Below are 72,089 nucleotides of genomic sequence, written 5' to 3'. Positions count from 1 at the left end.
GCCCTGGCTGCTCTACTAGATGACCCAGGGTTCGAATCCCAGCACCCACATCGTGGCTCACATCCATCTGTAACTCCAGTGCCAGGGGATCTGAGGCATTCTTCTAGCCTCCAAGGGCACTGCATACACATGGTACACAGGCATACAGGCAGGCCAAACACACATTAGTAGAAATTAACTGATAAGGCCCCACTGAAGGAGTCCCATACAGTTTGTAAACAATATAAGTTTTTGTATGTTCACTTGGTTGGGTCTGAGAGACTATGGGACTGGTGGGTGACAGAGATTTGTCCTGACTGGGCCAGGCAGGAAAACTCTAACTACAAATGGCGCCCAACGTGGGGCTCGAACCCACGACCCAAGCCATATGGCAAAGTATAGATTAATATAGAAATGGGTTAATTTAAGATAAAAGAAGTAGATAACAAACAGCCTGCCACGGCCATACAGTTTGTAAACAATATAAGTTTTTGTATGTTCACTTGGTTGGGTCTGAGAGACTATGGGACTGGTGGGTGACAGAGATTTGTCCTGACTGGGCCAGGCAGGAAAACTCTAACTACAGTCAGCTGGAGTTTCTGATAGAGTCCACAGCAAGGTGGAGGGTCCCCTTGGGCAAGGCTTTCAAGTAAAAGAACCGATGGTAATAGATAGAGATGACGTCACCAAATCAAGTGCTCACAATGTCCCACAGAAGTCAAGGCAGCTGGCTGGAGTTCCTGGGTGTTTCTTTCCCGCTGCAGGCACTGTTACATTCTGGGAAGAACAATAGTAATTTCTGTTGGAAATGGTCTATGTTCTAGTTATTCTTGAGGACATAATGTTATTGGGGGTTTTGTTAATCTGTTAATTCGATTGTTTGTTTTTGGGCCACAGTCTCATTATGCAGCCCTCACTGTCCTGGAGCTCGCTGTGTAGACCAGAATGGCCTTGAACTCATAGAGATCTGTCCACCCTTGCCTCCTGAGTTCTGGGATTATAGGTGGGTACCGCCATACCTGGCCAAACATATTTTTATTCTTGTACTGTTATTTTCTACTCTCCGTCAGAGTGAAGGGGGCCACCCATCCCTAGACAAGGAGCCTTGGAGAAGACCTTGAGACAAACATGTTTGGCTCTGAAATTGGGAAGGGGGAAGCCCCACTTCTGGAACCAGATTCTCAGTGAGCTCAAACGGCAGGTAACACTTTACCAATACAAAGTGTATGTTCCCTGTCTGGAAGAAAAACAAAACCAAAAACAGCCACACCAGATCTGGTAGTATCTTTAACCCGAACACTCAGGAGGCAGAGGCAGGTGGATCTTTGTAAGTTTGAGGATAGCCTGATCTACATAGTGAGTTCCAGGACAGCCAGGGCTCCATGATGTGACCCTGTTAAAACAAAAACAAACCAGCAAAAACAAACAAACAAACAAAAACCCAAAAATCCTAATCAATGGTACCAGGAATTAGAATAATGACTCATTCCCAGTGGGGTTGAGGTACAGACTGAGAAGAAGCAAAATAAGTCCACATGCTGACGGCACAAGCATGTACATTGCATATAAAACAGTTAATTAAGAAAGCTCCTTAGGAGGCTGGAGAGGTGGCTCAGTGGTTAAGAGCACTGCTTACTCTTCCAAAGGTCCTGAGTTCAATTTCCAGCAACCACATGGTGGCTCACAACCATCTGTAATGAGATCTGGCGCCCTCTTCTGGCCTGCAGGTATCCCTGCAGGCAGAACACTGTATACATAAATATACAGAATACTGTATACATAATAAATAAATCTTTTTTAAAAAGCTACTTAGGGGGCTGGAGGGATGGCTCAGTGGTTAGGGGGCGCTGCTGCTCTTCTGGTAGACCTGGGTTCGATTCCCAGCACCCACGTGGTAAATCACAGTCATCTATAACTCTAGTTCTGGGGGACCTGATGTCCTCTTCTGGCCTCCAGGGGCAACAAGCACATATATGATGCACAGACATACGTGACACAAAACACCCCCACACATTAAAAAATATTAAAAAAGAAACCTACCTAGGATTGTGGCTTTTGTTGCCTGTATATTGTTCCTTTCTCTCTCTATATTTTTAAATGTTGATATGCACACTGTCACAAACTGTTTGGAGAATGATGGGCAGTATTCGCCACACTCCTCAGGAACCTGGAAGTAGGAAATGAGGGGCTCTACAGAACGTTACCCATCATCACAAACTGCACCCTGCTAGCCTCTCGGGGAGCAGGGACTGAGATCCCTCTCCGGACATCTGCCCAGGAGGCTGGCGGAGCTGGGGTCCTGGGAGACTCAGAATTCTGTCAAAGACTCCTCCGATAGTTAGTGGACCCTTGGGTGGTGTATAAAAGGAACCATGGAGACTCACACAGAACTCCTCAGATTTAAAGCTATTGTCTAAAATTCAATTTCATGGGCATGACACAGAGTTGGAGTTTTTATTGCAGTAATCAATAATGAAGATCTAGGGTGAAGAACCGTGTGAGCACAGAGAAGCCAGGACAGGAACAGACAAACGGGAGGGAAGACTTCCTCTCTATTGTCATCATCTCCAAATGGCATTGAAATCTGTGGACCCTGGGGTCCTCAGTTGGAGGTGGGGCCCAGAGGACCTCTGAAAGCATCTCATTCATGGAGGAACCTCAATTTAAACGAAGCAGCAGGTGCAGCCTCTCTGACATCAATGTTGTTCAAAGCCTGCCCTAAATAAATTCCTCCAAAATGTGGGTGTAAGTGAGGGCACCATGAAACCATTGAACTAGACAGCTCTGTGTAGGGGGGAAAAAGGTTTATTGGGGATCAAGCTGCCAAGGGGCTGTGTGGCAGAGAGAAGAGCAAAACGTCGGGAAAGTAGGCAGGGTTTATATGGCAGTGGGTGGGGTCTTTTAGATGATACAGGCCGTTCAGATTGACTGGAACTAGATTGCCTGACACAGTTCACCTTTGGGGCGGATGAAGGGGAGGTGCCTGGTGGTTTAAGGGAGGTGCCTGGTAAACAGAAACCCACCTTTAGGCCTCTGTTTACCTGATAAAAATCTTTCTGTCAATCCAACCAAAGTCCTTCTGTTTAGGAAGCTGTCACTAGTACCGCCATTTTGGGGGGACTGCTTTGGAAACTAAAGAGTCCTGACACTTACAGACCTGTCTCCTGGTAAACCAGGCATCTCGATTAAGGACCCTGAAATAGGACTATGCCCTTCCCCCAACAACACACACACAGTGGTTCAGCTGGAATCATCCAAATTGGACACAACTACTACTAACTCACCCTGCCGCTGCCAGGTTAGGCAGACCCAGTCAGGTAGAGACCGGAATAGGGGGGTTCCCAGGGCCATTAAATGTCTATATCATCTCAACAAGGGCCTCTTCAGTGCAAAGGGCCTCTTCAGTGCAGACGGATTTCTTACCAGTGGCTCAGTGTGTGTGTATGTGTGTGTGTGTGTGTGTGTGTGTGTGTGTGTGTGTGAGTGAGAGAGAGAGAGAGAGAGAGAGAGAGAATGTTGTGAGTGTATGTGTGTGTATGTGTGTATGAGAGAATGTGTAAGTATGTGAGGGAGTATGTGTATGTAAGTGTGTATATGAGAGTGTGTGTGTGTGTATCTAAATTTGCCATTTTATGTTACACAAACAACTCACTAGTGTTAAGTACAGTTACAATGCTGTGCAACAACAACCATTTACACTTTTTCATCAGTACTGAATTCTAGCCCCGTTAGATGCTATCACCTCCTCTCCCTTCCACTCCCAGAAACCCACAGTAACCACCTTTCCCCTGAAAAATACTTCCTTCTGGATACCTTTAAAATGGGAAGAACGGGCAGACCCCTACGCTACAAAAATGACGGCAACAATGTTTCTGATCCCATATGCTCCTCCAAGCCTTGTCCCTTGTCCATCAATACCAAGTTCCCACAGCTCTCCTCTCCTCCATCCTGGGCAGAACTCTGTGCATGTCTCAGTGAATGGAGTGTGGAAGTGACAGTGCAAGACAGATTTATCATTAAAAGGTAGCATGACCTCTTTGGTGTTCTCTCTTTTTCTGCACACGCACACGTGTGTGCATGTGTGCAGTGTGCTTTTAGAGCTCAGAGTCCTGGTAAGTCCATCTTGTTATAGATATTTAACGGCCCAGTAAGCCCTTCCCCCCATTCTGGTCTCCAGCAGCCTGAATCAGGCAGGAGGCATTCAAGTACGTGGTTGGGTCCAGTTTGGGTGATTCCAGCCCAACCACTGTTTAACTACAGCTGCATGAACAATCCTGAGCATGAACTACTTTGCTGAGCCCCATGAACCCCAATGGCCATGAGTGCTCCTAATAATGACTCTGACATTTTAAGTCAGGACGTTTTAGCTGGTTATCCATCCTGAAGACGATTTTGGCCCGATGCCTGCCTCACTTTTCCAATAAAGACTTGTAGAAGAAATTTCATTTGATAACAAAAGCACACGTGACCACCTAGAACAACCACGCTTTAGGCCTTAGTAGAGAATATAAAGCTAATGATCTGTCCTCCACCCTTATTCCATGTCTGGTCCAAGGAGATGATGCCAACAGAGGACTGTTGAAGGGTCTGGGTGCTTCCCTTGATTTTGGAGGTGCATTCTTTGATTTCATTCCCACTTAGGAAGTTTCCAACTGAGCAGTACTTCCTTAGTGTCTAATAAACTTGCTTCCAGTGAGCTCTGCTATGCAGGTCCTACAAGAGGTTCAGACTACAGCACCTAGCTGTAGGAAAGCTCTATAGCCTTTGCTGGAGAATAAGTATCCAGGGCTCTGTCTGCCCCGTCCCCATAACGTTCCAGGAATAAAACAGCAGATCAAAACTCTATCTTAAAGCTAATTCCCTATAAAACTTAAGAAACCAGAATCGCCGGGCGGTGGTGGAGCACGCCTTTAATCCCAGCACTCAGGAGGCAGAGGCAGGCGGATCTCTGTGAGTTCGAGGCCAGCCTGGTCTACAGAGCGAGCTCCAGGACAGGCACCAAAACTACACAGAAAGACCCTGTCTTGAAAAACCAAAAAGAAGAGAAAAGAAAGAAGCCAGAATCATTTGCCTTTGTAGTCAAGATAAGCGTTTTTGGCTTTCATTCCTTTCAGTAGACAACCCAGTACAGATTTGTAGTTGGGCTCAGATAATTAGGTGCTGTTACTGCTTGTACATCTCAGTCTATCCCACCCACTTGTGTTGGCTGTGATGCTGGCTTTATTTATTATTTATATTTTCTATTTGGGTGCCTGTTTTATCACAAGCTTTCTCAGATCCCCATGGAGGAAGACATAATAATTACAAGAAGTAGATGAATATACAACGGGATTACTCTTCTGAGACCTCACCAAATTATAGGCCTCCTATGAGCATGATTTAATGATTCATTTATTTGCTTCCAAACATGGATTAAGCATCTATTATGTCTAGGCAATTTATTATACTCGCAACTGAAATAACGTTTGAACCCTTTGTCCTTGCCTGTAGCAAAAACAGAGTGCTTGAGTGTCGTTCAAAAGCCTGAGGTCTAGTAGCGGTAGCTGGTGATTTCAGATCGTGACATCTCTGAAGTCCCATAGTTGTCACGGAGCCAAATCTCTTGATCTTTTTATAAATAAGCCATGGGGGGTGGTAACCATGAGGTGAATCTATATCTATATCTATATCTATTTCTCTATCTATATCTACTCTTTAGGTTCCTAGCCAGGAGCTTCTCTACAAGTTTGAATAGCTTTAATTTTCAAACATTTGGAAAGTTCCTCTGAGTTCTGGAGAAAGAGCTGGTAAAGCTGCTCACTGGGCATTTCTTTCCTCTTCCCACACTGATGGATGCATGGATTCTCTGACGCATATTCTCAACATGCGGGTCGTGACCCCTCTGGAAGTCGATCCCCTCTTTCACAGGCATCGCCTAAAACAAACAAACAAACAAGCAAACCATCTGCCTATCAGGTATTTACATTTCAATTCATAACAGGATCAAGATTACAGTTATGAGGTAGCAACGAAAATCATTTTTATGGCCGGAGTCAGCACAACCTGAGGAATTGTGTTAAAGGGTCGCAGCATTAGGAAGGCTGAGAACCGCCCGCCCTACCAGCTGACACGTGTGCCTCATTGGTTTGTGATGTGGCGGCTAGTTTAGCTTTCACACTCATTCTTTGCTTCCTATTTGGGTCACCTGCAGCCTTCATTTCTACCAGCTTTCACAGCTGTCTTTGGCGCACACCAGACCCTCCACCCCAGGTGACTCTCAGCTTTTCCTCCTGCCAATCATCTTGATAAATGCAAACTTCCCGGTAACTTCCACCCTCCTGTTGCGACCGCCTCTATTTTTGACAGCGTTTTTCTGCACTGTTGGTGCTGGCCTTTGCTAGTCTTTGCCAGCAGGGGGCTCCATATGCTTGTTGCCGGGCCCGCCTCCTCCTTCCTGCGATATTTTTTTATCTTTTTCAGTGTTCATTCCTCACAAGTAACAGTCCTGGCAAATGTGATGACTACTCGCTTTACTTTGGAGTCTAGATAACAAAGAAGATGCTTGATTTGCCAATGCAAAATAAAACCCACGTACAAACACTGATGGCCCACAACTTCAACACAACCCTGAAGGCTCTCCATCAACACCATCTACCTTCCTTACCTCAACATCTCATTAAAGAAATATCCACCTTTAAAAACTATCCAGACCAGCCATCCCAGAACCAAAGGAGGTTTTACACACAGCACACTGCATGTCTTTACCCTTTCCAGAGGACATGGGTTCAATTCCCAGCACCCATGTGGTGGCTCACAACCGTTTGTAGCTCCAGTTCCAGGGTATTCAGTGTCCTCTTCTGGCCTTTGAGGGCACCAGGCAGCATGTGGTACATAGACATGTATGTAAGCAAAGCACCATACACATCACATTTAAAAATTACATTAAATTTTAAAAAATGTGATGTTTGGGATTTGCTTCAGAATACTCCCATGAAGGGAGAGGAAATAGAGTATCCATGAAATTAGATGAAGCTGCTGGGTGGATGAATGCAATTTTTGTACTAACTTATCCACTTTTGCATATACTTAACACTTTTTACAAAAGACTTTTTGAAGTTTCTTGAACTAAACCTGTCTGTATAAATTAAGATGGAGAATTCAGAAGCATGAAGGGAGATTGCGCTGGCTGGCTTTGTGTGTCAACTTGACACAAGCTAGAGTCATCAGAGGAAGGAGCCTCAGTTGAGGAGATGCCTCCATGAGATCCAGCTGTAAGGAGTTTTCTCAGTGATTGACAGGACCCAGCACATGGTAGATGTGCTGGGCTGTTGGTCCCGAGTTCTCTAAGAAAGCAGGCTGAGCAAACCAGGGAAGTCAAGCCAGTAAGCAGCACCCCTCCATGGCCTCTGCAGCATCTCCCATCTCCAGGATGCTGCCTTGTTTGAGTTCCTGTCCATGGCCTCTGCAGCATCTCCCATCTCCAGGATGCTGCCTTGTTTGAGTTCCTGTCCTGACTTCCTTCGGTGATGAACAATAATATGGAAGTGTAAGACAAATAAACCCTTTCCTCCCCAACTTGCTTTTTTTTTTTAAAAGATTTATTTATAATTATGTATACAGAAGAGTGCGCCAGATCTCATTACAGATGGTTGTGAGCCACCATGTGGTTGCTGGGAATTGAACTCAGGACCTCTGGAAGAACAGTCAGTGCTCTTAACCTCTGAGCCATCTCTCCAGCCCCCCCACCCCCAACTTGCTTTTTGGTCATGGTGTTTCCTCTGAGCCATAGATATCCTAACTAAGACACGGACCTAAAATAATAACAGATTTATAGGAGAAAATATATTCCTTTTGTTGTTGTTGTTTTTTGTTTTGTTTTTGTTTTTCAAGACAGGGTTTCTCTGTGTAGCTTTGCGCCTTTTCCTGGATCTCGCTCTGTAGACCAGGCTGGCCTTGAACTCACAGAGATCTGCCTGGCTCTGCCTCCAAAGTGCTGGGATTAAAGGCGTGTGCCACCACTGCCTGGCAAAAACATTTTACTATTGGATATTAATTATACAAAATAATGGGTTTAGGGCATTTTCAGGCATACATAGACTTTGATCGTAACGTCCTCCATCGCCCTCTTTCCTCTCACTGACATTTCCATCTTTTTCCTTTAGAGTCCCCTTACTTTCAGGCTTTCCCCCACAGATCACACATTGAGAGAAAACACACAACACTTGCCTTTCTGAGTCTATGACCCTTTTGGGTGCTTTTGTTTTTCCGAGAGTTCAATCTGAGATAAGGTTTCTCTGTGTAGCCCAAGCTAACTACAAGCTTGCTATTTTCCTGTCTGTGGTGGTTTGAAAGAAAATGGCCTCCATAGGGAGTGGCACTGTTGGGAGGCGTGGCCTTGTTGGAGGAAGTGGGTCACTGTGGGGGCGGGCTTTGAGGTCTCTTTTGCTTAAGCTTCCCTCAGTTCACAGTCCACTTCCTGTTGCCTTCTGATCAAGATGCAGCCAGCACCATGTCTGCCTGTGTGGTGCCATGCTCCCCGCCATGATGATAATGGATGGAACCTCTGAACTGTAAGCCACCACCTCAATTAAACGTTTTCATTTTTAAGAGTTGCTGTGGTCATGGTGTCTTTTCACAGCAATAGAAACCCTAAGATACTGTCTCAGTTTCTTATAGGCTGGGGTTTCGGGCATGCGCCACAGTACCTGGCTAGGTACTATTTTGCAAAACATAATGTTTATTTATGTGCCTGGAAGGATAGACATGAAGTGTTAGGATTATAATGCTAAGGAGTTTGGTTATAACACTAGCCTCCCTTTTTCTTTCAGCATTTTATATACATTCTCTAGAATTCTTGCATATTAATTTTTATGGGATATAAATAGATATTTCGGGGGGGAGGGGGTTTAAAGAGAAATACTCAAGAAAATACCTCACATGTTAACAGTAGTTATTTCTACACAATGATTTCTATTTTTTTAAGATTTATCTATTTTATGTATATGGATGCTTTGTTTGCCTGTACATCTGTCTGCACATCAGAAGAGGTCATCTGATCCCATGAGACTACAGCGATAGATGGTTGTCAGCCACCATGTGGGTGCTGGGAACTGAACTCGGGGCCTCTGGAAGAGCAGCCAGTGCTCTTAGCCGCTGAGCCATCTCTCCAGGCCCCCGGAAATGATTTCTTTTACCTCAAGCTTTTTCAGGCATTAAGACCGTTCTCTGAGAATGATACCTCACTGGCATCATTTTCATTTGTGATTATTGCCTCTTCAATTCCCTTGAATGTGCTATTGATAGAGCGGCACTGTTTCCACGTTGGCTGTGTGTGCGTGCTTGCTTCACCTGGTTTGTATCCTTTCCTTCCTCCTTTTGGCTGGCTTGTGAGATCCCTGCATTGGCCCCCTAAGTAACTGTGACCAACAGTATGTGCTACTGAGGCTTCTGAACCAGTGTGCGCTGGGCCTCCTCCAACTCAACAGGATCCTGGATGAGTTAGGCTGGCCTCAAACTCACAGGGATCGGCTTGCCTCCTGAGTGTGCTTCTGAAACCAGGGCTATTACTCGCTCTGTAGACCAGGCTGGCCTCGAACTCACAGAGATCGGCTTGCTTCTGCCTCCTGAGTGCTGGGATTAAAGGCCCATGGAAACAAGATGGCCGTGAGTCTAGTGATATTGGAATTTTACTCTCTAGGCTCTCATCACTGTGTGCTTCTACCAAAGGCTACAGCGGGGTCAGGGGACCCTTCCCTGCATCCCCCCACTTACCATCCCTGCCCCCCCCCACAGCTACTGATTACCTGATGACTCTGTCCCTGCAGGCTCCTGGCTCTTGGTTGCTTGTCCTACAGAGCGTCACCGCCACCCATCTCTTTCTGTTAGACCTGACGTACCCTCATAAATGGTTCCTCCATTAAACTCCCCTCTCATTTCACCTGCAGAGCGTGCCCTTTGCTTCCTGCCAGGTTGGCTGACCCAACTGGCTAGGGGTTTTCAAAGCAATGTCTAGGCTCTGCTCAAGGATTCTCAGTTCTCCTCTCAACGCGTAGTTTGTAATTTGAGTTGATGCTTGCAAAGCATCTACCTCAGGGGCTGACATAAATTGCTATGTGCTCAATAATTGTTGGCTCTTTTCCATTCCCTCATCACCAATAAATATCTCACTTGAGGAAGGTATTATTATCTCTGTTTTTTTTTTTTTTCTTCCAAACAGGTCAACCGAGGTTAAGCACCTCTCCCTAAAACAGCACAACCGACCAAGTGGTGCGGTGGCTCATGCCTGTCACCTTGGGTTGTTGGCTGAGAAAGGATTGTGCTTCAGCCCAAGTGTTAGAAATCAATCTGGGAAACACAGTGAGACCTGCTTCCAAAGAAACGAACAAATGAAAACAAAACAACACTGGCCCTCAATCAAAGTACCAGAGTAGGACCTCAAAACCAAGGTGTATCACACATCTTTCTACCCCGAATCCCATTGTGTCAAGATGGAATCTTATTTACACAGTGGCCCAGACCAAGATGTTTCAGTAAAAAAAAATTGTTCAATGGTAAAGTGAATAGATTGTGTCATCATTTTTACATGTTTTTAGTTGTTATATATGTTGAGGGAAATTTTTATAGCATGGTTGTGTCTTAGGGTTTTATTACTATGAAGAGATGCCATGACCATGGCAACTCTTATAAAGGAAAACATTTAATTGGGGCTGGCTTACAGTTCAGAGGTTTAGTCCGTTATCATCATGGTGGGAAGCATGGCAGCGTGCAGACACACATGGTGCTGGAGCTAAGAGTCCTTACATCTTGATCAACAGGTAATAGGAAGAGAGAGAGAGCCACTGGGCCTGGCTTGAGCTTGGAAACCTCAAAGCCCACTCCCAGTGACATACTTTCTCCAAGGCCACACATTCTAATCCTTTCAAATAATGCTACTACTCTCTATGAGCCTATGGGGGCCATTTTCCTTCAAACCACCATAGAATGAGTCTTATTAACTTCCCCAAAGTGTTTGTTGATGTTGAAGAGATGTCTACCTATGCTAATAGGATTGATTTTGCCTCTTGCTAGCATCACTATTCTCTGAAGTTTCCCCACTGTAACTAGAGTTTTCCTGGTCCTGCCTGGCTCATGGTCAGGACAAATCTCTCTCACTCGCTAGTCCCCCAGCCACTTAGACCCAACCAAGTCAACACACAGAGACTTATATTGCTTACAAACTGTATGGCAGTAGCAGGCTTCTTGTTATCTAGTTCTTGTATCTTAAATTAACCCATTTCTATTAATCTATATCTTGCCACGTGGCTCGTGGCTCACCAGCATCTTCACGTGTTGCTTATCATGGTGGTGGCTGGCAGTGTCTCCTTTTAGCCTTCCTGTTCCCACAATTCTCTTCTCTGCTTGTCCCGCCTATACTTCCTGCCTGGCTACTGGCCAATCAGCATTTTATTTATATGGAATGATATCCACAGCACCCCACTGTTCTCCCTTCTCTCCCAGATAGCCCTGACCATGTCCAGTCTGCTTTTTCTCCCCCCACCCTCTCTTCTTTGGACTTGCTTCTGGATATGTTCTCTCTCTTATCTACAAAAACCTTTCCCCCTTAATCATGGACGGCCATTTCAGTAGTTTCTTTACTGCAACCCTTACATACAACAATTAAACTAGTTTCCTACAGAATAGTATTGATTACCGCTCCATATATTTTAAACTTTGTTTCTCCTCCACACATTTCCAGTACCTAGGCTAGTTGAACACATTTAGATCACACTATGTCCCTGTGATAGATAGTGCTCTTCTGAGTTAAAAAGTCTCCATCAGATCAACTGTGCCTACTGTGCCTGCTTGTAAGAGTCTATGAGGAGGCCGGGTTGGTGGCAGTGTATGCCTTTCATCCAGCCCTTGAGAGGCAGAGGCCGACAGATCTCTGTGAGGTCAAGGGCAGCCTGGTCTACAGAGCAAGTTCCAGGATAGTCAAGGCTGTAGAGAAACCTAGTTTTCTTTTCTTTTTCTTTTTCTTTTTCTTTCTTTCTTTCTTTCTTTTTTTTTTTTTTTTTTTTTTTTTTTTGGTTTTTTGAGACAGGGTTTCTCTGTGTAGCTTTGTGCCTTTCCTGGAACTCACTTTGTAGTCCAAGCTGGCCTTGAACTCATAGAGATCCGCCTACCTCTACCTCCAGAGTGCTGGGATTAAAGGCATGCGCCACCACCACCCAGGGAGAAACCTTGTTTTAATACCCCCCCAGAGAGAGAGACAGAGAGAGAGAGAGAGAGAGAGAGAGAGAGAGAGAGAGAGATCAGGAATGGCCTTTGAACTGTTTACATACCCTCAGATACAGGTAGGGTACTGGCCATTGGACTCCGCCCTAGGGGCTCAGGAGGTGCTAGAGTATATAGGCTCTCAGAGGTTGATTGAAGGGAGCTAGCACCATCTCTGGAGCTCTGGGGAACTGACCATCCTTGCTGGGGAAGGCCTTTCTACTGCCTCTGCTTTAAGGTCACCCTTAAAGTAACCCCTCACTCGGTAAGTGAACCCAATAAATTCATTGGTTCCCAGGCTGACCTTTGGTGACATTACACTTTGGTTTGTCATTAGGACCTTGTGGAGAAGGGTGAGTGTTATCTACATCTCCCCGGGGATGAAATTCTAAGAGACACAGGAACCATCTGAGTCAGCACACCAGCAATGTAAAAGCTCATGAAAACCATCCCTATCCCAAGGTTCCTATGATAGATGGGAAAGGGAAGTGGAAACAGCCGTCTCAAACAAATTGCAAGAAATACCAATGAAAATGATTGAGTTTGAATCCATCACTTCCTTAGCAAAAGTTTCCTCTTTAAAACTCCTCAACAGCATGTCTTACCATTAACACTTCCGTTTACTCCCAGCAGGAATTCCAATTTTCTAAAGTGCACAGGTCTGCATCTCATCCTCCAGCCCATACGGAGGTGCTGTCCAGCTCAATCCTGCGCCCCGCCTTCCAGCCCACAGAAACAGAAATGCTGCTACACATGTCCCACAGAGCCTGAAACAGCCTGCGCTTCCTGGGTTTCCACTGCGTTCCAGCCCTTCAGGCTCCCAGTTTTGTCCCCACATCAGCAGGAAATAACCATGAGAGATTTCTACAGCCCCTTTGCCACCCCTCTTTCTGAGCTGAACTCTCCAGCCCAGGGACTGAACTGCCCTTAAATAATATTCTATTACTAATTGTATAAATTCTGCCCATGATGTTGAAATGTTTGTACTACCAGATATTTCTCCATGTACTTTTCATAATTGTTTTATATGTAAGTCTCACTGTGTACACCCTGACACAAGTTACTGCTGTCTTCTTAAAGCTTATGGTTTAATATTGCATTGATTACAAATTTAAATTAGGCAAACTTCAGCCACAGCGTTGGTCCCACAGGTGATTCAGGGAGCTTTAGCTAACTATACCTCCTTAAAATACAGTTTAAACAAATTTATACCTGAGACTAATAGATAGAGTCAATATTCAAGACTAATTATTTCTTTTTGATAAGTCAGAATCATAGTATTTAGATATATTTAACCATATTATGATATACCAGCTAATGATAATAGATTTTTATGTTATTCCTCTGTGCCCCTTATTGGGACAGAGATATTTTAACTATATACAAATATACCTATTAGATGGTTAAATTAATTCTCAGCTTGCCATCTATATAGATTGATTATAAATATCTTTTATAGATTATAAGTACATATTACTAATACAAATATTGATCATATATCAATATTTACTGGCCGTAACTTATTATTTATTCCAGTCATCTCCAAACTCAATATTCCTGCACATCATTCATTGCCCTAGAGAGAGTTAAATTTCCCTTTTTTACTATACAAGAAAAAACGGGAACTCTTGCAGACCACAAAAATGTATCATAGAGATTCAGCTGTGTATTAAAGCTGAACTTTGACCAGCCAAGGGTCTGTCAAAAGGCAAAGCCATTTATTATGAGTATTTGGTGTTACCCAGCCTTTAATATTCCAGCTGTCTTCTGCTGCTATGAAATCCTTCTGTGCCCAGACCTATTGGTAAACAGTTCAGCTCTCCAGACCTGCTGAACCTACTAAGCTACTAACTGCCCTGCTGAGCTTAGGGGACAAGCTGGTGGGAGACACATAGCTTTGTTTCTTGTGCTAATGAAGCTCAGACCATCCCCTGCCTTGAGGAGGCCTAGAGGTTCTCCAGAGCATTTGAGAACAAAAGAGGTTTTTACCTATCAAGGTAAAACAACATTCCTGAGGAGGCAGGGAGCAAGGTGTCCAGGGAAAGAAAAGGCAGACATTTTCTGTAGACAAGGACAGAACAGCATGGCAAGAGAGAAGAGAGGACGACAGAGGTCCTGTAGAGGGTAAGCATATTTCAGTAGAGTTTTCTGAGTGCCAGGAGTAGAGAGCAGCAGAGATGGAAGATGAGGCTGGAAGCATAGGAGCTATTCATTAGCAGAACTCTGAGCTGGGAAGCCTGACGGAACTGTAGTTATGGAGACAGGATTTCATCCCAGAGAAATAAAGTAGACGGATATAGAGCTTGGTGTGTCTAGAGTTGTTCCTGCCTTGAATGCCTGGTGGAACTATAGCTGAATTGATAGAATAAAGTTAATAAACATAAGAACATAGTGTATGTAGATTTTTCCCCCTGATATCCCACGCCGGACATAGCAAAGCCCCCTTGGACCCTGGGGAATCGGTACTTAGCTTCTAGTAACCCTTGCTATAGTGACAGGTGGGTGAAGGTCCTCAATATTGAACATTAAGGTGATTCTTTCACGCAAGCACACAATTTTATGCAATGGGCACAGTAAAGAAATCGTAACTCCTCTGTGATATGGTTAAGGGTTTTACTTAGAGAGAGACAGAGGGGGAAAGAGAAGAGAGAGAGAGAGAGAGAGAGAGAGAGAGAGAGAGAGAGAGAGAGAACATCCAGAGAACAACCAGAGGCATCTGGAAGAGACTAGACATCAAAGATTCTGTGGCCAGACCTAGAGAATCAGGAAAATGGGAAAAAATAGTGGAGATAGCAAGATAGCAAGAGACAGAGAAGAGAGCGTAGTGAGAGAGAGTAGACCGCAGGAAATAGAGTAAGTCAGAGTATCTAGCAGGCTGCAAGAATATATTATAGGGATTCAGCTGTATGTTTGTATGTTAAAGCTGCTGTACCTAGAAAAATTCAAGGTATTTTTCTAGGTATAGCTTTAATATACAGCTGAATCTCTATAATATATTTTTCTAGGCATAGCTTTAATATATAGCTGAATCTCTATAATAATATATTTTTCTAGGCACAGTTTTAATATACAGCTGACTCTCTATAATATCTTGCCTGCTAGATATTATAGAATAAGAATAAGAGATGGAAAAAGGATAAGAGACAGAATAGTGAGAATAGCCAGGTATAATAAGAAGGAGGAGGCTGGATGGTGGTGGCACACTTCTTTAATCCCAACCCTTGGGAGGCAGAGGTGAGTTCAAGCTCAGCCTGGTCTACAAAGCAAGTTCTAGGACAGCCAGGGTTATGTAAAGAAAACCTGTCTCAAAAAACCAACCAAGCAAGAGACCAACAAAAGAAACCAAAAACAAGGCAGCAGTCATACAACAGCATGACAGGGGTCCTGAAGGGAAAGATCCTCTGTAAACAGAAGTTTCTTATCCTGTCCACCCAGTCCCAAACAACCAACACAGAGGCTGAAAACTACTTAGAAATGCTCAGCTGACATCTCAGGCTTGTTACTGGCTAACTCTAACACTTAAATTAATCCATACTTCTATTTATGCTTTGCTATATGGCGGTTCCTTTATTAGCATGGCACATTCATCTCCTGCTCTCTCTGTGTCTGGCTGGCAATTCCTGACTCTGCCCTTCTCCTTTCCATCATCCTTAGTTTGGTCACCCCGCCTATACTTCCTGCCCTGGCTACTTGTCCAATCAGCATTTTATTAAACCAATTCGAGTGACAAATCTTTACAGTGTACAAGAGGATTATCCCACAGCAACCCTCCAATTCCCTTCAGTTCCAAGGAATGAAGGGGAGTTTATTGCTGCTGCAGATTTGGAGGAAGTTTCTGATATGAAGTCACAACATGCCCACAAGGTTGGGCTTCCCCGGCGGACTGCCTAGTTATTTCCGGTTCAAAATAGCCATTTCTGGGTCAAAACACTAGGACTCCTTGGTTGTGCAGCCATGTAATCTATGCGCATGTGTGGAGTAGCCACATGCATTCCTGTACGCATGCGCGGCCCACCCTTTATAAGCCGGCGCCATTTTGCACAGGTCTCTTCTCTCCCCTTTTCTCTTGACCACGTGTGTTTCCCACAGGCCTGTCATGTCTGTCTCTTCATATCCTATCTTAATAAACAAGTCTTTCGTGGATTTGTCGTGTTTCAGGATGTGTTCCTCAAGGGAGTAAGAGTGCCAAATAACTAACAGTTTCCACACCATGTGACCTAGTCTAGGTGCCAGAAGGCACTAGCTAAAAATAAAGTTATAATTTGCCAGGCAGTGGTAGCACACACCTTTAATCCCACCACTTGGGAGGCAGAAGCAGGCAGATCTCTGAGTTGAAAGCTACCTGGTCTACAGAGTAAGTTCAAAGGCAACAAGGGTTACATAGAGAAATCCTGTCTCAAAAATAAAATAAAATAAAATAAAGTTATAATTCAAGGTTGTCTTTGGTCTGGAAGTTCTGTAACCAATTTACTTTAGTTTCAGGGATTCTCACTGTTTGACCAAAATGGAAATGCATTACAAAATGGTGTGACCATGGCTGACAGGAAATTAGCCTAAAGAACTTATCCTAAGAGCAGCCAGGCAGTGGTGCACACTTTTAATCCCAGCACTCGGGAGGCAGAGGCAGGTGGGTCCCTGTGAGTTTGAGGCCAGCCTGGTCTACAGAGTGAACTCCAGGACAGTCAGGGTTACAGAGAAACCCTGTCTTGGAAAAAAAAAAATCAGAAGAGTATAAAGTAACAACAAAATTATTCCACAGAAGGAAACATCTGGAATTATCAAAGACACACGAGCTGATGAAAAGCAGAGAGAAACAGAAAGGTAACATGAAGAAAAGTAGGTAGGAAACACTCGGTTCTAGGAAGGGAGGAGAAGCCAAGGACCCAAATGCAAAGGTGACCCAGGCATCCCTGGTAAGGAGACTGGCGTTTCCAGCCACAGGGCAAATCCACAAGCCTTAAATCTTGGGAGGTGATTTGCGTCATAGTGGCTTCTCCTGTGTGGCCAGTCAGCACTGGAGTGGAAACCATTAGTACCCCCTCTTTGTTCTGGAGCACTATAATGAGATGCTCTATGGGGTGGGGAGTTCTACTTTGTTAGGGCTCTGGAAAAGTTCCACAAGAGACCACCATTCACGTATGCAATCAGCAAGAGCCACACATCTGACACAAAAGCAAAATGGCGACCCCCGAGGGAGAACCACGGGCTCCTTTTAAGGAGAGCCAAGGGAGTTGCAAGGGCAGTTAGGTCATTTTATCTATGATTGGCTTAAGCGAATGGCAATTATGTTAGTACATTCCTAATTGGCTAGGGCTAGCAAGGGCTGGCTAAGGCTATAGCTTTTCAATTTAGGGGCAGGCCTGGACAAGTCCCAGGCTTTGTCCTTATTTGGTTATTACCTTGAGCTGCTGTCAGGGGAGTTAAGATTGATTGTTCTTTGTGGCTTACTCAGAAATGGCCTGCTCAGTTTTAGGAAGCAGGAACTGAGTCCTAATCTTTTTCTTTTTTCTTTTTTGGTTTTTCGAGACAAGGTTTCTCTGTGCAGTTTTGGTGCCTGTTCTGGATATCACTCTGTAGCCCAGGCTGGCCTCCAACTCACAGAGATCCGCCTGGCTCTGCCTCCCGAGTGCTGGGTTTAAAGGCATACGCCACCACTGCCCAGCAAGTCCTAATTCTTAACTGAGTTATCTGGAGCCTGTCATGATATTTGCCTGGCCTTCTCACTATTTGAGACTGAGCTATTCTGGAGACTAAGAACAACTGTGACTTTGAGAATCTGGGGGGTGAAAACCCAGCTGAACCATAGGCCATGATTATAAATAGGTATGTACTAAATGTTGGTGCAGCCAAATTCACAAAATGGTCACTGCTGGATATAAAAGGACAGACAGTTCCAGATACAATGATAGTGGGAGACTTGAATACCTCATCATCGTTAGAGCTAGATCATGGAGTTAAAAATTAATACCCATCAGTTAAACGTCACCACAGGGGCTGGAGAGATAGCTCAGAGGTTAAGAGCACTGACTGCTCTTCCTGAAGTCCTGAGTTCAATTCCCAGCAACCACATGGTGGCTCACAACCATCTGTAATGAGATCTGGCGCCCTCTTCTGGCCTGCAGTCAGACATGCTGTATACATAATAATAATAAATAAATCTTTAAAAAAATTAAAAATAAATCTCACCACAGATCAAAGGGTGAGATCAAACAGACAGAATATTCTACCCAACAGCTATTGATCACAAATTCTTCTCAGCACCTCATGGAACTTTCTACAAAATAGATGACGTTTTAGGCTATAAATCAAGTTTTAACAAATACAAAAGAATGAAGATAATGCCTTTTTCTTTTTTTCTTTTTTTTGAGTCATGTTCCACTCTATGGCCCTGCTGGCCTGAAACTCCCAGAGAGCTGCCTGTCTCTGCCTCCTGAGTGCTGGGATTAGAGACGTGTGGAATTATTTTATATATGTCTTATAGACTATAATAGAATAAAAATAGAAGTAAATAGCAAGAGAAAGAACAGAAATCATACAACACATGAACGTTGAATAATATACCCTTGATACCAAAAAACTTTCCTTCTTTTTCTCTTCTTTCCTTCTTTTAATTAATTAGTTAGTTAATTAGTTAATTAGTTGTTCGTTAGTTAATTAATTAATATTTTGGAGACAGAGTCTCTCTGTGCAGCACTGGCTGTCCTGGAACTCACAGAGACTCCACCTCTGACTCCCAAATCCTGGGATTAGAGGTGTGCACCATTTCGCCCAGCAACAGTAAGTCATTTCTAGGAAGAATTTGTACCTGTGAGTGCTTACTTCAAAAAGAACAAAGAGAATTCGACTAAGTAATTTAATGTTGCACCCATGGTCCTAATAAACAAGAACAAAGGCAAACTCAAAGTTGGTAAAAAGAGAACTCAGTATGGTGGCACACGCCTTTAATTCAGAATTTGGAAGGCAGAGACAGTCAGAGCTCTGTGAGTTCAAGACCAGCTTGATCTACATAGCACGTTCTAGAACAGTCAGGGCTACACAGAAAGACCCTGTCTCCATTTTTTTTTTTTTTTTCAAAAAAGGTAGAAATGAATACTAACCCTCAGGTACAAATAGTGGGCTAGACTAAAAGGTAAAGACAACCATGAAACAAACAAACAAAAGGTACTTTGAGGAAATGGGGAAATTTATCAGGAGATCACACACTTGTTGTATTAGAGAGAGTAGAGAGAGGATTGGAATTCAGATCCCCAGCACCTGCATAAAGGCAGGGCAGGGCAGTGGGAAGGCCTGCGTGTTATACAGCACCTGGGAGGGTGAAACATGAGATTCCAGAGGCAGCTGGTTAGCTAGCTAGCTGAATCCAAAAGCCCTGGGTTCACCAAGTCACTTAGCCTCAATAAATAAAATTGAAAGCAATGAGAAGGACTTGAAACACCAACCTGTGCCCTCCACATGCTCTTGCACCGGTATGTGCACATGCAATTACATGCACTTACACACACGTGTACACACACACACACACACACACACACACACACACACAAATGCACAATTAGTTGACACTTTGAAATATTAAAGTTGACAAACCCTTAATCAAACTAACTAAAATAAGGAGGATATTCAAATGGATAAAATTAAAGGTAAAAAGGAGACACTACCACAGATATGAAATCCAGAGGATTACTAGGGCTCATTTTGAACTTCTGTTCACTAAGTTGTCAAATCTAGAATGTTTTTTTTGCTGTGGGATGGTCCTTCTGTATGCTGTGAATATGTATTTCTCTCATTGGTTGATAATAAAGTTGTTTTGGCCAATGGCAAGACAGGATAAGGTCAGGAGTAAGAATCAAAGTAGAACTCAGAGGAAGAGGGGTGGGGTTGACACAGACGCCTCCAGCTGCCCAATAAGCAAGATGCTGGAGGGCCGGTAAGATTAATAGACGCTAGTTACTAATAAGCCTGAGCTGTTGGCTGAGCATTTATAGTAAATATGATTTTATATATATATTTGGGAAGCAGCTGCCGGGTATTTGGGAGCTGCTGGTGGGACAGAAATTTCCAATAACAAATTTTACATGCTATCCCATCAAAATTAAAGTAAGGATTGCAGGGTGTGATGGCACACGCCTTTAATCCCAGTACTCAGAAAGCAGAGACAGTTCCAGGATATTGAGTTCCAGGGCTGTGACACAGAGAAACCTGGTCTAGAAACACCGAAACCAAAATAAAACAAAGTGAGATTACAAACAAACAGGAGATTAATTTCCCAACAAAGAAAAGCACAGCATCAGGTGGATTCATTGCTGAATTTTACCAGAATTGTGAAGAATCACTAACACCAGTGTACCTCAAAGGGTCTTATATTTTCATAAAGGGAAGAAATATTTCCAGACACAGTCTATGAAGCCAACATGACACTGACACCGAAGAATGGGTAATGATATATCAACAACAAAAAAGAAAGAAAGAAAGAAAGAAAGAAAGAAAGAAAGAAAGAAAGAAAGAAAGAAAGAAAACCAGGTTCAGTTTCCCCAATAAATATAGTTATAAAAATTCTTGGTGTAGTACTTTCAAATTGAATTCGGTAGCGTATTGAAAGGATCACAAACCATAGTCAAGTTGGTTTCCCTCCAGGGATGCAAGTGTTGTACCCGTTTCACAAACCCTAGAGACCACTAGGGAGCCAGTTTCCGATGTAAGCACATAAGGGTCCTTTTATTCAAGTTCAACCTGGGCCACCACACAGCAGATGGAAGGAAATGTGGCGGCGGCCGTGAGTCCAGGTGTAGAGAGTTTTTAATAGGGAAAACCACAAGCCGGAATTACATACTTGAGATTGGGCAGAAAGGATATGAGGTAAGGTGATTTTTTTTTTGAAACCATTGGTCTAGACTTTCGGCACGAAGCCACATTTGAAACTATTGGATTGTACTTTTGGCAGGGAAACCACAACCCACTGAACAGAATTATCTGGACTGCTCAGCAGGATTATCTAGATAGCTTCAAGGGCCATAAACCACAGACAGAATGTCCACAGGAACATACTGCCCTGTATCTGTTCAAATTGTCATGTCTTAGTTAGGGTTTCTATTGTTGTGATAAAACACAATGACCCAAAAGGAAATTGAAGAGGAAAAAGTATTTGGTTTACACTTCCACATCACAGTTCATCATTGAAGGAAGTCAGGACAGGAACTCCAACAGGGCAGGAACCTGGAGGCAGGAGCGGATGCAGAGGCCATGGAGGGGTGCTGCTTCCTGGCTTGCTTCCATGACTTGCTCTGCCTGCTTTCTTAGAGAACCCAGGACTGCCTGTCCAGGGATGGAACCACTCACAATGGGTAGATTACTCTCTAGTAATCACTAATTAAGAAAATGCCTTCTAGCCAGATCTTATGGAGGCATCTTCTCAGTTAAGTTTCCATCCTTTCAGATACTTCTAGTTTGTGTATCAGGCTGACATAAGACTAGCCAGGACTACCACCTTCTTCACAATGCTGTTTTGTTCTTCAGACACAGTGTTCAACAAGGGCTTAGGAGGGGCACCCTCACTCTGTTGTTTCTGCTGCCTCAACTGCTAGATGATTTGCAAGATCTCTGTGGAGTGGGTGACCTCAGACGTAGCAACAGATCTACACAACCCTTCCTGTGAGGAGCCCACTCTTACTTGTATGCCATTTTTCAGGGCTCAGCGAAGGACACTATCATACTGGATCCAGCTCTGGTTCCCTTGTAGGCAGATTTCAGGCAATCAGGTTCCTGAACAGTGCAGATCTCCCAAAGCTGGAATGTGGGATAAAGTGGGGCTCCAACAGCAATCTCTAGCCATCTGATTCCGACAAAGGTCCCCAAAATCATGCAATGGAGAAAGGACAACAATGTCAACAAACGATCCTGGGAAAAATGAATGTCCACCCACAGAAGAAGAAAATGCTGATTGATATGGAAATATAGGATATAGACATGATAAGAAAAAAAGGATGGATTGTTGAACCTACTTTAAAAGAGAAACTAGTTTAAAATGTTTTACATTTGTATAGATTTTAGTTTATTGATACAAATTTAAAGTTAATTTTGTTATACTTCATATATTTCTACTCTCATTTAAGGTATCATGTTTATGTAACTCATTTAAATTGTAATGGATAATTAAGAAATACAGATTAATAATTAGTCTTCTATGATAATCAAACTTATAGTCATGTTAAGTTTTTTAGGTATACATAGATATATTTCAATCAGGTAGGTAATTTTCAAACACTTCAAAGACCTACAGATTATGGCATTTAAAATGTTTTAAAAACTTAGACATTCCTAGACAATGAGACACGTCTGCTCCTGGCGGCACCAATTTACTTCAGAGGGAAAGGTGGACATTGAAGACACTCCATACAGAGTTTGTCTCCTTCTTGGCAAAATAGCCATCTGGGCTAGAAACTGTTCTTGCCTGGACTGCTTGACAAAATGTTATATCGACTGGACATGCAGGATCCATAGGAAGGTGACCACTGAACTTTACAAGGCAATATGGTCCTTCAGGTTCCTGCTTTGCAGAAGAAACTCTCAGATATTCTATAGGACTCAGGAAGAAGCAACTGAGAGACTCTAGTTGGCTGAAGAATGGATGTCCCATGTTGCAGAAGAACATTGGGTAACTGTCCAGATAGCCAGCTGTCTCTGTCATTATAGATTTTTAGAAGTTGCTTACAATGTTCTTCCTGTTTACTTAGGTATTGTTATATCCTTCTGGGGTCTTTGATATAGATGAAGACTAGATAGTTATGATTTTCCTTAGTTATAATAAAAGATGAGTTAGATATGAAACCTTAGACTCACAATTATAGGACAGATGTGATATCCTCTTTAATTTTGCCAAATACAAATAGACTAGATATTATAAATAGACTAGATAGTGTAACTGTAATTCTTGCTTGATAACTGTTTTGTTATATGTAATTGTACTATGTGAAAGTTAAAACCTTCCTTTTTGAAAAAAAAAGAAAAGGAGAGATGCCATGGATGATTGATTAATAAATAAAGCTGATTGGCGAGTAGCCAGGCAGGAAGTATAGGCAGAACAAGGAGAGAGGAGAATTCTGGGAAGTGAAAGGCTGAGGCAAGGAGACGCTGCCAGCCACCTTGATGAGAAGCAGATGTTAAGATATTGGTAAGCCATAAGCTACATGACAACTTATAGATTAATAGAAATGAGTTAAGATATAAGAACAGTTAGCAAGAAGCCTGCCACGACCATACAATTTATAAGTAAGATAAGTCTCTATGTGTTGTTTTGGTTGGGTCTGAGTGGCTGCGGGACTGGCGGATGAGAGAGATTTGTCCTGACTGTGGGCCAGGCAGGACCAGGAAAACTCTAGCTACAGCTGATCTTTTCCCTCATACAAACGCCAGTTCAAAACATATGAAAGGTCTTCATGGATGATCTGAAACTACAAAAGTACTAGAGGAAAACATTTCAATATCCAGGGTTTGCAAAGATTGTCTGAAAAGGACTTTAGTAGTCTTCGGAATAAAAGCGAGAATAACCAAATGGATTTGCATAAAATAAAAGGGCTTTTGTGCAGTAAACAAAACAATGGAGTCAAGAGAGAGCCTACAGAATGGGAGAAGAACCTTCCTAGTTCTTCACCTTACTGAGAGTTAATATATAGGGTATATAAAAAAAAATTCATGAAATTAAAGTGTTAGGATCCATCATGTAGCACAGGCTGGTTAAAGACAGCAGGCACTCCAAGATGAAATTTTAAGGCCTATGTGGCAGCAGGAAGGGCCAGCCTCTTCTGATGGACTGAACCCCAGAACAGCCATACAATTATTGAAAGCTACACAAAATAATTTCCTCATACCAAGGTCCATAATCTAATTTACATGTCTTACTGAAGGAGAGCATCACATACCCCCATGACTCTAGTCCTTTATTACGTGTCATTTGCAATACACAATAATGCAAGAGCCTCAGGTGTGAGGTGTCTTGTGACCAAAGTCATGAAATGGCTGCAATGCCCTTCAGCAAAACAATCCCTGTTTTCCACAAGCTTAAAGCACTTCTGAAAAACAGCTGTTTGTTCTAATATCTACCCCGATAAAGTGATTCTGAAGAATTCCTACATTAAAGGATATACAAATAGCCAATAAATATATGAAAAAAAAAAGTTCAACACCTGTAGCCACTAGGAAATTGCAGATCAAAATTACATTTTGGGAGATTGACAAGATATCTTAGTAGATAAAGACAGTTGCCAGGAAGACTAACAGACTGAGTTCAGTCCCTGGAATCCACATGGTGAAGGGAGTGAGCCAGCTCCTCGGGTACTTGCCTCTGCCCCCCCTCCCCCAGCGTTCTCCTCCCTCCCCCAGATAATTAAACGTCACTGTAAAAACTTATATTGGAATTGTTTCTCACACCAGTCAGAATGGCTGAATTAAGAATTTAAGTAAGAGAGAGAGAGAGAGAGAGAGAGAGAGAGAGAGAGAGAGAGAAGAAAGGCCCCAAACCTCTAATACCAGCACTCAGGAGGCAGAGGCAGGCAGATCTCTGTGAGTTCGAGGCTAGCCTGGTCTACAGAGTGAGTTCCAGGATAGCCAGGACTACCCAGAGAAACCCTGCCTCCAAAGACAACAAAACAAAACAACAACAATAACAAAAGACCCTAAAATAGAAGGCAGACTACTTGAGATGGGGAAAGGGACCAGCAGAAGGAAGAAAGGATGTACGAGGGAGGTAACAGCAGTGGTGTGTGAAAACGATGATTGAAGTATATTACATATCTGAGTGAAAATGTCATAATCAAATATCTCTTCTTTTTCACAATGAAAAAAAGTTTTTGAGACAGGATTTCTCTTATATAGCCCTGGCTGTCCTGTCATGGGGGTATATGATGCTCTCCTTTTAGGTCTGTGAGATACTATCTTCTTTTGGGGGGCGGGGGTTCGAGACAGGGTTTCTCTGTGTGGCTTTGCACCTTTCCTGGAACTCACTCTGTAGCCCAGGCTGGCCTCGAACTCACAGAGATCCACCTGCCTCTGCCTCCGGAGTGCTGGGATTAAAGGCATGCATCACCACTGCCCGGCATGAGATACTATCTTGACAAATGAATAATGTGGGAGGGCCCAGTTTACTCTGGGAGGCATCATCCCTAGGCTAGTGGACCTGGCTTGTACAAAAACAAGCAAACAAACATGAGTTTGAGCAACCTAGCTGAGCATGAGCCTGTGAGCCAGCCAGTAAGCAGCATTGCTCCGTAGATTCTGCTTCAAGCTCCTGAATTGAGTGCTTGTCTTGACATCCCTCAATGACCTGAAAAGTGTAAGATAAAAAACTCCTTGTGGGGGCTGGAGAGATAGCTCAGTGGTTGAGAGCACTGACTGCTCTAAAAAAGGACCCAGGTTCAGTTCCCAGTACTCACCTAACACCTCACAACTGTCTGTAACTCCAGTTCCAGGGGATCCAACACCCTTATATAGACATATATGCAGTCCAAATGCCAATGCAAATGAAATAAAAATAATCATAAAAAACCCATTGTGATGGCTATTCTTGGTTGTCAACTTGACTACATCTGGAATTAACTAAAACTTCAAAATGTCAGGGCACACCTGTGAGGGATTTTTGCTTAATTTGAAGTGGGAACATACACTTTTTTTTTTATTATTTAAGATTTATTTATTATGTATACAGAAGAGAGCACCAGATCTCATTACAGATGGTTGTGAGCCACCCCATGTGGTTGCTGGGAATTGAACTCAGGACCTCTGGAAGAGCAGTTGGTGCTTTTAACCTCTGAGCCATCTCTCCAGCCCAGGGAACATATACTTCTAATCCAGATCTTTGGGGTGGGAAGACACACCTCTCATCTGGGCCACAACTTCTATTGGAAGCCTATATAAATAAGGACATGGAAGAAGAAATCTTCATTCTTTGCCTGCTTGCTCTTGCCTCACTAGCAAGTCCATTCCTTCACTGACATTAGAGCTTACTTTTTCAGGATCCCAGCATATCATATACTGAAGACCTGTTGAAACTTTTAGCCTTGTGGACTGAACTGTATTCTTGGACATTCATAGGAAGCTTTTGTTGGATTAGCTGGACCATAATCTGTAAATCATTTTTTTCTTTCTTCCTTGACAGGGTTTCCCTCTGTAGTCTTGATTTAGCCTTGGCTGTCCTGGAACTCACTCTGTAGACCAGGCCAGCCTCAAACTCATTGAGATTTGTTCTGTGGAATAATCCTCTCTAACACTGTAAAAATCTGTCACTCTTTGTTTTATTAAACTTTGGTTTGATAACACGCTGATTGGCTAGTAATTGGGCAAGAAGTGTAGGCAGGGTAACCAAACTAAGAATGATGAAAAGGAGAAGGGCAGAGTCAGGAGTTGCCAGCTAGATGCAAAGGGAGCAGGAGATGAATGTGCCATGCTAATAAAGGTACTGCTGCTATGTGGCAGAGTGTAAATAAGGAATATGACTTAACTTAAAATCTAAGAGCTAGTTACTAATAAGCCTGAGCTATTGGCTGAGCATTTATAATGAGTATGAGTAATTATATTATGCCTCTGTGTGGTAATTTGGGAAGTGGCTGCTGGGTATTTGGGAGTTGCTGGCGGGACAGAAACTTCTGTTTACAGATCTGCCTGCCTTTGCCTTTTGAGTGCTGGGATTAAAGCTACCACTGCCTAGCTCTGTAAATCATTCTAATAATTCCCCTTTCTATATACATAAAAAAAGCATTCTGTAAGTTCTGTTACTCCAGAGAACCCTAATACCCTTTCCTAAGTGGCTTTTCATCAGTGTTTTATTACAGCAAAAGAAAAGGTAGCTGGAACAGCCCTGTAAAAACCTGAATTGGACTTCTGACCTCCAGAACTGGAGGATAATGAATCTGTTGTTTCAGGCCCCTAACATTGTTACTAAGTTGTTACAGTCGCAATTAGAAACCGGCTCAGGGAGGTGAAAAGGCAGTTTCTGTGCAACATGTAACTTACTGTTGAATTTCTCCTAAAGACTTTGGGACTTTCTGTTCTATGTAGACTTGATTCGAAAAGATTTTGGAACTTCCATCAAGAAATTATGATGAGAGCTGGGCAGGGTAGCACATGCCTTTAATCCCAGCACTTGGGAGTCAGAATCAGGCAGATCTCTGAGTTCAAGGCCAGCCTGGTCTACAGGGGGGAGTTCCAGGAAAACCATGGTTACACAGAGAAACCCTGTCTCAAAAAAACAAAAACAGACAACAAATAAACAAAAATTGAGATCAAAGACTTGTCTCAGGGTTACTTGGCTACTTAGCATTGAGCCTGTTACAAAACCCAAGTCTCCACTCTTTCATCTATATACACAGTGACCATACAATGTCTAACAAAAAGATTGCTATATAGAAGGTGCTGAGTAAGTGCTAGAGGGACAACGTGAGAGCTCAGTAGGTATAGCACCTGCTGGCAGCCTTTACCTAGGTTTGACTTCAAGGATGCACACCATGGAAGGAAATGACTCTCTGAGTTGTCCTCTGACATGAGCCATGGCATGGACCTGTCCACCCTCATGTGCACACACAAAATAAGTAAATAAATAAACGTGAAAATAGATCTAGAGTTATTGTAGTTTCTCTTTCTAATTTACACGAATCTTCCAAATTTTGAAAATTGTCAAGTAAAAAGGTACTCTGAAGTTACATTTGAAAAATCACCAAAAACTTCTTCTTTTCTTTTGGTTTGCCGAGACAGGGTTTCTTGGTGTAGCCCTGGCTGTGCTGGAACTCACTTTGCAGACCAGGCTAGCCTCAAACTCACAGAGATCCACCTGCCTCTGCCTCTTGAGTGCTGGGATTAAAGACATGTGCCACCACCGCCCAGCAGCAACTAAGCTTTTACAGCTGTAACGAGAAAAGATGTTACTTTTTTTTTTTTTTTTTAAATGATTTCAGACCAATCTGCATCTGATGCCCTTTAAAAAAAAATGTTTATTTATTTATTTGTTGGCAGGGTTGGAGGTGGAGGTGAGAGGAGCCAGAGGCACTGGGTAGGTGAGGATTACTAACCAGAAGCTGGGTCTCTCTTTTCTCCATGAGAATGCTAGGGACTGAATTTATCTGGCTTCACAACCAGGATCTTTACCCTCTGAGGGACATCACCAGGTCTGATGAGTTTTCAAATGGGAAGGAAAGAAATGGGTGGGGCCGTTGGAAATGGAGCGAGATCTCTGAATCACGTTCCGGTGTCAAAAGGCGTGTACCTTTTACAAGCCACATAACCCCTAGTTAAATCACTTATGTTCTATTAGGCCTTAGTTCTCTATCTGTAAAATGGAACGTTTGGACCTAAGGACACCTTTTTAACTTCCCTTCTAGCTCAGCATTCTGAACCCAGGAGTTCCTAGATTTAAGATAGATTTACTTTGTTGTATGAGCTCCAACGTGAAGTTAGAAGTTAGATTGCCGGAGAAAACCTCCTGCAGACATAAAGAGGGGAGAAAAAAAAAATCAAGGGCAATGGGGAAGGAAGGAGGGCGATGGAAGAAGCCAAAAGACGCTTACAACGACATAAAGGTAAGAGATGCAAGCACGAAATAACACAAATAACTCAAGGCAACCACACAATTCGGTTGTCTGAAAAAGCAGAAATTAGACATTGCACCGGGCATCCCATTTAGTTCTTAATTGCGCACACATCACTCCCACCTCCTTAAAGCCTTGGAAGCAAAAAGCCAAACAACCCCCCCCCCAAAAAAAAAAAAAAAACAATCAACCAAACAAAAAAACCAACGCAGGAAAAAAAACTGAAAACGTAACATAGCAAAGAAAAAAAAGGGGGCAAGAAGCAGTTGGAAAAGCTCGTCTCTGGCAACGAGCGGATTCCCCGCACCGGCGTGCGGGATGGCGACTTCCCGGGCCACCCCGCCATCCTGCCGCTGAACCCCGGGCACACAAAAGAACGAGTTAGCGCCCGGGGAGCCGCAGCATCCCTGCCTCCCTCCTCCTCCGCCGGGTCCCCAGGCCGCCGGAGTGGGCCGCGGCGCCCTGGTCTCCGCCCCTCGGAAGTGACGTCTGGCGCCCCGCCCCCGCCGCTAGATCCGCTGCTGCTGCCTCGGCGGGCCGACCTGCAGGAGGCGGCGGCGGCGGCGGCGGCCGAGGCCGAGGGAAGATGGCGGACGGCGTGGACCACATAGACATCTACGCGGATGTGGGCGAAGAGTTCAACCAGGTAGGCGAGGGTCTGGGCTCCGCCGCCGACCCGCGGGGCGGGGCGGGGCGGGGCGGCGTCCCCCGGCTCCCGGACGCTCACCAGGGTCGCGGCGGGGCCGCGAGCCGGCTCGGCTGCAGACCGTGCGCCCTTGGCGCCTCTGGGCCGCGCCGCTCTGTGTGTGTGTGTGTGTGTGTGTGTGCGCGGCGCCCGCCGCGTCCCCCGCTTCACCCCTTGTTCTCGCGCGTCGTTTTGCGGGCCGCGCAGGCCCTGGAGCGCGGGCCGGGGGTGGGGGCTCCCGGTCGCCGTGCAGCCGCCCGCTCCTCGCCCCGTTCTCTCGCCCGCCCGCCCCTTCCTCCAGGGCGGCCTCACGCCCCATTGTTGGCTACGGTGGCGGGCGCTTCCCGCCGAGCTAGGCCGCGTGTGCGGGGCGGGGAGAACGGGCCGCCGCACCCCCTCCCCCGCCGCCCGCCGCCCGCCCGAGGGTGTCGGGGGGAGGAGGAAGAGGAGGAGAGAAGCCCTGGCTGGCCCGGCGCGCGCCCGTTCGCCCGCCCGCCCGCCCGCCTCCATCCCGGCCCCGGCCGCCTCGGGTTCCGATTCCTCCCCGTCGCTCCATTTTGTGTCTCGGTCCGCGCACGGTCGCCCTCATGGAAGGCCGCGTTCACAGCCCTTTGTATCCCGCGCGCCGGGGGCTCCTGGGCTCCTTCCTCGCTCGCGTTGGCGACGGGTTTCGGCGTGGCGTGGCGCGGCGTGGCGCCCCGGGTCCCGCTCTTCCCGCGACCTCTTCCCCTCCTCCCATCCCATCCCTCCCCAACCCCGGTCCCCGACGGGGAAGGGCGGCTTAGGTGTTGGGGACGTCTGCAACAAGTCAGCTGACTTTTGGACCCACCGATCTCATTTTCAAAGTCGGTGCGTTGGCCTGCCTGGGCCACCGAGGGCTGGCGGTGCCTTTGAGGCCCAGGCCTTGGCCTTGTGTGAAGATAAATAACCGGGGAGGATCAATGGCTTGCGCCAAAGGCTGGGATGCGCGGTGGTTGGACAGAACAAAAAGATGGTGTGGTCCCTCGCTCACAGATCCGGGAGACTGAAAACGGAGAACGTCCGCCCGAAATCCTTCCAGTGGTAGCTTGCAAGTCGCCGTGGATGGGACTGTATTTTGAAAGCGAAGTGTTTGCCCCGTGGGCTCTACTTCACGGTTTGAAAGGCTGGAGAAAGTGAGACGTGTTAAGGTTTTCCGGTCTCACCGGCCAACGGGTAGCCTAGGACTAGCTGTGATGTCTGACGATGGACATTCTTGGAAAGATCTGATTACCAGAGTCAGCAAGGCTTAGCTTCTTACTCGCCTCTTCCTATTTTTATTGCACTTCATATATATACACGTTTTTTCAAGTTGCAGCCAACGATAGTGCTACTTAAAGCTGTTTCTTTTTAAAAATTTTCCTATATTCTTTTTTTTTTTCCCCTGAGCTGAGGATCGAACCCAGGGCCTTGCGCTTGCTAGGCAAGCGCTCTACCACTGAGCTAAATCCCCAACCCAAATTTTTCCTATATTCTCTAGTTCTATATTTTAAAAATTCTCAGGTTCGGATGAGAAGCTTAATAAGATGCCATTTGGGTGTTTACTTTCTGCTAATCGTATTTATGACTGGGGATGCAAGATTAAAAAAAACAAGACAATAGAAGCTCTTAAATCCTTACTGCTTCGTTTTCCAAGAATGACATTGTGCCTTTGGTTTAAATATGAGAAAAGAAAAGCAAGTTTTGATAGGTTTTAATTATTCACTGCTGACTTAGAAACTAGATATTTTTTAAATGTAATTAACCCGTTGCAATAAAACGTGAAGTTTGAAAATCTGTTTTTATGGTCCAAGTTTGAGACAGTCTTCATTAGGTTTTTCAGTGAGAGAATGTATTGCTTTGTGTTTGTGCTCACAGTGAGAAGAATTGGGGTACAGTCTTAGAAATTAAACTTTCTTCACTGGTCGTGGTGGCACAAGCCTTAAATTCCAGCACTCCACAAAATTGTGCTTTATCAACATGCAAAACAAGCTTTATAAAACTATGCCTATTTTAAGTAGTAAATGGAAAAACGAGACACAGAATTTCAGAGAATACAAAGTACAATTAAAACTGCTGCTCACAGTAGAGAACAAAAGATGTGTTTAGGGGCTGGAGAGGTGGCCCAGTGGTTAGAGGACAGGTGGTCTTTGAGTTTGAGGCCAGCCTGGTCTACGAGGGAGAGAGAGAAATTAAGCTTTCTGTGGTATCACCATGTATGTTCAGACTATTGAAATCTTTTATTTGGGAGGGACAGTATATTTATGCAGGTAACTGGATGACATGCTACTTTACCTCTACATTAACTAGTGTTAGCAAGAGGTCAAGAAGAGACTAGACTTTTTGGACTCCAATGAGTAGGCCTCCTTTTCATAAATGTAGCTTTTCATTGGCTTGTACTTTCAGCATTGTATCTGATACATGGTTGTGTAATTTTACAAGTAAAATCTTTGTAGGTTTAACTGGGTTAATTGGGAGATTAAGTAGAGGCTTTTTCCAAAACCTTGTTGAAGCTCTGGGTACTGAACCCAGGACCTTAAACATCTAGGTAATCACTCCACCACTGAGCTGCATGTTCTCTCCAGGGGCATTACTTGTCACTGTTTGGCTTCTGTGATTTGCTTGCTCTGAATTCCTGAACAAAAAAAGTAGCCACAAAAAGATTGCCAGTTATTTTGAAATTTGTCATGTTTTCTATCAGTGTTACTATCATTGAAGTGCTTTTATGAGATCCTACCAGAATTAGAAGCAATAACAGAATTATTGATTTCTCTCTCTTGCTTGTTTTTTTTTTTTTGTTTGTTTGTTTGTTTTTGTTTTTGTTTTTGTCTTGTTGACCTAGAACTTGCTGTGTGTTTCAGGCTGACCTTCATTCAGTTTGTGGTGCACCTGCTGCCTCAGCCTGGTTGTTCCTTTTCCCCTTCACTCATGCTAGCTAGGCCAACACTTTACTCCTGTGTATATCCCTATGAATCTGTTCTCCCTTCCTAGGTGGTAACCTTATTTCTACTAGCTGCTACAGTAACCAATGTGACTATTTGATTGTAGTCAAGCAAATATTTTTCAGAACTAATCATTAGCATTTTTTAAAAAAAGATTTATTGTGTATTATGTATACAGTGTTCTGCCTGCGTGCCAGATCTCATTACAGATGGTTGTGAGCCACCATGTGGTTGCTGGGAATTGGTCTGGAAGAGGTCAGTGCTCTTAGCTGCTGAACCATCTCTCCAGCCCTATCATTAGCAATTTTTAATTATTTTGTTTTCTAAACATCTATAACTACTAAGTTTTTTTTTTTTTTAGCTTTTCCTTTCCTTTTTTCCTCTTTTTTTCATGTGTTTGGATGTTTTACTTGCATTATATGTCTGTGAACCACGTGGGCTCCTGGTGCCCAAAGAGGCCAGAAGAGGGAGTCAGATTCTCTGGAACTGGAGTTACAGAGAGCTGTGAACAGCCACGTGGATGCTGGGAATTAAACTTGGGTCCTCTGGAAGAGCATCCTGCCCTCTAACTACTGGGCCACCTCTCCAGCTCCTAAACACATCTTTTGTTCTCTATTGTGAGCTGCAGTTTTAATTGTACTTTGTATTCTCTGAAATTCTGTGTAGACACTAGTCTCATTTTTCCATTTACTACTTAAAATAGGCAGTGTCATAAAGCTTGTTTTACATTTTGGTAAATCACAATATTACAGAAAGTATGAGAAATTGAGTATTAAAAGCTTTAATTTGGGGGTGTGTGAGACTAAGTGCATTTACTTTCTATACTACATGATTTTAAGAGGAGAATGAAGTTAGAAGGCACAGAAACACATGGGCAGCTTAGATCTTAAGTTAGGTTTTTGAATGTGACCAAATGGAGAAGAGTTGCTCAGTGGAAGGAGAATTGGAGCTACTTCTGAGTCTACATTACTTGTACTGACTTCAGAGTTAAGCAGAAAGCAGAGCCTGCGGCCCCTCCCCCCATTCTCCCAGGATTTATTCTTTATGTGCATGAATGTTTTTGCCTGCATGTGTGTAGGTATACCATGTGCATTCCTAATGCTGTGGAGATTCGAGGAGGGCATCAGATCCCCTGGAACTGCAGTTACAGGTGGTTGTGAGCTACAACATGGGTGCTAGGAACCCAGGTTCCCAGCCAGTGCTCTTAACCCTGAGCCATCTCTCAAGCCCCAAAGTCCAAAACTTTTTGAATATCATATCGGTGATCAAAAACCTTTAGGACTTCTTTTTTTTTTTAAATTAGGAATGCTCAAGTTATATTCTGTACATCCATATATATAAATAAAATATACATAGATAGGGAGAGTTTATTTGAGAATCAGAAGCTGTTAATGTAGAATTTAGTGTCTGCTCTCAGGTTGTGGGTTTTGATAGCAACAGTACTGATTTCATTAATCCGCTCACTTTAAAAGTAAGTGGAGGTATGACTAGGATGGGGTCAGTTTGGAATTAAGGATTTAGATGTCCTCTTGTGTCAAATTTTATTGAATCATTTCAATTTATACTTAGTTACTGTATACTTATTATAAAGCAACTATTAGTTATCCTGTGGAACCTTATGATATACTTAATGGAAATAGTTGAAGGAATAATCATTAGGGGCTAGAGAGATGGCACAGTGGTTAAGATCTAATTTAACATTTTACAGGAATTATAAAAGTAATACACTTAGCTTATTCATAAAGTAATTTTTCTGAAAAAAAATCCACATTTTCTGTTCTGTATCCAAGAATTCAACTGGGATCTAAAATATTGGCTGGGTGAAATTGCACATGTAACTACATATGTATAGACTTTTTACCATTATTCCCTAAGTCAGTACAGTATAATCATTTTTTTGGGGGGGGGGCAGGGCTGAGGATGGAACCCAGGGCCTTGTGCTTGCTAGGCAAGTGCTCTACCACTGAGCTAAATCCCCAACCCCAATAATCATTTTTTTTTAAAAAATAAGCATTTACATTGTGTTAGGAGTTTTAAGAAACCTAGAGATAATTTAAAGTATATGAGAGGATGGATAGTTTATATGTAAATACCGCACCATTTTATATAAGAGGTTTAAACATTGGCGGGTTTTGATATTCTTGAATGGGTTGGGGATGGATGGTATGTTGGAACCAGTCTCTTGCTAGTAGGTTTTATGTGCTAAGTTTTCTCTTACATGATATTGAACACATTTTGTAATGCAGAGTATAACTCCTCCCCTGCTTATAGTTTTTTAAAATGGAATGACTTAATACTTTTTAAAATATAGGCATGTTTTGAAATAGGTGCTGTCCTTTACTGGTAGTATCCAATAATGCACAAATGGTATTAACTGTGATTCTTGGAACACTAAAAACAGTGTTGCGCCTATCAGAGAAAATTAATACTTTAATAGCTCTATCAGGATAATCCCAATAATGGTATACATTATACATAACTTATCTGTAATATTAAAAATGTATAGGATGTGATTAGGGGAAAACTGCCTAAAAAACTTGAAGGAGGGCTGGAGAGATGGCTCAGAGGTTAAGAGCACCGACTGCTCTTCCAGAGGTCCTGAGTTCAATTTCAGCACCCACATGGTGGCTCACAGCCATCTGTAATGAGATCCCTCTTCTGTATACATAATAATAAATAAATCTTTAAAAAAAACTTGAAGGAAGGGAAATAGTGCTAATGAAAAAGATTAAAATATTGATTTAAGAAAATGAATGGGACATTGGTAATTTTCCTATCCATCATACTTTTTTTGAACTGAGGATCGAACCCAGGGCCTTGTGCTTGCTAGTCAAGCGCTCTACCACTGAACTAAATCCCCAACCCCCCACCATACTTTTGAAGTGTGTTCTCTGACTGGACAACAGTTCTGTGTGTCTGGTAGGAAGAAAATAGTCCTATCGTGCAGACTCTTGAGGAAAGGTCTACCTCCCCCTTTCCATTTCTTCTTTTTTCTTTTTCTAACAAGGGCTTGCCTGTGTCCCAGGCTGGCCTCAAGTTCATGGGCCTCTTCTGCCCCAGCCTCCCAGCTAGTAGGATTGCCAAAGCTGAGCAGACAACCATTACTGGGATTTGATACCTTGCATGTAATTAGAGTGATTGTAGTGATTTAGAGTAGTAGGAATTGAAAAAAATTACTTTGTTATTCTTTTCACAAACCCTAGGCGTTGTTCTTTTGTTTGTTCTTGCTTTGTTTTTTGAGACAGTCTCACTATGTCTTGGAAACCATTAGCCCTGAACTCACAGAGCATCTACCTGCCTCTGCCTTCAAATGCTGGGATAAAGACATGTGACACTGTTCCCTGCCTAAGAGCTGTTCTAGCTAGAAGTTAGATATGCAGCTTTATTATTGGTGATTAGGTCCTAGAAACATAGGTGGCTTTAATCTGGAGTGATTAGGATATGTTGACATTTTACATTTTTGTATACTATTGAGATGTATTTGAAAAAGACCTTCACATAGCACCATTGATGTTGGCATTCTTTGATAGAGTAGAAAAGTTTTAGTTTGTCTAGTAGGGTTTCAGAGTTCATTTTTATATATGACCTGTGATAGGCATTTTGCATAATTTCAGAATATGTTCATTTTCACTTGAAGTAGAAAAAGTTGAATGTATTCTGGATTTTCTTTAAAATGTGAACAGTACTAAAAATAAGGAAGCTAAAAAAGGAAGATTATAGATACTATTGAGAGTATTCCTTGAATTGCTTTCTTAGCAATGGCATGTATTCAGATTCATTAATGTTTCTTTCACCAAGTCCAATGTATACCATTGGGGTTAAGAATACAGGCTGTGGCCATGGAACACTATGAAGCTAATTAGTCCACATGGAGATCAAACCCCAGGACCATGGTCTCAATTAGCATCACTTCAAGTTGGATTGGAAGCAGTCCAACCACCAGACAAAATGCCTGATCTTAAATATTGGTAGAATAATATAAATATGGAAAATATGGTTAGTGTCACCATAGGAAGTCATGGACATAAAAAACAGTATGTGGTTGTAATGTACCAGGTTAGTGTAGCTTTAGTTACTGCCTGTAAATGATTATCTACTTAAGTAAGCCTTTTCATACATTTAAAACTAATGACAAAGTATATAATGTCTTAATCTTTTCCTGCAAGTGAAAGTAGAAACTTAAGTACTTTTAGTCTTCTAATCAATTAACCTTGCATTCTTTTTTACTCTCCCCTGACTGTATCTCCATTGAGGATGAAACACAACTCCCTTTGAATAATTGTAATAATTTTACTTGGTGTACAGAACTGGATTGCAAGAGAGTTTAAAGTGCCCACTACCCTCGGTGGGAAGGAAGCTTTTAGTATTTTAAGGGTATGGAGCCACTGTTGCAGCCACTAGAAGTTTCAGCTACCTTGATACTTCGTAACCAAGCTTACCCTCCTTTCTGTAATTCTCACTGTCAGCGCAGCTGGCACATGCTTCTTAGCTTGGTGAAAACTCATCACTTAGATATTATTTTGACATTGTTCATTAAAATCAATGGCATTACGGCTTGTGGTCTTGGTTCCTGCCTTCTGCTGAAGGTGGCTTTTTGTTTGTTTGATTTACCTTGGTATTTAAGTCCATTATTAAATAAGTCTTACAATCATCCTGCTTTGTAATAAGTAAAAATTGGTATGTAATATCTTGATAAATTTTTAAACACTTACACAATTCATTATTAATGCAGATTACCTGAAAAAAATGGAAATTTGAGGTCTCTTTGGCTATGTCTATAAATGTTTTCCCTTCTAGGTTTTTCCCTCCCTTTCTCTTTAAAAGCAAGTCTTACTCTGACTTTTTGGTGAATAATGAACAATAGCCAGGCTTGGTGCCTTTAGTATCTTACTGATCTATTTACCATTGTATAACAATGGTTTCTTTCTTGCTCATTATCATATTGTAGTCCCTAAAACTAACTCTTGTATGCCATTTATGACAATTCTTAGTCAGTTGTATACATGGGAGAACTTGAGTTATATCTGAAGTCTTTTTGTATTGCTTTTAATATCTCAAATTTACCTCAGAATGGTAAACTAGTTCACATTGATATTGATACACTTACTTAGTCTGACAAAAGTGATCTTTGCAGATTGAATCCCGCCCCCTTTTTTCTCAACATCCCTTTCCCTCCTTCCTGGTTTGTCACTTGGACATGTAAGTGACATCCTAGCACTGCCTTACCCTCTGCGGCAGTGCCACAGTTTGACTAGATCCCGGTGGATTACTTTCCACGTGCTAATGCACTGGGCTAAGTTTTAAGTCATTTAAGCTGGAGCGCTTTGTCTCGTGAGAATAATGCAGCTATTGCCAGGTATTACTTTGAATAGTTTTATTTGTGTGTTTTTGACTTTTTGAAACGTGTACATGCCCATTCCTCCATCAACAACCCCCATTTCTATGGCTTAGTTTATAAAACAGTAGCTTTCTCAGAGGAGGTAAATAAGCTCTTATGACCAAAGAAAATAGTGGGGTTTTCGCCTGTGCTCACATACTGAAGACTTATAATACCTCTGGTTTTTATTTGTTGACAGTCTTATGACAATATTCTTTTGAAACATCTGTTTGCATTTATGTGTTGTTACTTCTAAGAATACTTTGCTTTTGAGAAAGATATCAAAGTCACCATTAAAGAACACAATCTATTAAATAAAGTGAGAAGAGACTTGTACTAAGATCTTTGGGCCTTTTCCTGTCTTGAACCAGATTTTTAAAATATGTTGAATGAATTTGTATTCATATTTAGTATTTTGACTGTCATAATCTAAAACATTATTTCTGTGTCTTAGGAAGCGGAATATGGTGGGCATGATCAGATAGATTTGTACGATGATGTCATCTCTCCATCTGCAAATAATGGTGATGCCCCAGAAGACCGGGACTACATGGATACTCTTCCACCAACTGTTGGTGATGATGTGGGAAAAGGTGCAGCACCAAATGTTGTCTATACTTACACTGGAAAGAGAATTGCATTGTATATTGGAAATCTCACATGGGTAAGTAAGTTAACAGATTATTGGTGGTTCATTTTGAACTTCTCTAGTAGTCCAAATTTTTTTTTTTTTGCCCAGTTTAAAAAAAAAAAAAAGATGTCCCTGTATGTTTTTCCCTTTTTAACCTGTATGATGAGAAGGGCAAAACCAAGTTCTTTTAAAAAGACATTCCAATTATTCTAATTGAATTTTATAGTTTGGCTTAAGTATATACTTAAATAGATTTGCATTTTTCTTTACTCTTTTGCATTCCTACCAGTTTCACTAAGAAAAATGTTCGTATGGGGTCTCAAATTAAGAATTCAAAAGAGAAGGATAAAATATCATTACAGTTTTAAAAAACTCTTCATTTTCTAATTCATATTACAGATTTAAGTTTCATTCCTGTTCTTAAATTTAAAATTAATGTGTAGCAGTTGTTATATACTTTATAATATTTGTGTCTGGTGTTTTTCGGGATGGATCTTGTTATGTAACTTTGGCAGGCCTGATAGTCATTGTAGTGCAGACTGGCTTTGAACTCCTGTCAATCCCTCCTGCCTCTGCCCTTGAGTGCTAAGTTTATAAGCATATGCCGCAGTGCCTGGACATACTTTGTGTCTTAGTTGTGTTGTTCATAAGACTAGGGTTGTTGGTTGAGTGCTCCATGAACTATATGTCTAGTGTGTCTATTAATGTTACTAGAATCAAACCTGAAATAATCACTAAAGTGGTTCTATACAAGTTTTATCTGAGCTATTATATTGGATATTTAAAAGTTAAACAGCAAAATTTTGGCACCCTTTTATTCTGTTTATAGCATTTTATTTGAAAATACTTTACTTCACATTGCTTTTGTGTTTTTTACGTTGTGTAGGTATTTGTATGTATGCATGCCTGTGTACCACAGACATGCAGTCCCTCAGAGGCCAGAAGAGGGCATCAGATTCCCTGAGACTGGAGTTAAGAGATGATTGTGAGCCATCATGTGGGTGTTAGGAGGTGAACTGGGGTCCTTTGGGCCTTCTCTCCAGCACTCACCTTTTTTTTTTTTTTTCCCTTTAAATGACTTAGTCTGCTGTCATCTAGTCTGAACAGTCTTTACAGCCTTGGAAACAATGGCAGTCACTATAGCATGAGACTGCAGTTGCTAAGTGGCAGTTGGCATAGATCTGTGTTTTGTGACTTTGAACAAGCTGTGTAACTCCTCTGTTGCATCTTATGAAACTAAAAGTAATAGGACTTAGGTAAGTGTTAAGTATTTGATAAAAAGGTACATAGTAGGTATTCATATTAATTCCTCCATATTATAATGAAACATACGATGTTTGTTTCACAAGATACTTCTCTTTGAAGGGAGGAAGTTACAAGGGAGATTGGTTTTATTGAGAATTTAAGACAGGAGTTTAAAGCTGGAAGTAACCAGAAACTTTTGTTTGTTTGTTTTATTTTTTCCCACGTAGGGTTTCTTCATGTAGCCCTGGCTGTCCTGGAACTCACACTCTAGTCCAGTCTGACCCCAAACTCCGAGATCCCCCAGCCTCTGCCTCTTTGAGTGCTGGGATTAAAGGTGTGCGCCACCATGCCTGGATAGAAAGAAGAAACTCTTAAGTGAAACTGTATCTGTCTCCAAAAGGATGCACTTTATAATTTCCAAAACTCCTATTAGGAAATGAAGTTGGGCATTCAAGATGCTTTTCTGCTATTTAAAAATTGAAGGTTGACAGGCATTAATTATACTTAAGATTTGCAGTAATATTCTGCTAACATTTGTCTTCCTTTAAGAGTTAAACTCAGACAGTAAAAACCTGAGTATGTTTGAAAGGCTAATAAGGGGGTGTCTTGCAGTGGACAACAGATGAGGACTTAACTGAAGCAGTCCATTCTTTGGGAGTGAATGATATTTTGGAGATAAAGTTTTTTGAAAATCGGGCAAATGGACAATCAAAGGGGTAAGAATTTCATTTTTTTCCTAATACACACAATGGATAGCAATTACAGTTTACAAATTAGTTTTCCTTAAGTTTCATGTTAATCATACACATGTAGCACACATGAACACGTGAGCACTGACAGATGGCTCAGCTTCTGGAGACACTCGCTGCACAAGTCTGACAACCGAGTTAGCTCCTAGGAACTCACATGAGCACACTAGGAGGGTCTTAGGCAGAAGTTCCTTACTTACATTTTATATTTGTTTCTTCACACTGCACTAAAGCTGGTTGCAATGGGACTGTAGACAGACTAGAATGTCACCTACATTCACTGAGAACACCTGCTAAGGTGGAAATGGCAATGCTGAGAAGCGTTATTTTTGTTGTGATGAAGAGCAGAGGAAGAGCTGAGTATGTAGCTCAGTGGTAGAACCGTTTGCATAACATGGAGAAGCTCTGAGTTTGAGTCCAGCACATAACTAAAAATGGTGAAGAAAGATAGCAACTGAGGAGTGAAGTGTAACCTGGGTGTCTTGCTTCATTCCCTAGTCAGCAAATCCATGCACAGGGGAGGATTAGTATATAATGCGGGTGTCTGCTGCAGTTTCACCATTTACAGATAGTCATGTTAGTAAATGTGCTTCCACATTTTTACCTAAAAAATAGTGTTATAATTCACACTTTGTCATGCTTGATTGAAAGAGCAGAAGAAATAGTTAGTGATAAATATATCTTACTTTTCTTATTTTTGGATATGACGGTTATTTCTATTTGTGTCTATTATAAATAATATAGTAGGCACATTATTGGATTTTTTACATTAATTTATTTTATATTTTGTATAAGTACAGTACAATATTTTAAAAATATATTTACACAGTTAAGCAACCATTGCAGCTCTCTAGTTTCAGAACATTTCATCACCTCCATTACCAAAAAACCTTGGTGCATTAGCAGCATTACCCTGGTCACCCTTGTCCCCTGTGCTGACAACCATTCATGTACTTTCTACCTCAGAATTCTATTCTGGGCATTTCATGTAAACAAAATAATAATAACACCGATGTCGTGTGTGTGACTTCTCACATAGTACATCCATGTAGCAGCGTCGGCATTTATTTTTATGCTTGAGTAACGGTCCGTGTCATGGGGTAGCACTAACTCCACTGTCCAAGTTTGGGTGGCTTCTACTTTAGTTGTTTAGTTTGTGTCTTGTTTTGCCATGTACCTGGGAGTGGAATTAAGTTTCTGGTAACGTTTAAGAAGCTATCAGACTGCACAATCCCATGAGTGCAGGACGGTTGTAGTCTCTCTTTGTCCTCACTAGCAAGCACTGCATAGTTGTCCTTTTGATTCTAGTGGAAATTATATCTCATGGTTTTGATTTATACAGTGATGGCTAATGATAATGAACTTCTTTTAAAAATTATTACTTAATTATTTTATGTATATGGGTGTTTTGGCTGCATGTATGTCTGTGTACCCTTGTGTGCCGGGTGCCCATGGAGACCAGAAGAGGGGATTAGATCTCCTGGAACTGGAGTTATGCATGATTGTGAGCCATCCTGTGGGTGCTGGAAACCGACCTGAGTTCTGGAGGAAGAGTCAGTGACCACTGTTGACCACCGAGCCATCTCTCCTGGCCCCTATACCAAACATCTTTTTGTGGCAGTAAAAAGTGAAAGCAACCCAAGTGCCTATTTACATGATGGGTGGATTTAAAATAAAACCAAATATAATGTCTATAATTGAACATTACTCAGCCACTAAAAGAAATGAAAGAATTAGTGATGCATGTTATAGCCTAACTAGACCTTTGACACTGAGTGAAGCTGGTTGTAAAGGACTCCATATTCCATTTGTTTGAAATTCCAGATGGGGCAGATCCGTAGAGAACTGTCTTTAGTTACGCTTCCATCATTTAAGAGATGAGAGTGAATAGGAATGGTGGTAGAGGGTATGGCTTCTCTTTGGTAATGATGACTGTTATGAAATGAACCGTCATATGATGCTTGTAAAACACGTGACTATACTAAAAAATGACTAACTGCACATTTGAGTGAACACTGGTATAAAAGATTGTATAGCTTGTATAGCCTGAAGATCTGTTTCCTCTCATAAGAGTAAAGTAGGACCATTCCTTTAATCAACAGTTCTTCCTCTTTACAACCACCCCTTACCGTCTTTTATTTAGGTTTGCCCTTGTTGGTGTTGGATCTGAAGCATCTTCCAAAAAGTTAATGGATCTGTTGCCTAAAAGAGAACTTCACGGTCAGAATCCTGTCGTGACTCCATGCAATAAGCAGTTTCTGAGTCAGTTTGAGATGCAGTCCAGGAAAAGTAAGCAACTCCCTCCGCAGCCTTTTTAAAAAAAATGTACTTCAAGCAGTGTGCTGGCATTTGTTAAATACTATACTTAAGATTTAGTTTATTGGATGAACTTGATTTACTCATTGGCTGTGACTGTGGGCCAATATACTAGAAACCTACTCCTATTCCATTTGTTTCTAGATGTCACAGACCCAACAGTATGCAGCAGTTTGAGAGCTGTCTAGTGCTGCTGTTCTTGTCCTGTCGTCCACATCTTAGAGTTGATGGGGATAGAGAGGCTGATGAGAGCTAGAAAATAGTCATGTACCTCTCTGTGTCTATCTGTGGATCTATGTATCTCATCCATCCGTCTATCATCTATCCATCCACCCATCCATCAATCATCTTATCTGTCTGTCTCTATCAATCATCTATCTGTCGTCTATCAGTCACCTATCATCCATCTACCTATGTCTGTCTGTCTGTCTGTCTATCTATCTATCTATCTATCTATCTATATCAATCATCTATGCTTGGCACCAAGACCTTTTGTTACTTGTTAAGTTAATGTAAAAGAGACTTATTATCATTTTTTTAAAGAGATAAGATGGATGACCCATGTAATTAATTGTTGAACTGGTTGTTTTTAATTTTAGTATTTAAAGCTTAAGTGAAGAATATGTTACATAGCATAAAATGAGTAATATGCTATTGAAATTAAGATTTCTGTTGAAAATTTCTGTCTTGGCTGCTGTAGAGTACTGATATTTTAAAAGCAATGTGTTTATTCAGTGGAAGTACATTTAAACTTGAATATTTTAAGACTTGAAAAAGTATTTAAATAAATATGAATGTTTTCCTAGCCAAGTACTTTGCATAGGCCCAAGGCATCTGAGATTGTTAAATAGTATAAATGAACGTTGAAGTAGTTTCTAATAACACGGTTACAATTCAGAGAACTGTTTTAATAAGTGCTATTTATGAGTATTTGGGTGTTTGCAGCTACACAATCAGGACAAATGTCTGGGGAAGGTAAAGCTGGTCCTCCAGGAGGCAGTTCACGTGCAGCATTCCCACAAGGTGGTAGAGGACGGGGCCGTTTTCCAGGGGCTGTTCCCGGTGGGGACAGATTCCCTGGGCCGGCAGGACCGGGAGGGCCACCTCCACCTTTCCCAGGTAAGACTCACCTTAAGTTTGTCATGGAGCAAACAACATGTCTGCCTAATACCGCTTTTCCTTTTCTCTTTCTCAAGTGATGCATTATTAATGTGACTTACTCTCCTTGTTATGCTATTTTTGGAACCCAGGAAATTTGATCAAGCATCTTGTTAAAGGAACTCGGCCTTTGTTCCTGGAAACTAGGATTCCATGGCATATGGGGCACAGCATAGAGGAAATACCCATTTTTGGCCTAAAAGGTCTTTATTTTTCTCCAAACTTGCTTGACTTATATATAGAATATTTACATCCGTCTTATTTTCTTACCTCTTAAAAAATCCTTTCAAGACCATTTTCCCTTGTTTCACTTTCTAGCTTGGCATCAGAGTAGAATATAAGGTGGGTGATTTCGCTGTAAGAAGTGTGTGTATGCTGAAAGATGGAAAGTATCTCTAGGTGTTAAAGTCTGTTCAAAGTTTTTGTTTTAGTGCTTTTTCTGAATCGTAATTTGAAGTAGTTAAATTTGAGGATATTCTGCACTTGTGTAGTTGTTAGTGGAGCATTACCATATGGGTTTCATTTAAAGAGAGTCATGGTTTCTAAGTTCTGCTGTAGAAGTATAATCTTGGCATGTGATAGTTACACCTTTATTGAAGTGTTTTTCTCCTTTTCTCCTTTATTTTGTAGCTGGACAGACTCCACCACGTCCACCTTTGGGCCCTCCAGGCCCACCTGGTCCCCCAGGCCCTCCACCTCCTGGTCAGGTCCTGCCGCCTCCTCTGGCAGGACCTCCCAATCGAGGAGACCGTCCTCCACCACCAGTTCTTTTTCCTGGACAACCTTTTGGGCAACCTCCATTGGGCCCACTTCCTCCTGGGCCTCCACCTCCAGTTCCAGGCTACGGCCCTCCTCCTGGTCCACCGCCTCCACAGCAGGGACCACCTCCACCTCCAGGCCCCTTTCCACCTCGGCCACCAGGTCCACTTGGGCCTCCCCTCACTCTTGCTCCTCCTCCACATCTTCCGGGACCACCTCCAGGTGCCCCACCACCAGCTCCACATGTGAATCCTGCTTTCTTTCCTCCACCGACTAATAGTGGCATGCCAACATCAGATAGTCGAGGTCCACCACCAACAGACCCGTATGGCCGACCTCCACCATATGATAGGGGTGACTATGGTCCTCCTGGGAGGTAAGTTCAACGTGCAGTAATGAAACTGTTGAGTCAGTAAAAGATAAAGAACTGGGACTGAAATCTATACATTGTAGAAATGTAAGCATAATCTCTGCCCTGCAGAAAGATTAGAGATCTCTAAGCTGCAGGAGTTCAGCCAAAAGACAGTGATGAAGGGACTTTGCTTAGGCTTGATCTGATAGGGAGAATAGCGTTCTCGAATCTGGCCAAGCAACCACTGTCACTGAGGCAAGTGCCAAACCTGTTAGTGTGGAATTGTTTACATTGTTACTAACTTGAGAGCTTTTGTCAAGTAACAATTTAACATTTATTTGTCTTTTGTAGGGAAATGGATACTGCAAGAACACCATTGAGTGAAGCTGAGTTTGAAGAAATCATGAATAGAAATCGGGCCATCTCAAGCAGTGCTATTTCAAGAGCTGTGTCTGATGCCAGTGCAGGTTTGTATATTTGTTTCAGCGTTCATACCCTAACATCACTATTTCTGTTAAGGATAACCCCAAACCTAGGGGCTGGAGAGATGGCTCAGCCAGTAAGAACTAGCTACTCTTCCAGAGGACCCTGGTTTGATGCACAGCCATCTGTTAACTCCAGTTCCTGAGGATCCGAGTTCCTTTTCTGGCTTCTGCTGGCATCAAGTATGCTTGTAGTGCATAGATAAACACACATGCAGTCAAAATACCCTTACACATAAAATAAAATTTAAAATTTAAAAAATCAAAACCCAAAGCTTAAGTGCAGTTTGTGAAGATCGTCCTCTTAACTCTCCATGTAATCTGTATATTCCTAAGTCATTATCTGTCATTTAATTTAGAAGGAAGATACATGGCAATATAGTGGAAAGACCACCAGTTTTAACTTACTATATTGAGATTTAAATGCTAATTGGGGGATGGGGAGATGGCCCTGATTAAGAACACTGGCTGCTAGTACTGGGATCCAGTGTCATCCTCTTTTTTCCTGTGTACCAAACACACTCAATGGTGCACAGACACACAATGCAGGCAAAACATCCATACACATAAAATTTAAAAAAAAAAAAAAAGAAGTACTACCTTTGGGGATTGGAGAGATAGCTTAGGAGTTAAGAGCACTGCCTGCTCCTCCAGAGGATCCAGAATTGATTCCCAGCACCTGTGTGGTAGCTCACAACCACCTATAACTCAAGTTCCAAGGGGTCTGACACCCTCTTTTGGCCTTCATGGGCACCAGTCTTGCTTGTGATGCAAAGACATATGTAGGCAAAACCCTTGTGCACATAAAAAGATTATATATTAACTTTGGTATAATAGTTCAGAGTCCTGAAGATAGCTCATTTAATTCTCATATTTGCAAAATAACTCCCTCTGCGTAACAACAACCAGTTACATTAGCTTCATGATCATGAGACTCTTGCAAATTTCAAAACACTGACCAAAAGTTGTTGCCTATGGTCATCTTAGAAAACACTTTCAAAAAATTGCTTCCCCACTCTTATTCCAAAAGGGTTGGTTTGAAGATCATTTGGAAACAAAGTTTGTTTGCACTATAGTAACCTTTCTCCCCCCCCCCTCCCCCCCCCCCCCCCCGCAGGTGATTATGGGAGTGCTATTGAAACATTGGTGACAGCAATTTCTTTAATTAAACAATCCAAAGTATCTGCAGATGATCGTTGCAAAGTTCTTATTAGTTCTTTGCAAGATTGCCTTCATGGAATTGAGTCCAAGTCATATGGCTCTGGATCAAGGTAAAACTTTCCTGTCTCATGTATTTTTAAAATAGTTCACAAGAACAACAGTGGAACTTGAAAAAATGGGACTCCGATTTTACTGTGTACCCAGCAGTCAGTGGATTTTTTAAATTTATTAATTTATTTATTATTCATACAGAGGAGGGCGCCAGATCTCATTGTAGATGGTTGTGAGCCACCATGTGGTTGCTGGGAATTGAACTCAGGACCCCTGGAAGAGGAGTCAGTGCTCTTAACCTCTGAGCCATCTCTCCAGCCCAAGAGTGGATTTTTTAATTAACTCTAAATGGCATGTTGGTGCTTCCTGAAATCCTTCAAGGTGTCTACTTAGAATAAAATTATATGCAAGGAATTCTATGGCTTCTGTTTGCTCTTAGATGAACTATACACAAGCACATTGTGTGATGTGATCTCTTCCTTGACTCTGATTACTCATCTCCTCCCTGGTCATTGTTCTCGTGGTCTCTTCTCGTGGGCACACCAAGCCTTGACCCCCTCACTGATAATTGTGCTTTCCTGAAACCATCTCATTCTTTTTTCCCTCCCCTGTACATTGTCTTTATTTTTCATGTTTCTACTTAATCCAGTCTGTTGTGTTCTATTTCTTTTATATTACTTACTACGATCATGTATTTTTCATTATTGATGCTCATTTCTTACTGAACACATGTTGAATGATGACAGGGGCCCTAGTTATTAAGCATTACTTGATACAGGATGTTTTTTGAAAGAGGGAATAAATAAATGAATGAATGTGTGGTAATCTATTTTGTAATAGATAACAGCTTTATTTTAGGTTGATTTATTTTAATGTGTATGAATGTTTTGCTTCATGAATGTACTCCACACGTGTGCTAGTGGCAGAGGTAGTCAAAGAGAACACAGAGTCCCCTAGAACTTGAGTTAGGATAGCTGTGAGGGTTGTGAGTCATCATGTGGGAGCTGGGAATCAAACCTTGGCCCTCTGCAAGAGCAACAGTGCTCTTACCACTCAGCTGTCTTTTCAGCCCTTGTAATACATTAACAAAGTTTTTAAAAGGTTACTTTTAAAGCATTTTTATGAATCTTAAAATTTTATGTGTTTTGGGAGATGTTTAATCTTCACATGATATTTTCTCTTTTGAGACAGAGTCTCTCACAATGTAGACCAGCCTGGCCTTGAACTTACAGAGTTCAGCCTGCCTCTGCATTCTGATTACATTCAGTCACATTTTTAATATTTTGATTTCATGTGTGTGGGTGTTTTTTTTGCCTGCATGTGTAGCTGGTTTCCATGCATCCTGGGTGTCCACAGAGGCAGGGCCTTGGATTCCCCAGAACTAAAGTTGGAGATAGTTGTGAGCCACTATGTGGGTTCTGAGAATTGAACCCGGGTCCTCTGGAAGAGCAGCTGGTGTTTTTAACTCCTGAGAAAGAAATTTGTATTGGACACAGTCTTACTTTGTTATTACCTTTTGGGCTCTGTTTAAGAATCTCCATATCTGAACAAGTTTGTCATAACTAGCGACCATATCATGCATGTCTTCTTTGTGAGGACATCTAGTTTGATCAGGAGCTTGACACTTAATATTTAAGTTTAGTTCCCTGGTTAAGAAATTACATGTAAAAGAATTCTTACATAAACTAATGGAATTATTATGAACTTTGGCTATGATTTGGGCTTTTAAGATATGATGGCTGGGGTTGGGGGTTTAGCTCAGTGGTAGAGCAGTTGCCAAGCAAGCACAAGGCCCTGGGTTGGGTCCTCAGCTCTGAAAAAAAAAAAAAAAAAGATGATGGCAAAGTTAACATAAATTTCTTTTCTTTTTTTCATGGGTTCTTAATGTAAACCTAGCTAGTAAAATTAGCAACTTCAGCATGACTTTTTCATTTTTACCCCCCCCCTCTCCACTCCCCGAGCTGAGGACCAAACCCAGGGCCTTGAGCTTGCTAGGCAAGCGCTCTACCACTGAGCTAAATCCTCAACCCTCATTTTTACCTTTTTACTTAAAGGAGCAATGTCCAAATTGCCTGTTAGCATCATTGCTCTCACACTTGGGGTCTGTTACTAAGTAATCTAAGGATTATTCAGGCATAAGCACAGGCATTGCTGTGATACTTGAGACAGATACTGAATAATTAATTAGTGGGTACCCTAGACAGGCATGGTTCACAGTGCAGGCAAGAAGGATCAAGATGATAAAAGATTTCATCATGATTGTCACAATGTAGTGGCTTGGGTTTAGAACCCTGACTAGGGCTGCATGGGAAAGAGGAGAGGACAGGCATTTCAGGATCAGGAAGGGTCTGCTGCCGCTGGAACCTGGCACCCCTGTGTTTGTATTATTGCAATTACTGCGAGGGGCTAGCTAGTCCAAGTAGGCCTCTGTAGAGTAGTGGTTGCAGTCTAAAAACATACCGGAAGAAGGTGCTTTTGTTAGTCCTTACACACACTGAGCAGTTCATCGTAACACTCATAATGGGACACCTAACGGGAGCTTGCCATCCCTCTTGAGCCTGACCTGTGTGAGAACCTTCTTTCCCCACATAACCATGATCATGTCAGCAATACACATTCATTCAGAACTTCATTCACTTGGGACTTCCTCTTCTCCTACAGCTAATCAGAATAGCATAAAAGTGTTTTATTTCTGAAATTTTAATTTAATATTTTCAGACTGGTTGACAACTATATTGAATGTCTTATGGAGAGCATTAATCCAGTAATTTTTTTTAGAAGACGTGAACGATCAAGAGAAAGGGACCATAGTAGATCACGGGAAAAGAGTCGGCGTCATAAATCTCGGAGTAGAGATCGCCATGATGATTATTACAGAGAGAGAAGCAGAGAGCGAGAGAGACACAGGGATCGGGATCGGGACCGAGACCGGGAGCGTGACCGAGAGCGAGAATACCGTCACCGTTAGAAGGTGGGCATTCCTTTTTACTAGTATATTTAGTATGTGTGTGTTATTAACAGTGATTATAACTCCAAGGCTGTTGTTTATGCAGTAAATATACCTACATTTTAAGTGGTCCAAGTACTTGTTCTGATTTAATCTTCTGGAAACATCTGAAAACAGGTAAGCCATCACAGGTAAAAGATTTTGACCTTTTTTCCCTTGAATATTGTATTCTGTGACTTTTAGATTTCAGATTGTTTGTGGTCTTAAAGCAAGAAAAATAATCAAGAGGACTCATTGTGTACTTCTAAAATTTACAAATTGGGATTCTTGTAATCACATTCATTGTTTGCATGTGATTTAAAATACTTAGAAACACCAGGGGGTTGTTTCAGATATGAATAGTATGTGCTTGGATTTTAAAAAATGAAGTTTCTATTCTTTCTCCTTTGAACTAACTTGATTTGTCCCTGAAACTTTTTAAGAAAATCTAACGCTATAATAGGTTATACTACAAAAAGATGTTTTTCCAGCATTGACAAGAACTTTTTCCCTTGAAAAAACTACTTTTTAGAAGAAACAATTCTGGGATTTGATTTATTATTTTTTTAAAGGAGTATTATTATTTTTTTAATTTGCAAAGAAGGTGTACAGTGGGTTCAGGGTACATATCTAAAAACGTTAAATTATGCCAAGCCATACATCCCAAGTTAGAAATAACTGGAAATAATTTTCTTTGATGTTTCATTCATAAGCCATAATCATTGTCTTTTTTTCTGTATTTTAAAATTTTGTGTACATTTTTTTTCATAAAGTAGAATGAATTGTCTGTTTATGCTTCATTTTTCCATGTAATTTTATTTTATATCTGTGAACAGTGTTTACTCATGAAGAGTGGGAAGGAGCACTGGGAATCTTTGCATGTGACAGGTTCTTCTGTAAACACCTTTGCTCCATATATTGATGGCATAGTTCAGTGTTGGCAATTCCAACAAATCCTCTATACGGAAAACCTTAATAGAACCTTATTGAAAATCCAGTTCTGAAAATTGTTAATATTTGTAATTGGCTTTATTGTATATGTAATTTTATGACAGCAGTTTTAAACATCACACACACACCCCCCGAACAAAAGGTGTTTTTTTTTTTTTTTTTTTTTTGGTTTTTTGAGACAGGGTTTCTCTGTGTAGCTTTGTGCCTTTCCTGGAACTCATTCTGTAGCCAGGCTGGCCTTGAACTCACAGAGATCCGCATGGCTCTGCCTCTCAAGTGCTGGGATTAAAGGCGAGTGCCACCACCGCCCGGAGTCTGTCTAATTTTTATGGAACATAAGAGTTACCACTCTTGCTGTTTAAGGGCTTTTTAAGTGAGAAAGCCTATTTTAATACTTTCTCTTACATTTTTGAATATTCCTTTGAATATTTATCATAACATTTTTATTAGTTTTATGTTGTATTAAAATTTTTAATTCTCAAAACATTTATATACTAGTTTTAAAATTATTAAAATTGGTACTATTTGAATATAAAAATTGAATGTTGTGTCATAAAATCTAAACTAAATTTTAAATGAAGTTTTTTTATTCCTTGTAAAGATCCCTTAAGATGGATTCTGGCCAGACTATTACTTGAAATGTCTAATTCTCTGTCATTTGATAAGGTAGAAGTTCTAAAGCTGTATTTTATATTTATATATATTTTTTTATTTTAAACTTTTACCAACTATCTTACAGTTACCAAAGATATGATAGAGAAACTTGGATACATTTTCATTAGTTCAGTGTGCCCATCAAGGGGCCTCTAACCCAGTTCACATGTAGAGTTAATTAGTGGCAGTTTTCTTTTGGGTCTTCATAAAATGAATTCAGTAAACCAAGTATGTTCCTTGTGAATTTTTACATACTTTGAATTTATACTCCAGTCAAGAGTATACACCTAAATATATCATGATTTGAGTTCTATGTCTTTCAGACACTTATCTACGATTTCCTAGTGTGTAGTTGTTGACATTTTTTGCAATTAATGATGTACCATACCCCAAATCCCATGTTTTGTTTGTACATTAATCAGAATTGAGTTGTAATATTGTTGTGTGCCTTCATCCAAGCAAAATTTTACAAAAGCCTTTCCAGTAGTGGGTCGGGGGAGATGTCTTCCTGGATTATTGTACCTTTGCTATATGCCAAGCAGTATTTATTGTGGAAGTAGATGTAAGAGGGTGGGGGTTGGGAGTAAATACATATATTTGAGTGCAAACTTATTTGAAAATTTTATTACCTTATAAGGTCTGTTGACCTCTTTAGAAGTTTTTAAATATGAGTCCTTTTGAACTTTCATGTGAATCTTAAATGGAATAAGAAGTGCTTCAACAATGAAGTAAATATCAGTCTTTGTATAAGTTAATAATGTAATGCACTGTCAAGTGATGGTGGTGGGTAAGGGCAGGTTCTGGAAACTTGATGTTGGCAGCTGTTAATGTCTGTCCCATCCTAAGTTCTTTTTTTGTGTTTGAACTGTTGGGTAATGTTAATTGCATTCTCATTTGGAAAATGTATTAGTTTTTCTAATAGCATTTCATATCCAAGTTAAAATAGGTAATAATACTTCAATGAGAAAAATAACAGTTCTGTAAATTTTGGTGTAAATGCATTGTGCTTCAGATTCTGTAATTTTTGCCTCTATTCTCAGACCACTCTGAGCAAAATAGAAGGTGTAAGGTTGTGTTCTTACAGAAATGTTACTGTTACAGTTATAGTGGGGTTCCTTTCTCTAGACTGTGTCCATCTAACCGCTTGTTTAGAACAGCCCTGCTCAGGAGTTTGTGTATTGAAGAATAATGAAAGTGAATTCTTTTCCTAGATTCTTTTTCTTCAGGCTTCTCTTTCTAATTGATGAGATTTATCATGTTCTCAAATGATTACATTTCTTTACTAAGTACTGTGTTTGGAGTCTGGGTTCATAAGTAACTGTAAGAGTATGGCCATGTGGTTACTTCTGGCATAAATGTCATGAACTTGAATTTAATTACATTAGGATACTTGTGTTGCTTATTAGATTGTTATAGCTTTGTGTTAATTTGGGTGAAAGCCCAAAGAAAACATTTCTTTTATATTAAGATGTTTCATCTTCTTAGGGGTGTTATGTTGAGGCTTTTGTGAAAATTCTTTTCATTGCTTGGTGAATGGTAACTGACTGTTAACAAGAATTTACAATTATTTCTAAAACTCCTAGGTCATTTGTTACCTGCCTAGTATTCCCAGCCTTGTTTTCCCATATATCTCAACTGCTGTGCTTTATCTTGATATGCTGGCTCTTATTTCTCCTCTGATTTCTCATATTTTTAGTATTTGAAAAGTCTGTCTGCTACACAGTGTCTTACTTGAAGTGACAAGAGAGGGCAGGAAGTGATCCCTTGGATGTATGTGTAGTGTGTTTTGCTCACTGTGGTTTAAGAATATAGTTTTGTTTATAAATAATTAATGTTTGTCTTGAAGAAATTGAATGCCAATGTGAGTCACCTTGCTCTCACCTTCATCTCAGTGTGAAATTCTACCATTGTTGAGTTTGTAGAGTGGAGTGTTTTGAATAAGTATTATTTGTTTTAAATGAATATTCAGTAAGAGAAGAGTGCCATTCATGTTATCCAAATTAATGTTTTTGCTTTCTGTGGTTAACAAGTTCTAACTTTTGACAGTAGGTGAATTCTAAATAGCAGCTTATTTTGAAATGTCCCTATCTTTTGGGTGTCTCTTTTTGACCGAAGCCTATTTTCTTTCTTTTTCTTTTTTGTGATGGAGCTTCTTTCCACCATGTAGTCAGTTGCATAGAACACACCTTATTGTGTATTTTATAGAGTAGTAAAATGCTTTAGTTGAAATGGGGTAAGTATGATTGATGTTCAGCGAAAAACAGGAAAATATAAACTGTTTGATAGCTAGAAACTTTTTGTGAACATCTGTAATAAACAGAGTCTTTTGTTTTGTTTTGTTTTGTTTTGCCGGAGCTGAGGACCGAACTCAGGGCCTTGCGCTTGCTAGGCAAGCACTAGGCAAGCGCTCTACCACTGAGCTAAATCCCCAACCCCAGAGTTGTTTTTATATACAGTGTTCTAGTCAGTATAAGGAGAAACTTCAGATAAGTTTAGATGCTTCTATTGCCTACCTCATCCCCATTCCTCATTAAAGAGAACTTTTCAGATACAGAAGGTTAAATCTTACCTATTTTAAAGTATTGCCTTTCTCAAATTATGGGAGCATCCTTTTTGATTCAGCACATTAATATGAAAACCTGTAAGAGCTGGGTGTGGTAGTGCACACCTGTGACCTCAGCACCTTAAGAGACAATGCAGGCCAGCCTGGTTTACATGTGGAGTTTCAGGCTGGCCAGCCCTCTATACTGAGACCTTGTTTCAGAAATAAAAACAAGCAGGCAATATAAAAACTTAGGAGAATCCTATCACATATTCAAATGCTTTACTTAAAAAGATAAAATTTTCCATGAGTTTCAAAATACAAATAATAGCAAGTTTGCATATCTAAGTCACACTCAATTTAAGTTGTTAGTAAGGTTTGATAGTACATTATCTCGGAATGTAGGTCTTTTCCTGTGTTGGAACATACTGCTTGCTTTAGCTTGCAGATTTTAGTTTAGCTGTAGTTTCATTGTCTTCATTTAACAGCTGTTTACATAGGTTCCTTTTATAACTGACAGCTAAAGCAAATAATTGTGTGCCTTCCACAGTACAGATTTGATCAAATGCTATTTTGAACATATGGGCATTGAATGTATTGTTACTTCTAACCTTTTTGATATCTTTGTTTATGTAGATGTCTATTTAGACATTTGAGACTATAATATGGAATTGGATTACTGGAAATGGGTTGTATTGCCTTCAAATTTTGCTTCCGTTTGAGATTGTAAAATTTGTGTTTATGTAAAGTGTTTAGAACTAGAAATAAAAGTTTCTAGACTATTCCCTAAATTTTATGTCTGTATGGTGAAATTATAAAATTCATTAATTAGACCTATCTATAAAATATAATGTAGCAAAAGATGAGTTCATTAGTCCCGCACAACTGTGTGTATTGTGACCTCACAAACAAGATTTCCTGTATAAAAGTAGTAAAGTTTCCTTTAGGGTCATGGTAATATGTACCTGTGGCTTTTTGGAAGATTGATTTTCTTTCCTTGCCCCCAACCCCCACACTGTCACTTTAAATAATTTTTCTCAGTGATTCATCCTTCATCATTTACAACACAATAAAAGTATTAGGAAAGATAGCATTCCTTTTTTTAGTAGGATTTATGAATTTCCCTGCAATCTTTAGTAGCTTAAAACATGTGCTTTGTTGTTTTCTAAATGCCTTATTGTTTAAAAAATTCACTAGTGCTGAGAGTGTCATGTTCAGGAGGTCATAGGCTTTAGCATGTGTGAAGTCATGGATTCATTCTCAGCATCAACTCCAGAAAACAAACAGAAACCTACCAGCATTGTAACTTGTAAAATAAATCGTTTGAAAATAGACATTATAGTTTCTTTCTGTTAAATAATTTCTCTATGTAACCTCCTCAACGGAACAGGAAGTGAAAGCAGAAAAGGTGATACTATAAATAGCTTAACTGTGTCTTTAACAGTTCAGATGTCTGGAAAGCATTTAGATGAGAAAACCCTCTCCTCTGTACTTTTAAGATTGAAGTTTTTATTAGGAAGTATGAATATGTGTGTGTATACTGATACTCTTAAGACTCATCCAAAGAAAATTGAACACAAAATTTACAGTGTCACAAAAATTATTTCTAATTATAAAGCAAAGGATCTTTTAAAACTTTTATGACTGAATGCCATTAAACACTGTATGCTTTTGAAAAATATTAAAGTACCCGTTTAGTATTTCTATTTTAAATATTTGATATTTCAGTGATCATTTTTTAAATTAATGTTCTGTTTTGGATTTACATATATATATTACATATATATATATATATATATATTCCTGACACTATAGTATCAATTTTATTGATGACTTCCCCTTTCCATCTTTATGTGAGTTCTCAATTAAATTTATCATTGTAGATTCCCATTAGTTTGTGTTTGGTTAGTTGATACAGGTGAAATAGAATGAAAGTAATGTCTCAGATTTGTATTATGTCTAAAGATTTGTATGTGGATGTCATATTTAATGTCCGTGCTGAGGTATTTATTTATAAATTTTGTAACATGGAACACCATTGATTTATAACAGATTGGCACAAGTTCATGTATGCTGTCAAATACAGTTAATTTGTAAATTTCATTGCATTTTATATTCAGTTCAGCATTTGTTATATGAATTGATGTGTGGTTGAATGAAAAATAGATACATTCAAATCCAAGCATTTTCCCATTTATTTTGTAGTGTGCATATTTTAGAAAATGATTTATGACTGTTCTCATCATCACAGAAACAGTAGCTGCTGTATTTTCATTTGTTACTGTATTTTTTTTCTTTCAAAAATTCACATACATTGTACAAAAGAATGGTCTTCATATGGCAATCACTGAATTTCAAAGGTAGTAATATGTAAAAAGAATGAAATGAGAATTTCTCATTTTGAATTTGTGAATTAGGAGTATTTCTCCACCATGCAAGCAGCTACTGTTTGAACTCCTTTTTATTTTGTGTTAGAATACCTAACAGTGAGTAGATGCACGACTTGTGTATGTATAGCTAAGCCAACATTTTTCTGTGTATTCTGGGGAATAGCAAAATCTACATCACCAATTTTGACACATTACAGCTGAAGGAAGAGGAACAGCTTCCAAGACAAAACAGTCTTCATGGGGAAAGTGACGCTTGTCCAGCAGTTTGCTTCTTGTGATTGAACTGAACCTGTAAGGATTCATGGATAAACTGAACAGGAATAGATCTGAATAAAGCAAATCTGCATACATGGTAACCAGTAGCTCTACTTTTATTTTTTTATGTTGCTTAACTGTTTTATTTGAAGGAAACCTGTGTGATTTAAAAAGTTAATAGCTTTTGCAACTTTATTACTGGTTATATATATTTGGCCATTATAATGTGCAAGCAATTGGAAAAACAATTCAAGTAAATGCTTGTTTTTATAGTAGTTTGTTCTTGTTAAAAATGTTCATATGATAATGTCTGTAAACAGCACCACTTTGATTACAATAGATGTAGTGTTGTAATAAACTGTTTAATGGGGCTGATGTGTAAAGCTGTTCAAGTTATTTGATGTTTACACCTCAGGGAAAGTCTTGTGTTCAGCAATATCTAAAGATAATGTTACTATGACAACATTTTTACTGTCCTTTAAGAAAAGCATTGCAATAGGTGTTGGGATATGCATCAATCTAATCTTGCGTTCAGTGAATTAAACATAACCAATTAAGTGTCTCTTGCCCTTGATTTTGATATTAGAGTAGGTGATTACATGGATATTTAATATTTCTATATTCTGCTTTTCTAGCTGTTTTTACCTAGTTAGCTTGTGATTTTGCTGAATGGTATGTAAACTTGTAAAAACTGAAATTTGGCAGATAGAGCAATCCAGTCAATGTGTTAGGGGGTAAAATTTGAGGTTGTAACATTTTTGGTAAAGACTCATGTATTAGCTACAGTAGTGCAGCTTAATTACACCCCAGATATTCTGAAACAATTAAGTGTGAACTGCTAGCTCTCATTAAGAGAGATTTTGATAATTCTGATTTGATACAGTAATTTACTGCTTAATGCTGATGGTGCCGTAGGCAGTGTAAATACAACCATACAGCAGATAAATGTGAGTAAAGAAAGCCCTAGCATTCTACTTGATAGAGAGTCTGAAGGGTCTGATGTTTATTAACATTGGGTTGTATTCTTCAGTGTGAGTAATGGGAGATTATAGTTACACCCTTTCTTCATGGTTCAAGGGATTCTATGTATATTTCTGTAACCTTGTTGATTCATGCTTGATTAGTTAGTTAATCAGCTGATTTTTTTTTTAAGCCAGCCTTAATAAAAGGCTGTATGAAAAGCATCTGGCTAGCATGTGTTCTGCAAAATTAGCAGAGGCAGACTGTCAACTTGATTACCTATTTTTATAGGAAGTTTAAAACCTGAAATACTAAAGAAATTTGAAAAAATCAAATTTTAAGCTAATTTGTTTTAAAAATATTTCAAAGATCTTATGAGAGATCTGTGGATAGTACGCATTGGCTTTTAATGTTTGTCTAAATTTAAGGGCAATGCTTAAGGTATTTATGTACCATAGATAGAGATAATGTGCAGCTCAAGATTTGCACTGCTGTTTATTAGTTTTATCTTGTCTGCTTTTAAAGTACTCAACATTAGTTTCAAAATACCCTTACCACTGCCAGTTCATTTAAGAACATTTTGTGAGCAGAGTATTTTTGCAGGAGATCATTGGTGTTTACTAGAACTGTTAGCTCTCAGAAATGATTTTTCTTAAGTGTTTAATCTTGTTTAAATGCAAGTTGCCTTTTAATTTGAGAGTTGTATCAAAATCTGTTTTCTTGTTTTGTGTATAGGTATTGTTAAGTTTTTGTGATTTTTTTTTTTTTTTTTAAATTTGGTTAGCTTTTTTAATAGTTAATTATAATGCCCTAATGTGAAGACATTTGGACATACATATGTTTACAAGGGAAATTAGTTAATAGTAAGATTAAAAGGTAAGTAAAATGTCCATGAGATAAATTTTCTCTGAACACTTTTAAAATGGAATCACAAATACATATACTTGAAATGAAACTGGAGATTTTGTACTAATTTTAACCCTTCACTCCCTTTTCTTTTTTTTTAATCAGTGGAACCCTTTAATTACTCCCTTTATGTCCCCCTTCTCCTTGCTTGGCTTATTTCATTAAGTGACTTTGGTGGCAGATAGTGTGAGTGTAATAGAGTTGTTTGCTGCTGTAGTCAATTATTTTAAGTGTTGTCAGGAAGAAACAAATAAACTTTAGTTTGACATATTTGGCAAAGTCTCCTACCTAATAACACATGAATGTATAGCAGTAAAAGTCAAAGTCACAAACCTTGTTTTATTTGTCAAAGCCCTCGTGTTGTCTAGGAGCCGGCGTTATTTGAAAACTTGTTTTTAATGTGTAAAAAAACAATCCAAAGAGATAAGTCTTTGCAAAGACACCAAATAAATGAATAAATAAATAAGCAGGAAAGAAAGAGTCGGGAGGAGTGCGGGCTCTTAGAATTAGAATTCATGGGGTGGCGGTGGAAACACGCTTGCATTTCCCGGTCCTAGCGTTGACCAGTGGTGTGGTCACATTCCTTGTCACTGGCAGTACAGTTAGAGATGCGTGCTAAAGCACCCACGGGAGGAAGTTCTCCCGGAGCAGCACTTTGAACTCATTATACTCTTTGAAGTAAAGGAAATATGTTTGTAGAAACAATATTTCAGTGTCAATTTACAAGTGTTTATGTTTTGTCAGTTTTCAGCAAGATTTCAAGTAACTTGCCATAGCTATTGATCATGTATGTTAGCCTGTTAAATGGCTCCTTTACCTAGAATATTCTTAAGCAGTTAACTACAGTTTGGAATTCACAAATAATGTGTAGCTTAAGATATTATTTTTCATTTGATTCTCCTATGGAGAATGTTGCTTTAGTAAAGTCACTTCTAAAAATAAATGTGGAGGTTTTAATGAGCATTATGTGACATTTTATGGTGAAAGGGAATTGTTGGAAAGGGTAAGACTGTTTCCCTGTGTGTTGAAATGTGCCAATAACCTAAGTACATTCTGTTTCATACAATGAGATGCTCCTGCAAGGCTCTTCTGTTGGCCTGCTCTTGACATTCTCGCTGTTACCCAGATGGTCATTGCTATCTGTATCTTACAAGTCCCAGTGTTGGGCTTTAAGCTTCAGCTTGAGTTATTTTAAGAGGAAGTTTGTTCTGATTCTTTCCTAGAATACAGTGTTGAGATTCTTGCTATTGCACAGATAATGAGTTTTCAGTTTTATTCACGAAGCTCATTTGCATCCCACAGCCCTCTGTAAATGTTCCCCAGTTGTTTGTACTTACTAAATGCACGCTTATCCATTGTACATACTAGACATTCTTTTGTGCTAAAATATATTAAGTAGGATTTTTGTAGCAAAGCATTCTATTTTTATGTTCTTGTATGTGTTAACATTAATCTTCAGTTTGAACACTGGTGAATTTATTTTTTAGCAACTTGACTCCTGGAAGCCTTAGACTAATTTTAAAATAAACATTCAACCAAAAATTATGAATTTTTTGAGATGTGGCCTTATATATGGTATTTCTTGTGTTCATAATGTGATTTTATTTTTAAATTTAGATTTTATTTAAATCAAGATTTAGAATTAGTTTCATTTTAAGTCAAAATAGAAAATGTATTAAGCGTCTAGGCTTCTGGGAGGAAGTTCTTATGCTCTTCTTTCTTGGCATTAGAAAGAAGCAATATGAATTTATGAATATTCAAAATATTCAGGCCATTGTGTTATATTCAGATTGGTTTAGCTTGGTTTTAACCCAGTGTTTCTTTAAAGTTCCAGGTTGTTGGCATTCATTGAGTATACAGCTACTATGGTTTTATATGGGATGTATGAACTCTTGGTTACATACAGCCAGATTTCAGTGTTTTAAAGACTTCCTGTTCCATTAATTATATTGTAATGGGAGGCTTTTAAAATATTAGGTAAAGTTTAATTGAAGTCACACAAATCTTGAATGGCATCTGTGGATAGGAAATACTGTGAGGAGTTTTTCACCTTTAAAACTACCATGGGAGGAATTACAGTCACTTCATAATTGGACAGGCTCTTCATTTTAGTATAAACATTTCATTTCAAAGGTGTATTTTTTGCCACACTGTTACAGCATAACACTTATCAGCATTTCTGTATGCAAATTATTTTAAAATACAGTGATAAATTCATGTTTGTTTATTTTTTTTACCTTGGAAATTGTAGTACTCAGGTGGTATTTAATGGAAAATGATCCTTTGTGGTGAATCATAATGTATTTTGAGGATTGCCTCTATAATAACATTTATGACTTTAGCCTTAAAAAGGTCCATTATTTCTTCCTTTGCATCCCATGGTGTATTAGCAAAGTAGTTTACAGCCCAGCACAGCCTTACAAAGTTGTTTTACAATTTTTAATGGAAAGTCCTTAACAACAACAAAAAATTGTATCATATTACAATACCCATGAATTAATGGATAATCACCCTTTGTAAAGAAGCTGTCTAATATCAGAAGGCCAAAGAGAGTCTTGAGATTTTAGCTATTGAGTGTGGTGTGGTGACTTCCTAAGATTTCTGTGCAAAAGGTAAGGTGATATTCCATCAAGGAGGCATCCTTTTGATGTCCATGAAAACTAGACTTCCATATTAGCTTCTTTCAAAAGGCTCATTCCCATTTTATTAAAATGTTTGTACTTGCAATTTTGTGTTTAATGTTTACTTTGTCTTTTCTTTCTTTAGCATTTAGGTGAGTGTTCAGCAGTTTGCTATATGGTCTTTGTTGGCCTTAAACTGCACTAGTAACAAGCATGGTATTTATCTTGTATTGAAAATAAAAACAAAGTTTTGATAATTCTCTGCAGTTTGTCCATTTTGTTTGACTTAAAATTTATTTTGTTCAAATAATGTCTATTGGAAAAATGCAATAGTAACAGATTAGATGGTCAACTATTTTGTCTAAGCCACCTCCTTGAGAATGGTTATTTCTTCTGGCATTTTAAAAAAGTTTTAATTACATTTATTTTGTGTTCATGCGTATGTATGCCGTGGTCTATGTGTGGAGGTCAAAAGCCAACTTTCAGGGATTAGGGGTCATCACCTTTACTTGCTGAGCCATCTGGCTATAATTATGATTGCCTCATCTTAGGGAGATTATGAACCTCACCAGTCTTTTGGAAGTAAAATCATGGGCTGGAGAGATTGGTCAGGTATTAAGAGCACTGGCTGCTCTTCCAGAGGTCCTGAGTTCAATTCCCAGCAACCACATGGTGGCTCACAACCATCTGTAGTGAGATCTGGTGCCCTCTTTTGGAATAAAGCTGTACATGCAGATAGAGTACTCATATGTTAAATAAGCAAATATAAATAAATAAATAAATAGATTTTTAGAACTAAAACCATTTTTGGATCACAGCAACATTTTACCAGCTAGCTTGGGAACATTATAAGATACAGCTTTTAAATAGTAACATATTTGTCCTGCAAATATCTGCTCCCTTTGCTTGAGTCAAAGTTGCTAGAGTACTTCTATAGCATTCAGGAAGCCTGGGTTTGATTCCCAGTACTACATTAAAATCAGCCACACCGGGGGGCACATCTGTAATCCTAGCACTCAGGATCAGAAGTTCAGATTTATCCTCAACTGATGATGAGATTCGGGCCATGGGTACACCTAAAAAAAGAAACTACTGGTATACAAATGTTGGATTAGATCTCAAATTTCTTACCTGCAAACTTCTGAGTATGTTGAAGGTAACAGCGCTAAGCAATTTAGAGTGAAATAATGCAGGTCACTATTGACACTTAGGTGGCGTTGTTAGGGTTCTTGTTGCTGTTTGCATTTTCAAAGTTACATTCATCTTTGGAATAATTTGAGGCTCTTTGTCTATGACCTTTGTATAACAGAAAAGAGCATGCAACTGAGTAAAACTACTGGGGATGTCTTGAATAAAGAACACAAACTACATAGGAATCAGTCAGCCTGTATTGCCCCAAGCTGTGGTCAGCTAGTATGATGTTGAATTTGGGATCCTTAGAAAAGTAGGCTCCTGGTTAGTAACCTATCTGTTCTCGCTTCCTCCCTAAGGTAGCAATAAAGGGCCTTTTAAGCTATGCAAAGCACTATGAGAAAAGAAAAGGTCATGAGTGCCCTCACAGTGGGCATGGTGCCACACCCAGTTTCTAGTGTGCTGGAGATTGAAACAAGGTTTCCTACACCATAGCCTAGCACTCGACCTCCCAGAGCTCCAACCTGGGCAAGCCTCCCCCCCCCCCCAAAAGGATTTCAGGTTCTCCTGGTCTCCCTGCTTGTGTTTTCTAACCCTAATCATGAAATAGAGTGACTTTATCATTTATCTTTCATTAGCAAAGTTCTTAGGGATTTGTGTGCTCACATTGATTGGGATCAGGTATGCAGGATGAAAGATACACTTCACTTTAAAAAAAAACAAAAAAACCAACTATAATGTGGTATTGTGTGCCTGTAAGTTGCTAGCAGAGAATCTAGTCTAGGGCTAGCCTGAGTTACCAGTTAACCCTGTTTGAGCAGAGAACAACACAGGGCTAGTTCTTGCTTTCCACCGTGAGCTAGTGTCTTCCTTGTTTCTGTCTTACACACTCCTGGCCAGCAGGCTAGTGACCAAATGGATGGGTCTCCTAGCAGTAACTGGGATCTCCAGACTAGGAGTGCGGAGATTAAAAACGTGCACCACTGTATTCGGGGTTTGTTTTTTTGTTTATGTTTTGGGTTCTAGGAATCTTGTTATCATGCTTTTGTGCTGAATGCCTTTACCTGCTAAGCCCTCTTGTCTACCCAATTGAACCTTACCTTAAATGAGGTTCCCACCCTCCGCTCATAGGAAAGCTTTGGCTTACTTTCTTAATGTTATGCTGAAATCTGAAGAATAAGACCTGGTAGAGGGATACGCACGCCTGCCTTCTGTGGAGAGAGGGTCTTGTAAAAAAGTCCTGTTGGAAAGAGAGTTCAGTGTAGTAGGGATTTAAAGAATGCTTGTTTGTCGGAAGCAGGTAGAAAAACTTGAGAGGCATGGGGTTTATCAGAGCCTAAGTTTAAGTCCTGAGCGTCAGTGAGATGGCTCAGCTGGTAAAGGCACTTGTCAGTCCTGAAGACCTACCTGAGTTCCATCTCTAGGACCCATGTGGTCTAAGGCGAGAACTGACGACTCCTGTGGGTTGTCCTCTGTACACAAGTACAGTGGCACACATTACTCTCCCGCCGCCCCATAATATCAGTCTCTCTCTCTCTCTCTCTCTCTCTCTCTCTCTCTCTCTCTCTCCAGTTAGCATTTCAATACATCTTTGCTGCTGATTAAATTAAGAAAAGAAGATGAGGTGGGTAGGCTAATGAACTTTACAGTTTTGTTTATCAGGAGATGGGATAAGGAGGGAAAGTACACGAGGTAGCATATAGGGTCAGTGGGATATAGACAGGGTAAAACGATGAAGAGCTTGTATAGTGTTATGCCAGTGACTTAAGATGGACAGCATTAGAAGATGCTCAAAGACTGTATTTAGTATCTTGCTATTCAAGAAATAGTAACCATGTAGCCATACGATTCTGAAATTGAGAACTGCAGTTAAGTCTTTAGTTGTAGTTAAAATGGAGAAAAACTAAATGTAAGAAGTTGGACAACCCTAAAAGGAATGTGAAGAGTCTGGTTGATATAGTCCTCCTTAGGAAGCAAATTGAAGACACTCATTGAGATCAGTAACCTGAAGAAGTACCTTCTGGGTGGAAAAAGAAGTTCTCAAAGGAGACTGCATGGAAGGCTTGTTCTTAGGTGACAACTTATATGATACTCATGTTTAGTGACTGGCCTGCTTTGAAGTAGAAATTGAGACTTTTGTATAGGTGTGGCTTACACTTAGGAGAAGTAATATTAATCCTTAGCTTTACCAAGACTTGGTAAGTGTATCTAAGTTAAGACTTCATTTTATAGCTGGCAGTTGACTTACATGCATCTGTTTCCCAGAAGGTAGATGGATAAAACTATGGAAGAAGGCTGTCATCCTCACTTTGCAGCTTGGTTGTTATCAGTCTAACCACAAAATGCAGTTTTCCCCTGGCCTCCCTGTTTGAGGATGTGTTATTTAATGGGTTTTGTACTTTTAGGTTTTCAAATCTTAGTTAGACTACATAGTAGATTTTTACAAAGGAAGCGCTGGGGAGTTCTGGCTAGCAGAAAAGTGAGTGGAGGTTAGAAAATGCTCTTGGGGGCTGGAGAGATGGCTCAGTGGTTAAGAGTACTGACTGCTCTTCCAAAGGTCCTGAGTTCAATACCCAGCAACCACATGGTGGCTCACAGCCACCTGTAATGAGATCTGGTGTCCTCTTCTGGCCTGCAGGCATATATGCAGGCAGAACATTGTATACATAATAAATAAATCTTTAAAACAAACAAAAAAGAAAATGCTCTTGGGATTCTACTTTTTCAGTTATTTGTCCATCCCTGTCAAGCCAAGCCACACTGCCATAAGTGTTTTTAAGCCATATTGATAACCTGGACTGTAATCAGGAATCCATTCATTTTAGAGATTTATTTATTTATTATGTATATAGAAGAGGGCGCCAGATCTCATTACAGATGGTTGTGAGCCACCATGTGGTTACTGGGAATTGAACTCAGGACCTCTGGAAGAACATTAAGTGCTCTTAACCTCTGAGCCATCTCTCCAGCCCAGGAATCCATTTGTTAATGTTCACTTGCACAAATCTTGGAACATCCCCCCTCCCCAGGTACCTGTTTGACTCAGTCATCCCTTAGAGCTAACATCAGTAACTTTCTTTTAGTTGCTTCATCCTAAAACGTGGAGACCCCCTTGATCTATCACATTTCACATCCAATACATTAGGACATCTACCATCAGTGAATACCCAAGACCACACTTTATATTCTTGCCGCATTCTGCTACCACATTGAGTCTATAGCACAGATGGCGGTATCTTAAATCCTGCAGTGGCTCCCTGTTTCTGTGGTAAGCTGGGGGCTCATTCAGATTGCCTTTGAATTAAGAATCCTGCTTTTCCCAACTGCAAGAATTATAGACCTAAACCACCCCGCCCAGTCCCATTATTAGACTGTAGTGCCCATGTGATACTTAAATTTATATAATAATTTTAACTAGTTCTTTTTGGTATTTCGAGACAGGGTTTCTCTGTATAGTTTTGGTGCCTGTCCTGGATCTTGTTCTGTAGACCAGCTTAGACTCAAACTCACAGAGATCCACCTAGCTTTGCCTCCCGAGTGCCGGGATTAAAGGCGTGTGCCACCACCACCTGGCTTCAACTAGTTCTTATCATTGGCCGTTTGGGATAATTCTCCTTTTTTTTAGTATTAAGGGTCACTGTAGTAAGTATCTTTACCTTAGTGTAGACCTCTTCTAAAAGCAATTCAAGTACTAGATTAGAACAGTTGAGAGTTTTGAACACATCAAATAGCCCCTCCTTTACCTATCTATATGTAAAACTACATATTTCTCCCCATCCTTTTGGATCTTGAGTGCTTTTAAATTTCAGTTTGAGAGATAAGAACTGATAATATATTCCATATATATATATATATATAAAATATTTTTTACACATTCTTGGGTTTTATAGTGATTTACTTGTTTTGCTTTGTAACATAAGAGGTCCAGTCTATGGCTTTTCAATAGTAAGCAGGTACTATCAACTGAGCTATAACCTATATATCTTTTACCAATATGTTAGCGTACTGCCCTCTACTGATAGGTTTGTGTAGATGTTGCAAATTGCATAAAAGGTAAGTCCATAATAATTTTCATTTGGGAAAACATTCCAGTAAAGAGATTCAGGATCTGTTGGGCATGGTGGTGCCCACCTTTAAATCTCAGCACTTGAATTTGTCAGTTCAAGGCTGGTGTGGTCTACATATTGAGTCCCTGGACATCAGGGCTGACAGTGAGACCTTATCTCAAGGCAACAAAAAACAAGATCCAGAACCAGTGGTAGTTAATATTGATTGTTAACTTGGTAGGATACAAAATCACCTGTAAGGCAAGCCTCTGGGCATGCACATGAGGGTTGTTTAGATGGGTACCTTAACTGAGTGTCACCATTTCATGAGCTGGGATTCAAAGGGAAAAGTGAAGTGAGGACATACTGGCACCCCAATCTTCCTGACTGGGGATGCACTTTGACCAGTGCATTTATATTCCTCCCTCCATGCTTCCCCCACCATCTTGTGATTCCCTAAACTTAGCCAGAATGAACACCAGTTGTTTTGGTCAGATTTTTTGTTTCAGCAAGGAAAACACCCAATACAGAACCCAAGTTACATGATCAGCCAAGGGCAGGCTCATACTAACTGACTAGACAGTCCTGAAAGTTCAGAGCAGCTACCATAATGTCCTGACTGATTATTGTGAAATCACTGGGTCCTTTTTATTTGTCTTACTGGAGATATCTCTAAATTCATCTGATATACATGAAGTTAAAAGATTGTAATTTAACAGATTGTTCAATACATTATTTACTAAATTAGAGGACCCGTTTAACATTACCGGGGGAATTTGGTCATTTTGTCATCCTGGGGCTCAAACCCAGGGCCTTGCAGTTGGCAAGCAAGTGCTCTACCACGGAGTTATATCCTGGGCTGTCACTTAACAGTAAAAGAGAAACTTGGGGGGCGGGGGGATTGGTTTTTTTGATAGAGTTTCTCTGTGTTGTCCTGGCTGTCCTGGAACTCACTTTGTAGACCAGGCTGGCCTCGAACTCCCAGAGATCCACATGCCTCTGCCTCCCGAGTGCTTGAATTAAATGTATGTACCACCACCACCTGATTTAAAAGATAACTTTTTAGCATTTAGTTATTGGGAGGCATGGCTTCTGTGATGGTCAGAAGACAAATTGAGGGAATCTATTCTTCTAAATGTGTGTGTGAATGTCTCTGGGATTGGATTTAGGACACTTGGGCTGAGTTTGATCCCAGGGATTTAAAAAAAAAAAAAAAAAAAGTGCTTTACCCACTGAGCCATTGCACAGGTTCTCATTTAAAGTTTTGGTTTTTAAACAGGTGTGTGCTGTTCTAAATTCTGAATAAAATTCTCAAGTGTAAGAGTCTGGACTTGCAGGCTGGATAGATGGCTAAGTGGTTAAGGGCACTGATTGTTCTCCCAAAGGACCTGGGTTCAAATCCCAGCACCCACATGGCAGCTAACAAATGTTTGTAACTCAAAGATCTGACTTGCAGGCAAAACACCAATGCACATAAAATAAAAGTAAATAAATAAAAAAGAGTGTGGACTTGCTCAGTGTGGAAGATTAGTTTGCTCTTAGCCCTAGGTGAGAGTATATATATTTTTCTTCTTGAGCCAGGAAATGAGATACTTCTTCTAGTGAGGAAAGTGATGAATGTGAGTATGCTTGAGCATTTAAAGAAAGTTTGGGTGTCTAAGAAAAGAGATAAAGAACTAACATATACTGGCTGTTTTTAAGAAACATTGGGCTGTTCCGAATAAAGAAAACGGAGTTCATACATACTGGCCAGTTTCTCAGTGCTATTGCATATGTACATTAAAAAACCCATTTGGGCCGGGGCGGTGGTGGTGCACGCCTTTAATCCCAGCACTTGAGAGGCAGAGCCATGTGGATCTCTGTGAGTTCCAGGCCAGCCTAGTCTACAGAGTGAGATCTAGGACAGCCTCCATAGCTACACAGAGAAACCCTGTCTACAAAAACAAAAACAAACAAACAAACAAACAGAACATTTGAGTTCTTCATTTTGAGGAATACATTAGTTGATTTTCTTCATTTTGGAATCAAGGAAGGGCATGACAAGAATTATTTCTTATGAACTATTTACAAATACACAGTGTGAAAGGCTCTGTAGATAAATTAGAATTAATAGTTGAGCACGTTCAATGAATGCAGAATCTATTTTAGAAACCAGTGTAGCTAATGTTAAATTTCATAAGTGCAAAGTCCTTTTGCTGGAAGTATTAAACCTTTATTGGAAGACATTGAGACAAATGAAAATCAGTGCATGTGCTATTTTATGAAGAGATAGTATTGTAATACCACAATTTCTCCTAAACTAGTTTTTAGAATCAATGTGAATTGAATTAAAATCCCAAAGAGATTTTGTTACTGAGTGCAAGTCTGGTTCTGAGCTTTATATGGGAGTTGGGAGGCAAATAAGTAAGGATAGTACAGACTCGGTACATCAGTAGGCAGAGTCCAGAAAACAATACGGAGAGACAGGAACCATGGGGGTGACACTCTGAGACATGATAGAATGGGAATTTCTACAAACCGTACTGAGATGCAGATGTTACAGCAGGATATTTACCTCATGCTATATATAAATACCAACTGGTGGGCTAAAGTACTTAATGTTAGAGGGAAGTGTAGACTAAACAAATTTACGTTGGATTGCAGAAGTTTGCAGTATTTGTCAATTCAGACAGCTTACATTGTAGCCCAGGCTGTCTTAAAACTCACTGCATAAGTAACTTGGGCTGACCTCTTAATTCCTGGCAGTCCTGGAATTGACATGACATTCATGAGCCACCACACATGGTGCAGAGTTTTATTTTTAATACAGAATAGTAAAAAGGAAAGACTGAATATTGAATACACTAAGAACTAATGATAATTTAAAGTCAAGAATTCTATACTGGGAGAAGATACTTGAAACACATAATTCATTAAAGACTAATATAACAGGACTGAGGGGGGCTAGAGCAATAATAGAGTATTTGTGTACATAATGACTTAGGTTTGGTCTCCAGCAGTGCAAAATAAAGTAATACAAATTACAGAGCTATCATAATAAGGAAAATCTAATTGAAAATTAATAACAAGCTAGGTGGGGTGGCTTGTACCCAGTTATATTCCCTGGTGTTTTGGAGGCTGAGACAGGAAGAATGTGAGTTCAAGTCCAGTCTGGGCTGTGCAACACTGGGTGTGTGTGTGTGAGAGAGACAGAGACAGAGAGACAGAGACAGGGTGGTGGTGGTTCAGAGGGAACAACAGATGTGAACCGACACTTCAGAGAAACAGTCCATAATGTTAAATACAACCTCATTAGAAATCTAGGAAATTATATTATGATCAGGGTTGCTATTTTGCAACTATTAGATTAGAGAAAATGCTTACTTGTTTCTGTGTTTGGCTCAGATATGATACAATAGAAAACACTAGTGTTGGAAATGTAGATTGATACAGATCATGTTGGAGAAATGGCCTAGCATTTTCTTGTGATGCATATGCTAGAGTAATTTGTACCTTTTCATGAAATACAAGAATTTGTTTTTGTTTTTGTTTTCGAGACAGGGTTTCTCTGTGTATCAGCCCTGGCTGTCCTGGAACTCACTGTGTAGATCAGTATGGCCTCAAACTCATGGAGATCCACTGCCTCTTCCTCCTGAGTGCTGGGATCCAAGATGTGTGCCACCACCGCCCAGCTAAGAATATATTATTGTAATACTTTTTTTAAAAGCCTGGAAACAGCTCAAATATCCAGATTAATACTACAGTCATACAGTAAACATTTGGTTGCTTGATAACAAGAACTCTTAATAAAGTACACCAAATATAAATGAGTCATGAAATTATTTTCATGAAATTATCTTGAATTCAAGAAGCAAGCCAGGAAAATTCACAGCATTCCATTTACGTACATCCCCAGACACTCCCAACTGTAAATGTGTAAGAGTTTTTGCATTAGGAAAGTAATAATTGGAAGAAGCAGTCCAGAAAAAGGATTAACACAATTCAGCATATTAGCCGTAGGGTAGGGAAGTAGAGGAATACAGCCCAGGAGCAGATGCACAGGGACTCTGTGTGTCTTGATGTGGTTGACAAAATAGCTTGGTCTCACCTGCTGTACTGCTGGGGCTGTAAATACACATTTTGACATATATGATACATACAGTTCAATGGCCTATTGTATAAGACGGATCCTAGATAAATACTATAAAAAAATCGTAATAAAAATCTTAGACACTTTTCCCAAAACATGATAAAAACAATACTACTTTAAAACAATCTTCTCAAATGATTTAATGAAAAAAGATGTAAGTTGAAAAAAAATTGATTTAAAAACTTTGAATTTTTATTTCAAATAAAAATCAAGGCATATATTTCTTTTTGGGTTTTTGAGACAGGGTTTCTCTGTGTAGCCCTGGCTGTCCTGGAACTCGCTCTGTAGACCAGGCTGGCCTTGAACTCAGAGATCACCTGCCTCTGCCCTCTGAGTGCTAGGACTAGAGGCGTGTACTACCACTGCCCATATTTCTTAGGAATGAGATGTTGATGCTGTTTCTCTCAGAGGAGCTATATGGTTATTGTTCACATAGCAATGGTTGAGGAAGATCCCAGTGCTAAGCTAAGGGTCAGGAGAAATGCAGTTAAGGTGATAATGTTTTTAAGCCAGTGATGAGTAAACACATCTAAAACATGGATTTTCATATGATGTCACACTAAAGTACCAGTGTTCCTTCTCTTGGGACCTGAACATGTGTCTTGTTAGTGGCCAGCCTTTCCTGAAGCACACTGCTGTGAAATGTTGTCCTTGAGGGAACACTGGTGAACCATAATCTGTACCAGAGTATTTCTGGTTTTGTCATGAGTTTTTTATTGTTTTCCTCCTCAGGCCCTAACATAGGAATGACAGGAAAATACACCAAAATCAGCAGTACCACATGCAGACACTAGGTAGCGCTCTGGTGCTGTGATTACCACAGTGGCACAGACCAGTGGAAGGACTTCCCGAATTGAAATCTTAACAAGTTCCTTCAATGAAAATCCACATCCAAGCCCAGAGAGGGCACCTTCTCAGAAAAAGCTTGAGAAACATCCAGATTCTTTACAGGCTGTGGGAAGTGTCCAATCTAAACCTAGACCCTAAAGTCTGGGAAGACGGTTGATTTTATCAGTGCTGAAATCTCACCAAAAAATAAAGACAAAAGTGGAAACAGTGGCTTGTGATGGTTAATCTCAGTTGTCAGCTTGAGATCTGGAGTCATCTGGGAGCTAGAACTCTGGGTGTGTCTTTGAGGGGTTAACTTGATTAGGTTAGTTATGGTAGGAAGACTTGAGGGAGGCCCCATCTATCCCTTGGGGGGTGGCCCCGTACTGCATCAAAAGGAAGGTATCCGAGCACAGACACTCATCTCTGCTTTCTGACTGGATGCCACGTGATCAGCTTCAGACTCCTGCTACCTTCTCCACAATGGACTGTGAGCCAAAGTAAACCCGTTGTCTTGTAAGTTTTTGTCAGGGTACTGTACTACAGCAACAGAAAAGTAAGGCACTCGTGAGAGAAAACAGGCTTGGAAGATGCTTCAGTGGATAAAGTGCTGGCCATGCAAGCACTACCATTCAAACAAACCAACAAACCAGTGGTGGCAGTGGGGGTGGTGGTGGTGGTGGTGGTGGTGGTGGCAGTGGTGGTGGTGGTGGTGGTGGTGGTGGTGGTGGTGGTGGTGGTGGTGTTTGCTCATGTTTGTAACTATAGCACAAGATTGGGGAGGAGGGCAGAGACAGGTAGACCCCTGGAGCTTCCTGCCAGCCACACTGAGCACTGGGTTCAGTGAAAGATAAAGTAGAGGACACACATGCACACACACTAACACACCAGTTTCCAGAAGGCAACTTGAAATAAATGGAATATCCAGATTGCCAAAGAACTCAAAATAATCACAAGAAGGATGCTTTATAAATTGAAAGCACAGACAACTACGCAAAATCCGGAGG

General features: G+C 40.5%; 1 protein-coding gene across 5 annotated transcripts; it reads left to right on the top strand.

The window, feature by feature from the left end:
- The first annotated feature begins 29,277 nt into the window (after positions 1–29,277).
- On the top strand, positions 29,278–59,872 carry Cpsf6 (cleavage and polyadenylation specific factor 6). 5 transcript variants are annotated; one of them, XM_036169498.1, is made up of 11 exons: positions 29,278–29,424; positions 38,234–38,443; positions 40,268–40,371; positions 42,548–42,693; positions 43,666–43,839; positions 43,971–44,081; positions 44,509–45,013; positions 45,341–45,456; positions 46,589–46,742; positions 49,465–49,654; positions 56,404–59,872. In XM_036169498.1, the coding sequence occupies exons 1-10, from the start codon at positions 29,365–29,367 to the stop codon at positions 49,649–49,651; spliced, it is 1,767 nt and encodes a 588-aa protein (XP_036025391.1). In that variant the 5' UTR covers positions 29,278–29,364; the 3' UTR covers positions 49,652–49,654; positions 56,404–59,872. The 5 variants fall into 5 exon arrangements, with proteins under 5 accessions (XP_036025391.1, XP_036025389.1, XP_036025390.1 ...); XM_036169496.1 differs by having other exon boundaries at positions 49,462–49,654; XM_036169497.1 differs by lacking the exon at positions 56,404–59,872 and adding an exon at positions 49,737–50,755 and having other exon boundaries at positions 49,462–49,654.
- Positions 59,873–72,089: the final 12,217 nt, after the last annotated feature.

Source organism: Onychomys torridus, chromosome 20, assembly GCF_903995425.1.
Source record: "Onychomys torridus chromosome 20, mOncTor1.1, whole genome shotgun sequence".
Taxonomy (NCBI): Eukaryota; Metazoa; Chordata; class Mammalia; order Rodentia; family Cricetidae; genus Onychomys; species Onychomys torridus.
This window is presented reverse-complemented; position numbering and strand designations above follow the sequence as displayed.

Coding starts and splice junctions, on each gene's coding strand:
- Cpsf6 (XM_036169496.1), top strand. CDS start 29,365: ATGGCGGACGGCGTGGACCACATAGACATCTACGCGGATGTGGGCGAA. Junction 38,444..40,267: donor ATATTGGAAATCTCACATGG/GTAAGTAAGTTA, acceptor GGTGTCTTGCAG/TGGACAACAGATGAGGACTT. Junction 40,372..42,547: donor GCAAATGGACAATCAAAGGG/GTAAGAATTTCA, acceptor TCTTTTATTTAG/GTTTGCCCTTGTTGGTGTTG.